The following is a 71,571-nucleotide window of genomic DNA, read 5'->3' on the forward strand; positions in this document are numbered from 1 at the left end:
TTATCCTATTTTATTATGAAATTTAAATTATGAACGGGTTTGGAAAGTGAAGATATCCAGTGGCTTTCTTTATGGATCATTTACTCTTGTTAAGGAACTTTCACTTTCATGCCCTGAGGCCTGGCTGATTTTCTACTGACTTCAAAATTCAGGCCATGCCCTTCCCTGGAGATGGACTCTCCCTCCAGAGACCAGGGCTGCAGTGGCCCCCGAGAGACCACAGACATCATGTCCCGGCCACCACCTACAGCACAGGGCTGCCACTGGCGCTAGTCCTGACTCTACCACTGAAGGTAGTGTTGGGGGTGTGGAGGGTTGTTAGGGAAAGAAGAGTCTCTGATTCCCACTTATTTGTTTTTCTCACAAATGAAGTCAGTGAAGTCAGAACCTCGAAGACACCTTGGCCAGCCCTGCCTCCCTAATTGCATGTAGCCCTTTACTTCAGGGTTCAAGCAAGGCCATCAGGGTGGCACAGAGGTACCTGCATTTACACACACACGTGCACACACACACACACACACACACACACACACCATACTCTATGATCCAGCATTTCCACTCACTCCCAGATTTATATCCTGGAGAAACTTGGGCGCATATACAAGAAAGCATAGCAGCCTTTCTTGTAACAGCAAAGAAAAAAGAGAGAAACATCCAGATGTAAACCAACAGGAGAATGGGGTTGTGGCATATCCTACAATGGAATATTATGAACTCAATGAACTAAAGCTACATATGTCTCCATGGATGAAGCTCTCACAATTTCAAGGTTTAAGAAAAATATGTAGGGCGGGCCACGGTGTCTCTCTCACCTGCCATGCCGGAGACCTGGGTTCGAGTCCCAGTGCCTGCCCATGCAAAAAAACGAACAAACAAAAAACCATAAAGAAAAATATGTGGTATTACCAAATAAAAATTTTGAATACTTAAGAGTGTTCTCGAGTGCTGAGGGTTTATATCTACATGTTGCCAAAAGTATAAGGAAATGCCGGGGGTGATAAACCCCAAATCAAGGTGGGCATCTTTCAAGTGAGGGGCACCGAGCAGACATCAACTGTATTCATCAACTTTTATTAAACTTGGCAAAGGTTCTTGAGAGTTTATTAAATTATTTTATCTGCATTTTTATGTTTAAAATAATAAGTAAAAAAGACAAAAAAGAAAACACCAGCCAGCTGACCCTGATGGGCATTATTTATTTACCACTGCAAGGATTTTGCTCCAAAGTGAGACAGACACACCCACAGTGTCTCATGCATCTTGTTGTGCTTTGGTTTATGATACAAAACAAACACACGCTTAGCATCTGATAACAGGAAACACAAGAAGCAGAAACAAATCACAAGGACTACGCTTCTCTTTTGGTGGCCCTCCCCCCAGTTTGGTTTAGTCAATAGCAGCTTCCCACATCCAGAAGAAACTGTTCTCCTCTGCCCCTTCTCTGCATAGTGTCATCTGGGGTGATTTGTCATTCAGCCCACATCAAAAGTCATCCTTCAAATTGAAATGGACAGACGTGTGCAAAGCCTTGATCAATAGACACTCAACAAGCATATCAGTGTGATGCAAGAAGTTGAGTCAAATGAATGAGATGGACTCCTCATTCTCTGTCCCCACAGCTGTCACTAGCAGAGACCCAGACCACCTTTTGTGCAATGCCCCATCTCAGATGATGTCTCACTTAATTTTCACCCCTGCTTCATACCTTTCTTTGACAATGCTCCCTGACAAAGTACAAGGTATTCCTTTCAGAAATGACCAGATGCCCTCCACAGACACGATTATTCTACTAGCAAATGTGTTTGGTACAAGGTAAGTTGATGCATACTGAAGTTTTTTTTATTTGGCAGCCTGACATTGAAAATTCACCAAGATGGCATTCTGGGAAAAGAATGGTAATTATATTTCCTTCTTTTGTTAATTACATTTATGTGGGGAGCTATGAGCTTTCGTTAGGCAGACAATAATACTCAACGTCGTGAATTTCTGAGTCAATTGCTGAGTAGTCTGATGCCATTAACACTGAGAAGTCAGATATGTCTCTAATTTTTATGCCATTTGCCCTTCTTTTTTTCTATCTACTCCCCCATTCATCCTCCATTCATTAATTCAGTCAACAAATATCGAGTGCCCATGAGCCAGCTCTACTCTAGGTGTTTGAAGAACACCACTGAACACAATAGACAAAAATTCCTACCACCCCTCTCTCATTTCTGTATATCCCTGCTAAGTGAGGCATAGCTGATACCTAAGATATTCCATGGTGGAGTTTGACTCCCATCAAGGCCAACTGTCAGTGTGGATTCTGGAAGACTAGACCTTGGCGATCCAAAGAAAGAATAACAGAACAATGAGAGAAGGAGCATGGAGGGAATTGATGTTCTAGAATCAGGGGCCCTGCCCAGCCCACCACAAATGTCCTTTGGTGTGGCTCTAAGGCAGGTGCATAGGTTTATAAGAATGTGGAACAGATGTTCCCTGATTTTAAATCTAGAATCCAGACTTTTCTGAAGTGGGGCAGCAGGTAATCAGCTCATACAGGGAATAGTTGTGGTCTACCTGTCGCTGTGAAGACTTTTCATGGACTTAAATCATCAGCACATTGATTGCATCCATGGCTGATTCCATCTACGAACAACTGAGGGGAGTGTCTCCTGCAATGAGAGATGCCTAATCTAATCAGTTGAAGTCTTTAGAGGAGAAGTCAGAAGAGAGAACCTCCCTCTCCACTTCAGCCAGCCAGCCTCTCCTGGAGAATTCATCCAAGACCTTCATCGGAGTTGCCAGCTTGTAGCCTGTCCTATGGAATTTGGACTCAAGCATCCCCACAGTTGCATGAGGCACTTCCATAAAACCTCATATTTACAGATATCTCCTGTTGGGTCTGTTCCCCTAGAGAACCCTACTACAGATGAGTTGAAGTTATTTCTCACACTTTTTTTATTTCTGTATGGAAGGAAAAACAATGACTAACAGTTATAAGGTCCCTGTTTAGATTCTCAGGGAGAAGAAATGAAGTATATATATAGCCCCCAGGCATCTTGTCGAGGAATTCTCTTACACCAGGAGACTGGAGCAGCATCCAGAGGCCCAGAGTTTGGGTGATAGTATTGAGGAGTCCTAACGTGGGATCTCTGGAAATGCCTGGATTGGTTCTGGCTTTTTTGGCGCATTCTCAGCTACCAGCCTGAAGTGAAAGACAATCACCTCGCTTAAAGATGATCCTCTGCACGCCTCAAAGCCTGCATTCACTTGTTTGTTTCCAGCCAGGGAGAGCTCACAGCTTCTTTGCTTATCATCCCACATCATCAGCTCTAGTTTAGAGATGGCCAAACTGAGATTCTGAAAGGCAGCGACCACAGCACAACTTGGGAGTCTGATGCAGGGGTGAGTATTCTACCCACTCAGCAAGGCTTTTACTTTAGATTTCATTAATAACATGGACATCTATTTGGAATAACAAGGCAGAATTCAATACACAGCTGCTGGTTATTTACCAATTAAAGTGATACGTCCAGAAAATTGAGGGAGGGAGGCACATTAACAAAAGGCCTCTTTTTCTTTTTAAACTGATCTTCCTTCTCCATCTTGATGCAGCCAGATCTAGCAGAATAAATTAGCAGGGGCCCCAGACTGAGTCCCCCTCAGTGGCTGGGCTGCTGAGAAGCGATGGCTGCACCGTAGAGGCTCACGCCGTGGGGCTGGCAGACCTGACAACAAAGAGCTCAGAATTCAGCCCGGTGCCCGGCGGTGCACTCCCCCAACACCTTGTCAGGGGGGGTCTCCCAGGTGTGGTATAAACTGACTTTGAGATGAGACAATAAAGTAATTCAACAAAAAGCACAGAACTCAGGGCAAGAGCAGAATCCAAAAAGTACAAATTAAAAATCTAAGCATTCAAATACGTTAAAATAAATAAATAAATAAAGCCACAGAGCCCCCCCCGCCCCCACATTTCATTCTGAGGAACAAGGGATGTGGGGGTGGAACAGGGCACCCCAGGGGGCAGGGCCCCGTCAAGGGCTATGGTTGAAAATCTGTTCAGAATGTTTTGAAGGATTTCTCCAAGGGCAGCAGCCCGAGCTCCCCATCAGAACCACTTGGCGCTTGCTAAAAAATGCAGGTTCCTGGGCTTCAGAATCGTGGTTTGGAATGTGCACAGGTGGGCCTGGGAATCTGCGGGTGGTTCTGCACACCGAGGTCGAGGACTGCTGGGTTACTGCTTTGACTGGAAAGCTTCGTCTAACGCCGGCTAAGAGTCCATCCCACGCTGACAATCTCCAGTTCTATGAGTTAATCCAGGATACTTTTATTTCCTTCATCGTTTTGGGAAATGCTTCTTTTTCAAAAGCTAAATTCTTTCCATCCATCATTCCTGCAAATCAAGCTCCCTCTGCATCTGTCCAGATCCCACTGGCCACCTTGCCCGTAGGTGGTACTTGATACGCGTCTCTTTCCGTAGTACATAAATGAGCAAAATGCATGCCTCGATGTGCTCGGAAAGTCCCGTCTCCACATGGGGCTCTGCCCGGCCTTCCTCGTGGCGGGTCCCCCGACACGTGACCTTATGAACAGGTGTTTCTGATGGGAGAGGAATACGGCCCTGGCCTTGGCAGACATGCCTGTGCCTGTTTGCTGGGCATCAGAGTGAGGATGGGGCACAGACAGGAGATGGCAGAGGATGATGGAGGCTGCAGGGCGCGGGGCGGCTGGGACGCCGTCTACAGGTGCAGCTGGTGCCACATGGCGATCTGCCGGCGCGGGTTTTTGAGCATCTCCTCCCAGTGGCTGCGCGGGGTGCCGGAGGCGTGCAGCCCCAGGCTGCAGAGGCCCAGGGTATGGCTCTGGCCCCCCTCGGCATGGCCCAGCACCTCCAGCTCCACACTGGACGCCCGCAGCAGGTCGTCAGGCAGCTCGAACATGATCATCTCGTTCCACACGGGGTTGATCTTGTGCTTGGCCCGTTTTGTCTGCTTCTTCTTCAGCTTCTGAGCCTCGTGCTTCAAGGTCACCTTGACAGACACGTCTGGGGGGGTTGGAGGGGAGAGAGAAGCAGAGAGAAGGGCTGACAGTGAGCTCCTGAGTCGGGGGGACCAGGCCATTGCACCCTCCTGTAGCTGGAGAGACGGTCTCAGGCTCCAGATTTGCATCAGAGCTCCCTCCCCACTCCCACGCCGGGCCATGCATTCATCAACAGTCGCTGAGGGCCTACCGTGTGTCTGGACATGGGATACACCCACAGTGCCTGCTTCCATGGAGGTGACGCTCACTGCGCCAAACAGACAACATGCATAGTATAGAAGGCTGGCGTTGGGTGACCCCAGACAGTGCCACTGCGGGACCATCCTTTGTCACAGCTCTCCCACATGGTTCAGACCCTCACATCGAATGGTCCCAGGACAACAGCACAGGTTTTAAACCCAGACAGGAGAAACAAAGCCATCCCCAGGTCTTCATCCCCACGACCCCCCATCTGAACATTTCTTTTCCTATCACTAAGATAGCAGGTCTCTTGCAGTGTAGTTCTTTTGCCCTCGGTGAGCACAGCACACATATAGCTGCGGCCAGAAAATCAGCCCACAGGTCACTAAATGATCTTGCAGATAACAGGAGTCAGGGTTCTTAAAGCTGAGGTGAGAGTAATTGTTACTTTGTATTTACTGCTGCATTAGCACCCCTGGGTGGTTACTTTGTTGTTTCAGCAGAGATGTTTGAGTTACAAAGTATTGCATAGTAATTGTCCTGAAGGGAGCAATCAATGGAAGTAAAAAGACTGAGCAAGAAGCAAAGAATGCCCCCCTGTGGGTGTGGGGGGGGAAGGAATGAGGAAAAAGTGCTGACCTCTGACCTTTGGGTTAGGACTCTGTCAGCAAGGCCAATTTTATGCTTTCATTCACCCAAAATCTTCTGCTCAAAGGTTCTGAGTGCAGTGGCAATTATCTATTTATATTTTCCTACTATAAGCAGTTGCCTCTCCGGCCAGGAATCACCCGGCTAATGAAGCTGCTTTCTGGCTCTGACAGGGGAGCCTGCTTTGGTCCCCAAGACCGAAGGCTTGTGCTGCTGGGATACCCAGAATCAAAAACTGAAGCTTCCAGAATGTTGGAGAGCGGCTTATTTGGGTCTATGCTGCAGGCGCAGCTGACATACCCACATACCTTCTGCCATCACTCACCCCCTGCTGGTGCGGGGGCAGCAGACTGGCAAAGGCTGAGCAGAGAGAGAAGTCTGGGGTGGGTGCAGGTAGATGGGTGGTGGTAGCTGAGACAGAAGACGGGAACCTGAGCTTCCAGATCCATCTGAAGTGGGTCCAGCCAGGGCTGGTGACAAGGGCTGGATCTGGTTTTCCTGGCAGCCTGGGCATCTACTCGGTGAGTTCCTGTGACTCATGGTTAAGGCTAATCTCCTAGGTAGGGAGCCCCAGGTAACTCATACCTGGCTACTGGTGAAAGGGACTGGCCCCAAAGTGAATGGATGTGAGCTCAAATCCATTTTGAGTGCATTCCCCAGTTTGCTGATGTGAGTGCATTCCCTAGTTTGGCTCGTGAACATGAGGTGGAGGACATAGCCAAGGCTGGCTCTGCAGGTGTCTCCTCTTCTACCTCCCTGCTCACCTGTCCCCATTGCCTCCCAGGTGCCGCCTCCCTCTGCACGCATCCCCAGCAGCTGGAGGCGCCCAGTCTCTCTCCTCCTGTATGTCACTCACCTTTCCCCAGGAGCTCCTTGGACTGGCTGGAGTGGAGGTTCTTGGCCTTAATCAGCACCACCAGGAGGCGACTGGCGGCCGGGAGGTGGCTGATGGACAGGAGAACCTCCCCTGCTCCTGCAGACAGCTCCTGAAATTGAAACGGAGACACAGAGAGGAGCCTCCTTCCAGGGCGGCTCTGGCCCACTCAACTAGTACCAAGGCTGAGGTTGCACTGGGAGCCCATGGAAAAGGCATCGAGGAACTGATCGCCCATCCACTGATGGGAGAAGGGCCACCAACTAACCACAAAGGGATTCTTTGATGTGCTTCAACTAGAGTTTGTTTTGTTTGCCACAAAATGTGATTTTTCAAATATATTATGTTCAAACCCAACATATATCATAGATAGAAGAGATGCCACTTAGGAAGTGACAGGGGCCAAACAGCCCTGGCTGTTCTGATACCCTCTTGCCCCTGAACCTCCCTGCACTCCCCCACCCCACAAAGCTCCTGGAGGCTCCTCTGCAGAATTCTAGGGCTCCAGGAAACACAGTGTGAGAACCACTGGATTGACTGGTCAGGTTCCTGGGGCAGTGGGAGTTGTCACCCATTCATTTGTTTGAAAATATAATTCTTTCCAGTCCCCAAGGGCTGAAAGAGTCAATAAAGTGATATAATAACGCTTGCTTGGTCAACAGAGTGGCCAACAGTATCAACAAAACATCAGCCACATGATGGCAGAGAGCAGCCAGAGACAACTGTGATGACTGTGCTTCACACGTGGTGGTGAGAGCTACATGAAACATCCAAACACACCTATCCCCCGTGCAGAGTATCTCCACTCAAATCCCCACCCGAGATTGTGTAGAATTTCAACAAATCCATCCAGGGTCAAAAAGGACCAAAAGGCATCACAGGAGACAGATGTTTCATGTCCAAAGCTCTGGAGATGACATGGTAGAGAAGGGAAGGGCTCATGCGGGCAGGGGCCAGCTGAAAGCAGTGAGTCCCTTCTTCTGAGCAGAAAGCAGGTGCCCTTTGCTCAAAATCCAGGGGGGAGGCCAGCCTTGGGGTCTGCCACACCAGGACAGAGTGTGGGGATGGGCACAGGAGGTGAGAGGAGGGACATGGAAGGCTGTTCCACCAGAAGTCCTGACTGCCTTTCCCCTCCAGCCTTGTCCTTCTGTTCTAGCCATGCATTGGGGACACTGCTCTAGCTATGCATTGGGGACACTGCTCTAGCTATGCATTGGGGACACTGCTCTAACCATGCATTGGAGACACTGCTCTAACCATGCATTGGGGACACTGCTCTAACCATGCATTGGAGACACTGCTCTAGCTATGCATTGGGGACAATGCTCTAGCTATGCATTGGGGACACTGCTCTAGCCATGCATTGAGGACACTGCTCTAACCATGCACTGGAGACACTGCTCTAACCATGCATTGGGGACACTGCTCTAACCATGCATTGGAGACACTGCTCTAACCATGCATTGTGGACACTGCTCTAGCTATGCATTGGGGACACTGCTCTAACCATGCATTGGGGACACTGCTCTAGCCATGCATTGGGGACACTGCTCTAGCTATGCATTGGGGACACTGCTCTAACCATGCATTGAGGACACTGCTCTAGCCATGCATTGGGGACACTGCTCTAGCTATGCATTGGGGACACTGCTCTAACCATGCATTGGGGACACTGCTCTAGCCATGCATTGGGGACACTGCTCTAACCATGCATTGGAGACAGTGCTCTAACCATGCATTGGGGACACTGCTCTAACCATGCATTGGAGACACTGCTCTAACCATGCATTGGGGACACTGCTCTAGCTATGCATTGGGGACACTGCTCTAGCTATGCATTGGGGACACTGCTGAGGGGTCGCCCCTGTCCCTCTGGCCAGGCCAGGGCCCCTGGTTGTTGGCTGCCACAGCACCTGATGCTTCCACTTCCCTACCAGACTCAAAACACATGGAACAATTCTTCTGTTCATCTCTGCTCTAGACCATGAGTTCCAAAGGGCAGGCGTCCATTTTCCTTTGTTCACTGCAGCCTCCCAGCACAGGCCTGGCCAGGAGTGGTGGTCAACACGTGTGTTAAATGAATAGCAGACAACAGGGAGAGGGGGGCACACCCCAGCTCCCCTGCTCACTAACTGTGTGATCCTGAGCAAGTTACCTAACTTCTCTAGATGTCAAAGAAGGTGGATTCATTCACTCAGCAAACACAGGTTCTGTTCCAGGGCCTTTGCCAGGTGCTAAGGTCACAGCGGTGAAAAAAACACAGTGAAGGCTGCCTCCCTGGAGCTTACACTCAGGCTGGGGAGATGGCCAGAAAGTGATTCAATTTATTACATAACATCAGGCAGTGCAAAATGCTATGAAGAAATACAGATATCAGGGCATTAAGTAAGAAAAAGCAAATACTAAGCTCTCAATAAAGGTCATGACTTATAATTCTAATGACAACGACAACAACCATTATTTATAACCCAGAACAAGAGAAGTACTGAGAGCATGAACTCGAGAGCCATCTGGGTCTGAATTCACAATTCTAGCACTTAGCAGCTGTGCAACCTGGAACAAATTACTTAGCTTTTCTGAGTCTCCTTTTTCTCATCTGTAAAATGGGGTAATAATAGCCTCCATTTTATGGGCTTGCTAAGAAAATTGCATTGTGGGTTGCATGTGTACCTCCAAAAGATAGGTTTGAGTCCTAATTCCTGGGACCTGTGAATGTGACCATGCTTGGAAACAGGGTCTTTGCAGAAGTAATTAGTTAAGACAAAGCCATACTGGGTTAGGGTGGCCCTAAATCCAATATGACTGCTGCCCTTATAAGAAGAGGGAAGTTTGGACACAGAGGTAAAGACACGCTGGGGAGAAGGTCAAGTGAAGACAGAGGCAGAGGCAGGAGTGATGCAGCTACAAGGAAGGAGTGCCAAGGGTTACCAGCCACCACCAGAATCTGGAAGAAGCAAGGACAGGTCCTTGATTTTGGTCTCCTAGCCTTCAGAACTGGGAGAGAATACATTTCTGTTGCTTTAAGGCACGCTTTTGGTGGCACTTTGTCATGGCAGTGATACAAAGTAATGCTCGCTTGGTCAACAGAGGGGCCAACAACGTGCCCCCTGGCAGAGAGCGCATGAGGGACAACTGGCAATGACCGGGGAAAGGCTCCATCAGCCCGGCACACACTGAGCCCTCCAGACTGGTTGCTAGTGCATCACCCTGAGAACCATCGGGACAAGGCAACCACCACTTCCTGAGCTTGTTGAGTACAAAACATGGTTTCCGGGGGGAACAGGGACCTGTCTGGGCTTTGGGAGTGGGCTGGGTGGGGGAGCCGGCAGCCCTCTCTCTGGGGAATTATAACTGCCCCTGCCTCCACCTCGGCTCTGCTGCTTGAAGTACCTGTAGACAAAAATAGCACTCTCTCCATTCTTCCTTCTCCAGTCTCTCTCTGGGTTCCCTTCCTCCTCTCTCTCCCCAGCTGTCAGTGAATCATTAAAACGCTCCTCAGACTGGGGCCATCTGCGGGTCTCCAGTGACGCATGCGCCACTTATGGCTGTGTCTTCTGGCCAGAACTGGGGCACTGCTGGCACCTCCAGTAACCCATTCTGGCCAAGAGAAGGCTGTAGTGCCTGGGGGCAATGGCTGAGACGAAGGCTCCTCAGAGAGGGTAGGCAGCCTGGCCTCGGGACTCTCTCCTGCCAGATACGCCGAGGGTGCAGCCTCCTACCTCTGAGCACAGGCTGCCCTCTGACACTGCCCACCTCTGTGGCGAGCAGGCCAGCGCACAGTGGATGCGAGAATGTGTTTGCAGAACAGATCGGCTACAGCGAGTGTGAGAAGTATTGGAACGGACGAGCCTGGAGGGCAGGGCTTTGCCTGAGCTATTGCTGCGTCCCCAGCTCCTGGCAGGGTGCCTGGCACATGGTAGGACCTGGGCAAGGTATGTGCAGAATGAATGAATGATGGTGATTTCTGATCTTCTGGCTGGGAGAATAGAAGTAGGTCAGACGTCTGAGATGCTTACCTAGAAGAGCAGAACTTCAGCCCTTTGGGGACTGTTTCAAAGCACCTAAGCCCAGTGGGGGAGCCTCTCCCTCTCCACAAAAAGTGAATCTATCAGTTTAATAAGCCAAAGGGTTGGTTCCTTCTCCCACAACCCTCATCTGTGATTTCCCACAAGTCCCAGATCACACAGCAATTAGTGTGTTTCTGTACAGTTTAGTTCCTGCTGAGAGTAGCTGGGATTTTTCTATCAATTTTCTGGGAAAGAGAGGAAAATGGAGTCAGGAGGAAATCACAGCCCAAAGAGAAACAGGTGGGGACTGAAAAATGTGTTCTTCCCTCCCACAGCCCGGGTGTCTCTTAGGAGAGGGGTCAGCTGACCACACCCGGGAAGACTGCTGGGTGCTCAGGGGGCCTGGGAGGAGGAGGGAGCCCAAGCCCAACCTCTGCCACATCCTGGCTGGGCAGCCCACACCAGTCAGCGGCCCACTCTGAGCCTCAGTTTCCTCTTCTAAGTGGGTCAGTCACCATGTCTGTCTCAATTAAGTAGTGAAAGAACTCAGGTCAAGTTCAAAGCACAGCACCCAGAATAGGGTAAGCGCTCAAACATAGAGCTCTTATGAGTCGTTCTATTACTTCAGTTCAGAGGTTGGCAATTTTTTTTTTTTTTTGTAAAGGGCCAGATAATAAATATTTTGGGGCTCTTCAGTTTTTTTGTTTTGTTTTGTTTTATTTGTAAAGGGCCAGATAATAACTATTTTAGGCTCTGCAGTTCCTGTGAATCTGTGACAACTACTGGGAGAAGCAGCCAGGGACAATCCATAAACAAGTATGGCAGGTTCTAATAACATTTTATTGATGGGCATTGCAACTTGAATTTCATATCATTTGCACATCACAAAATAGTCTTCTTCTTTTGATTCTTCCCAACCATTTAAAAATGGAAAGCTCATGCTGAGGTTGCAGGCTGTACGAAAGCAGGTGAGGGGCCTGACGGAGCCCGAAGGCCATGGTGTGCTGAGCTCTGCCCGACGTGAGGGGGCATACATGGGACACGCACTTCAGACATGGGTGAACATGAGTTCAAATCCCAGCCGGGCCACACACCAGTGCCATGCCTTCGGGTAAGTTTCCTCATCAACAAAGCAAGAATAATCGGATCTTCTTGAGTTGTTTTTGTGGTTTGTTTTTTAAAAGCATAATGAAAAAAATTAACTGTTTAATATGTGCTTGGCCCAGTTATGTACATGGTTTATACCTCACTAAATTAAAGGTCGCTGCTTTCAGTGCTATTGTTCAAGAAACGCCCCATCCAGGAGGGTCTGCAAGATCCAGGGGAGAGACACTATTTCCTCTCTTTGGCTCACCACCAAATACACCCCGTGTCCAGCATGTGCTGAAGGAGTGAATGAGGCAGAGCGACATTGATACCCGGCAAAAGGTGCAATGAGAGGCATGCACGTGACTCTGGGGATGCAGAAGAGGGAAAACAGCTTCCAACGGGGGGGATGCATTTGAGAAGTAGGTTGGATTTAGGCCTGAAGAGTTGGGAGGAAGGTCCCTCTGGGTAAGGGGACAGCGTGAGCAAAGGCCCAGAGGCTGACTGGGAATAGCTCGTTATCACTTCTCCGTGCCCCGGTTTCATGAAGAGACCAGAGGGAACAGTCAGGATGGGTGGGTCCCGTTCCACCAGCTAAGGCACTCACCAGCTAGTTGGAAGTCTGGTCATCCAGAAGGTTCTCTCGAGGCACCATTGGATAAGGCACTGACCCAGGGGCCTAATCAGTCGTCTGCTGTCCTCAGCCCTGACCCTCCCTGACCCTCTTGCTGCCCTGGCCTGTGGGGAGGCAACGGTTTGCTTTCCAGGAGCCGCCGGCAGGGGAGGGTAGCATTGCCTCTTTCCGGAACTCACAGCCTCCCCAGCAGCAGGGTGAGAACCACCCTGGGGGTCCTGACCACATAGAACCCTGGGCTCTGGGCCTGCCCCAGGCCGCATCACCCCTTCAGAGCCCAGCGCAAACACCGCCGCACACCAGGCCTCCCGAACTCTAGGCCATGGCACATTGGCCAAGCCCTTCTTCTAGGGCTAAGATTCAACACGTTAGAAAACATCACCACCGCCAGCAGCAGCAGCATCTGTCTGTGCCAGTCCATCCCACGGCCTGTGCGTCCTCTGAGTGCAGGGCTCTGCCTCTGCCTCCTCGCCGCTCAGCCCCTGCACTGCCTGGCACTCGGCTTGTACACCAAGAAGGACAAGCTGAATCTAAATGGGGTGAACACGATCACGGCCTCACAGCCAACGTGCATGTGGGACAAGGGGAGTCTCTGCGTAACATGATGGACGCAAAGCTGGAGGCAGGCACCAGGGACCCCAGGTCTTGGACCATGGGCCAGCTCCAGACCCCCGCCCTTTTCAGGACTCTGTCTTTGCTTTACTCATCCGCCCTGCTCCAGCTGGGAGGGCCTCGGAAGCTTGTTCCCAGCATTGGCAGAGCTGCTAGGAGGCCCCCAGTGCTGCCGTCCTGTGCTCTGCTTGCCCTACCTTAGCCGAAGTCTTCAGCTCGCCCCACTGGGCAGCCCCCAGGGGCACCGACACCCCATCCAGGCCTAGGCGGAGCTCCCCGGCCACACAGTGGCGGGAGAAGCGGTCGCAGGTTCTCAGGGTCAGCGTCAGGGTGGCGGCGGGAAGCTCCTCCTCTGCCAGGGGGAGCACCAGGCCCTCCTCCCAGACCGTGTGCAGCCGCCGCTTCCTCAGGCCCGTCTGCGCCTCCACCGAGCCTGTCCGGCTGGCCACGCTGCCTTGGACATAGCAGTCACAGCCTCCGTCATGGTCCCCGCTCACAGCTGCAGGCAGGGAGACAGCCACACAGACATGGACTTCTCAGGGCTCGGGAGGGAGAGGCACGTCCCTGCTTTGGGCTGCAGGTCCAGCTGAGGGTCATCACCTCCAGAGCTGAAAGACACAGGGGCTGACCACTCGGGCATTTGGGATCTCCTTTCACAGAGGCATTTAGAAAAAGGAGCTCATCCGGGAAGGTGGTGTCAGCACCCTGGCTTCCCTGGAGGACAGGGGTAAGACCTGACATCCCCCAAAGCCTCTCCTACCACATAATTCTAGACATCCCCTGTGCCCCAGGGCCCCCAAGCTGTTGGTGACATTTACTATTGCTGCTGACACTGTGATTTGCTCTGTGCTTTAAGCATGAACCACTTGTGCTGGGACTCACTTGGTGGCTACCTCATGATGCTTTTTGTATTCTGGTCCTTGGCTTTTTTAACACACTGCAGATTTATCCAGAAATCTGTACCTGTGCTGTTTTATGCCAGCTCCTTAACGATAAACTGAGAAGCAGCAGCTGACATTTCCCAGGAAGAGAGGATGGAGAACTGAGCCTGTGTGTCCTAACAGGAAGAGCTCTCTGCTGAGCTGCAAGAGAACTGGTTTTGGTCCTGGTTCTGATACTAACTGGTTGGAGTGATTCTGAACAAGTCACTTGATGGTGTTAGACTCAGTTTCCTAATCTCCAAAATGGGACTGCAGTAAAGACCAAATGTGATGAAGTATACGGAAGCACATAAAAGTCTTAAGAAAATAAAATGAGGGAGCACAGGTGGTTCAGTGGCAGAATGCTCGCCTTCCATGTGGGAGACCCGGGTTTGATTCGCAGGCCATGCGCCCAAAAACCAAACAAACAAAAGAAAATAAAATGAGAAATCACTTCCTCGAGAAAGTAAAATTAAACACAAAAGTCCTTCCTTTTGACTCTTTCTGACAGAGTAGCCCTTTGTCAGCCCAGATTCCTTTGCAAAGTCTTGGCTTTGCTGACAGTAAAGTGACTTGTCGGGACGAACAGGGATATCCTGACCCCTTCACAGGTCCAGAGAGACAAAAGGAGCATTTTTTTCTGGCTTCTCAGCATGCCCTCTGTTTCCAGCGGGAAGCCCCCCTGGCGTTGAAGGCACCTGGGCAGAGATGACTACCTATTCACCAAGCCCCATCTCCTCTGTTTCCTGGGCATGTGGCTGGGCTGCAGCTCCCAGCTACTCTGCAGTGAGGTGTGGCTGTGTGACGGTTATGGCCAGTGGGGTGTGGTGGCCTGGAGCCAGGCACCCCAGAAAAGCACATGCTGAATCCATTCCTCTGGGTGTGAACCTTTAAACAGGGCCTTTCTCAAGGTCACTTCACTGAAGCTGTGACCCACCCCCATCGGGGTGGTTGCTAATCCAGTCCTGGAGGCCTTTGGGAGGACACAGAGAGAAACCACAGGGAGAAGCCCCAAGTCAAAGGACCCAGAGTAGCCAGGAGAGGCCACCATGTGCACTGCCACGTGACAGGGAAGCCAGGACCGAGGGTCGCCAGCAGCCGGCCCCAGAAGGCCTCAGAATTCTGGGAGAAAAGCATCTTCTTGATGACCCCTTGGCTTAGGACTTTTCCTGGCCTCAAAACCGTGAGCTAATAAATCCCCATTGTTTAAGCCAACCCATTTCCTGGTGTCTGATTTAGCAGCCGGGACACTAAAACTGGAAGGGGAGCAGAAGTGATGTACAAGCAACCAGGTTAAGGCTTGTAAGAACCGGCGGCATCCCCTTTGTCCTCTTTCTCCTTCAACCTGTGAGATGCAGATGACAAGGAGGCCTGAGGATGTGACGGAATTAGATGGAAGGAGTTGGTCCCTGAATCGCTATTCGGAGGAAAGATGCCTGACAACCAGGATACCGTCCTGTGGACTACCGCTACGTGGGAGAGAGAGAAGAACCGGTGTCTGAGCATCCTCATTTAGGGGTCTGCTGGTTACAGCGCTAACCTAGAGCCTGGTGGTCCACCCAGCCGCAGGCGCCGGCACCCCGGGGAGGTGAGCACCCACAAGCCCACGAAAGACAAATAAGAGCGATACCTTCCAGATGAGTCACAAGCAATTCCGCCCTCTGCCGGTCATAGTCCAGGCAGTAGTGGAGTTTGGGGGCCTGGTTCCAGCTGGCAGCCTTCTCGGGGTTCCAGGTCTCCATGACACAGACGTCTTCCACCACACCTGTGACGAGAGACAAAGCTATCACGGCCACCGGGTCACACCTTCCCTGCACCTGCCACCTATGCCAGGAACCCAGGCCCGAAGTTTCCTACCTGGATGCAGAATCAAGATGAGCACACCTGTGGTCCTGGCCATCGCATTTCAAGGAACCAAAGTAGGCCACGGACCAGGAAATGGGCCTTGGCGTTGGGTATGAGCTGCTACATAGCAGCTGTGTCAACGCGGACAAGTAACTTGACTTCTTTGGACCTCAGTTTCCTCATCCATACAATGGGGTAATGACTGTTCTTCCTTATGAAAATCTCCGTGAGCGCTAAATGAAATGAGGTGGGGCACTCGGCCTGCGGCCTAGCTCACGGGGGGCCTGCAGTAAGGGGAGCTGCCTCGGCCTGCCTGGCTCTGGTCACCCTGTCTCAGGAAACCATCCCAGGCTCCTCTCCCATTCCACCTTCCCACGGAACACGGTCCCTGGCCCTCAGGGGTTAATGGCCGGACAGGAAGGTCACAGGAGGAGTCAGTAGATGCTGTGGGCAAGGTTGTGGTCAGTGGGTCTGACTTCAGTGCTGTCAGTAACTGTGTGCTGAGTGAAGAATGAATAGCCTTCTCTTTAATTCAAAACTTCCGAAAACCATAAGTGCCGCTCACTCTGACCCTCGCCTCAGCAGGAGCCTCACATGCGGGAGATTCTAATTATTCAAACATAGTATAAGCATTAAAGGACCCAGCAGTGGCAGAAGACTCCACTTCAATCAAACTGGAATTTAAAAGTTTCCAATATTTGGAGCTAATTTAATATTTAGATGGAGGAAATATGAAGGACTCTTTGGCTTCCACAATAGCTCAATATTAGAAAGCAATGAACACTTCCCAGAAGTGGTAAAAATGTTCCCTCGTGCGTCTCAGGAAGGGGCAGGCTGACCAGGATGTGACCATGTGTGAAGGGAGACACCTGGGTACACGGGGCCCCTGCGGCTTCTGAAGGCATCCCAAGGACAACCCCTGGGCAGTGCTGACCCGGCACCCAGAGCCCCCAGCTCCCAGACAGCTCAACCTTCAAAAGTAAAGCCAGCCCTGCCTGGCCCTTACCCTGGGAAAGGACGGTCAGTTCAGGGGCAGCGTCTGCCAGCTGGTTTTGCTGAGAGCCCGCAGCCCCACCGGGAAATGCAGGAGAGGGCTCAGCTCCCTTCGGTAAATGGGCCTTTCCCTCCACAAGATACTGCAAGGGTGTGCCGCCGGTGGGAGTGAGCAGCGGCACACCCGGCTATTCTGGGGACAGTGTCTGAATGCCTGGGGGGGTCCTGCCTCAGACTCCCCGGCCTCTGGTCAGTATTTGCAGAGACAATCAACTTCCGATGGAATTCTGCAGCCATTGCAGAACTCGGCCATTGCCTCTGCGGTGGGGAAGTGATGGAGAAAGTGCGAAAAGGAGAATTAATGCATGTTTCCTGAATCCTCCAGCGTCCCCAACACTGCACTCTTCCCTGCTGTCCTTGGAGGAGAGCATCCGCCCTGGCTCCATCCAAGCCTTGGAAACCCGGGGCTCCCAGGGCAGGGCAGCGCGTATGTGACTGAGAATGCAACCTAATGCCCAAGGGCCCTCGCTTTGCCCCTACTAGCCTGAGACCTCAAACTGCAAATGGGTCTGTTTTAAATCTGTTTTAAGATGTGGGCTGCAAACCTGGAGGCTAAGAGCCAAGGAGGGTTCACTCACGAGGCAGGCACTACGGGAATCCTGTCTTTAAAAAATGCCAGGCTATTCACTGCGGCTCCAGACCTAGGGCCAGGGGTGGGGTGGGGGCCGGCCGGAGGGGTGGGGTGGGGGCCAGCAGCCAGTGCTGTGAACCCCGGCCAGGGGGCTGCTGTTGGAGCCGGTTCGCTGGGTCTGCTTCCACCTCCTCACAAACCTCACAAAACCAAACAGCAAACCACACAACAGCCTGGCTCCCTTGTTTTGTTTTTTGCCTCCCTAAAAAGCCTACACGTCCCTCTGGGTTAGGGCTGTGCCTCTGCTTCGCACACCTGCCCCAGTGCCTGGCAGAACACAGCACACCGACAGGTGCTGCATTTGTGACGCTGATACTGATGAAAAGGAGAACAGAAGCAACAAAACAAGACTGTTGCTCACTACCTCCTCTGTACCACACCCCAAATTAACTACTTCACGTGGAACATTTTATTAACACCTTGCAAAGCTTTACCTGCTGACCAGGTAACAGTGTGATCCCATTTTATAGGAATTTATAGAGGACACCGAGGCCCAGAGAGCAGCAGGGTCAAGGCCACCTGACTGCTCTATAAGGGGGCAGGGTTCTGCGGTCAGGGTGGCATGACCCGCCATCCCGGTCTCAGCTGTGACCCCCAGCCCCCTGCTGCAGCGGCGCGCGTGGGCCTCGGAAGGGGCTTGGCGCCTCCTGCCCAGGGGCACAGCGGCCGGCCTGGAGAGAAGCAGCGCGGCCAGGCGGCAGTGGGAGCCCAGGCCAGCCCTCCCGAGGCCCTGACCCCCCGCGAGGCCTGGCTGGATCCCCCGCGGCGCCCGAGGACGCGGCGGTGACAGGGAGACGTGCACCTACCGTTCCGTGGCCGGTCGAGCAGCTGCTCCGTGACCTGCCTCTGACGGCGGCTGTGCCCAGGTGGGGCCTGGGGTCCGGCGGCTGCGGACACCCCTGGCGCGGGCCTCAGCGCGTAGTCCGTGTCGTTGATGACCTCGGGGGCCGTCACCGCCGGCTTGGGACTGCAGATGTCCGGGAGCCGGAGGAGGGCGCGGGGCTGGACGGGCTCTGTGGACTTCCTCACGTTGAACTGCCAACACGGAGCCCCCCTCAGTGCACGGCCAGCCCTGCCGGGCCCCACCCGGGCAAGGACACACCGGGACAGCAGGGGGATGGGGATCCTCTGTGCGTCTGGGCACGGCCTGCGAAGGGAAAAGGCCCTTCTCCACCCCTGCCGCCGTCCCCACCGCCACCACGCATCGGGGCCACTGGGAGGCCGGCCCGTCCGTCTGTCCTGTCCCCCGCCGTCAGCCTGGCCCCGTGTCCTTCACCTCATGGCTCAGAAATATCGGTGGCTTCTCACGGCACTTACTGAGGACCAAATTCAGACTCCTTGCCGTGACTGCCTGGCCTGGCCCTGCTCACCTCTGCGACCTCTCCCCCAGCCCTGGCCCCTTGCTCACCTCCAGCTGCTGACCTGCCAGGGCTGAACACTTTCCTGGGTTGGTTTCCGATCCCCAGCCCCTCCCCACAGCCTGCCCCCTCCACCTCCACCTGCTCCTGGCGGGGTGAGCTCTGTCTCATACCTGGAGCCTGACTGGAGAGGGCTGCGCTGCCCGGCTATCAACCTGTCCCTGTCGCTGAGCCCTCACCTGGCAGGGCTGGCCTCACCCTGCACTGCTTTGGACAAAGGTTGGCTTGTTTGTGGTGAGTCTCCCACTAGTGCGTGAGTTGGGGAGTGGTGCACGAAGGATATTAAGGAATGACGAGCAAGACAGACGGGATCAGGGGGTCTGAAGCTCAGTGACAACAGACAACTTTATTCCTAACTAGGTCCTGCCTATACACTGCAGGGTTCACATGACAAAGTACGCATGCACCTGGCAAGAATACAGGGTGCTTACTTAAGACGACCTCAAAGAACCTGGGGCTTAAGACAAAACAAACATTCTCTCTCTCTCCAAGACTGTTCTCCATTAGGCAACTAACACTCTCCACAGATCACCACTGCCACCACTGAAGCCAGCTGTTCTCAACAAATTCTGCAGGTCTTGTTTTAACCCTGGCTCCTACATTTCCCCCCTTTTATTAACCAAGGTGACTGTGCCTGTCTTAGGTTGCTCTTAAGCTCTGAAGGAAGAGCAAGGGATTGTGTCTCATCTTGCTGCTGCTGTGTCCCTAGTGCTGTGCCTGCTCACAGACTGCACATGCACACAGTGGCCAGGACTGCCATGCTTGGTTGTGTGGCTTGTGCATAAAGGTGCCTGATTGAGGGGCTAGCAGGGGCTGAAATGCACTCTGTGCACGCCTCGTCCAGCCGCGCACCCTGGGCTAGGGCTTAGCGCTCCTGGAAGGAAGGGGATCTTTTTCTTTGCACAAAGAGCCACCTGTTTGCCAAGCCTTAAGCAGATAGGACCACCTCAACCAAAGGAGTGGAACTCTAACTACAGCCCTGTCTGTCTTCGCATTGGTTAGGGACCCAGATTTCTTCTACTTTTGAGATTCAGGTTATACCATAGGCAGCAATAACTGGAGCCTTCCCAGGAAATTGGGGACTGATGGCCAGACCTAGAGCCTGAAACTGGGTGGGAAGCCTACAAAGCGGGCTCTCAGGTCAAGGCGGGCACAGCCAGGGCCGAAAGACGGCGGCCGAGTCCCCCACGCTGCCTCCTGCCCTCTCTGCAGACCCCCAGCCCTTCCCCTCTGTAAGCTGCATGGGGGCTGGCCAGGGGCCACGGCTGCCCCAGGGTGGCCGGAGTGACCCTGGCAAGGATTTGGGTGGTCCTCAGCTGTCTGTCCTGCAGAGTGACGTACTGCCCCTGCACAGACTGAGACTGGAGTCTGACAACAGCTACATGAGCCTGGCAGAAGCAGTAGCCGAGCACCTGTCTCATTCCCTCATACAATCTTATTAATTGCTTTTCAAAACCCTGGTTCCACCACATCTTTCAAATGCATCAGTGTTTCCACTTAAATAGCGTAAATTTCAGTGCCGGAAGCAGAGTAGAGAGCAGGAGGAGGGAGCCTGGTGGTGGGATGCAGATGGAGGGCAGGAATGCCTGGCAGGAAGGAAGCACGCAGGAGAAGCGACCCTTCTAGAAAGGCTGTGTGCAAGCCTCACACCACGGACGCGGGAGGGGATTTGCCATCAGGAATTTCTCTGGCTTTATTGCCCCTGAACCCAGGGAAGAGGCACAGGATGGATAAGAGAAGGTTTCCCTGGGGGTGGGGGGCAGGCACGGGACCCTCCACCCAGCCTCACCTTCCTCCAGGTCTTCGGCCACTTGGTCATCCCCACAGCGGCCCACTCTGCATGGACCCTGCCCCACTTAGGTACAAACAGCCCGCCTGTGCCTGCCTGTGCCCACCCGTGCCCGTCCGTGACAACCTGTGCCCACCTGTGCCGACTTGTGCCCGCCTGTGCCCGCCTGTGCCCACCCGTACCCATCCGTGACAACCTGTGCCCACCTGTGCCGACTTATGCCCACCTGTGCCCACTTGTGCCCACCTGTGCCCACCTGTGCCCGCCCATGCCTGCCTTGTCCCCTGCCCCAGGACTTTCCTGTCACCACCAGCATGCAAGAGCCACGCAGGGAGGGGAGTTCACACCCCAGGGGGCACACCTGACCACCGGGAGCCCAGATGCCCCCGGATGCCCGCCTGTCGACCGCCTCTCCCAGTTTAGTTGTCCTCTGAAGATGGCACCCCGATGTCCAGCAGTGAGTCCCGCTGAGCCAGTCCCCAGCAGGGCCAGCTCAGCAACACGCCTGGCCTGGTCTCCCTCCGCCCTGCCCTGCCCGCTCCCTCGCCCCTGCTCCCCGGGACTGGACTTCCTCACGGGGCAGCACAGCAGCCTGGGCTCTGCTTTCCCGGAAGCCAGGCTCGGACAGGTGGCAGCGGGAGGGGGAGGGGCTGGGGAGGGGCCCAGCCCTTCATTTAATGACCAAATACTTACTGGGCCCCAGGACAGGCCCTACACCGAGTGCTGAGAAGACAGGCGTGAACAGGGCAGATGCTGCCCTTCCCTACGGGATAATGTCAGGAAAACAGAAATTAATAATGTCCTCAATGATCTGTAAACATAAATTAGCTTTTCCAGAGCTGCTCGGCCAGCCCTTTTGTGACCTAATTAATTTTTCACCTAAAGACTGTTTATTAATTTGGGTTTTCACCTGGGACCTCCCTCTTAAAGCAAGGCCACTGTGCCTAGGAAGTCATGGGTGGGGAGATAGGAGGTAGGCCCAGCTGGAAAAGGGGGAGGTGTTTGCCCCTTAGACTCGAACTCAAAGATAGGCGAAGGCAGAAGGGGAGTGCTGGACACTCAACAATCAGATGACGCCAAACACGGAGCAGAGCTGCTGGGGCCTGTGGCAAGCTAAGCCCCCACAGAGGGGACCCTGGGCCGGGAGGCAGCGGCCTGCTGGGGCCTGCCGCATCAGTCTAGGACGCTGGGGAGTGTCCATCCACAGGGGAATGGATGCGTGAACTGGCCATTCCAGTCTCTACTCTCAGAATGGAACACCCCCCCACCAGAAGGAGTGAATTAGAAGCCCACTCAACAGCAGGGGAGAGTCACAAAGCATACCAAGAGGAAGAAATCAGATACATGAGAATGCAGACCCCATATTTCCATTTACATCAGCAGTTTTCAACCAGTTTTGCCCCTCAGGGGACACTGCCACACCTGGGGACATTTTTGGTTGTTGCAGTTGTGATGGGGCCCGCGACGTCTCTAAGCCTCCTGGAATGAACAGGACATGCTTCAGCAGAGAATTGCTACCCTAAGTGTCCACAGTGCCGAGGCCGAGAAACCCTGACTTCTGTGCAGTTCTAGAATAGGCAAAACTAACCAGCAGTGATACGAGTCAGAACGGAGGTGTCCGCTGGGGAGGACAGACTGGAAGGAGCCCAAGGTTTCTGGGGGTGATGGAAGCATGCAGGGGTATGGAGTGCAGCCTCAGGTATAAGTATTTCATAAAACTGATCAAACTGTAAACTTAGGGTTGTGCGCTTCACTGTATGCTAACTTCTCCTCTATAAAAATGTATCCCTGTCTCCGTATCGACCATCTATCCATCTAAGCTCTCTCGCTCTCTCATCTCTTTGTCTCCACTCCCAGCCCGCTGAATCAGGCCTTCCAGCCCAGGTATAAGGCTGCACGCTCAGCAAGGTGTCCCGGTGTCCCCAAGCAGCCAGCCCAGCACCCGTCCTGGAGCCGAGTTTCCCCAGCTTTCCCTCCAAAGGAGCTCCAGAGGCAGAGGGAGGTGACACACACTCCGGGAACTCCTTCCCGCAATCTCCAGTTCCACCTTAAAAATTCATGTGCATTTTTGTATCTGACTCCATATGATTGTTTTAATATTAAAATGTTTAAGTTCCCACCAGGTAAGAAAATTTTCCCTTGTTGATTGTGTGGCCTGGCTATTTCCCGAGACACTGATGGGGTCAAAGCCTCCCATCCCTCACTCCCTGTCAGATATACACACACACACACACACACACAAACATGCTCACACAAATGCACTCACGTGTACTCAAGCACACTCACACATGCTTACTCATGCACACTTACTCATGCACACACTCACATACTTTAACTCACACTAACACTCACTCATGTACACTCTCCCCTCGTGGAGAAGCGGGACTCTCTCTGTCGTCAGGACAACAGGCAATGATACCCCTACGCGAACGTTTCCATCACCCCCAGAAGCCTTGTGCTTCGTTCCAGTCTGTCCTCCCCAGAAGCTACCTCAGTTCTGATTTCTATCACTACTGACTAGTTTTGCCTCCTCACATTTCCAGGGATACTTTGCTTTCTCACCAGTGATTCTGTGCCACTTTCAGGCAGGCACCCAACCCCACCGCCCCTTATTTTATCCTTGCACACCCATTAGTGAGCAAGCACCAAACTGTAAGCACTGGTTCCTACACCTTGGTGTGAGTGCCGATTTGAAACTGTCATGTACCCCAGAAAAGCCACGGCCTTTAATCGTCATTCAGTATTGCTGGGTGGGATCTCTTTTATTGTTTCCATGCAGATGTGACCCACCCAATCGTGGGTGGTAACTTATAATTAGATGGTTTCCATGGAGATGTGTCATCACCCATTCAAGGTGGGGCTGCTTACTGGAGCCCTTTAGGAGGGAACCATTTTGGAAAAAGCTTTAATGTCGGCAGAGCTCACACAACCAGAGACCTTTGGAAATGTGGAAGGAAAACATCCCCGGAGAAGCCTTATGAAACGAGGAGAGAATGCTGGCAGATGTTGCCATGTGCCGTCTCAGCTGGGAGAAACCCAGAATTCATCGGCCCTTTCTTTGGAGTTAAGATATGTTTCCCTGGATGCCTTAATTTTTGGACATTTTCACGGCCTTAGAATTATAAACTTGCAACTTAATAAATTCCCTTTTTAAAAGCCGTTCCGTTTCTGGCATGTTACATTTCGGCAGCTTACAGAAGGAAACAGAGTGCATTAAGTTTCACCTGGGGACATGGGAAATGCAGATTTCCAGGCCTGCCCCCAGAGGTGGGGCTCAGCTGGCCTGAGGTGGGGCCTGGGGAAGCTGCACGCCTAAGAAGCCGCCCAGGTGACGGTAATATGGTGCTCCCTGCCCGTGCTGGTCTGGGGGAATCCCGGCACCCAGCTGGGTGGAGAGCTGCTCAGAGGACCACTTTCCCCATCTCCAGAGCCAGCCCCCCAGGCTCCCCCAAGCATTTACTTGCCTGGTAGACCTTTAGCTCCGGGGAGCTGCTAGTACCAGGATCCCCTACGCCTTGACTCCCAAAGGCATTGGTGCATTTCAAGCTGCAAAGTTTAAATGCACTTTGAAGAAGCAGCTGTCTCACGTCAGGTCCTCAGGTGTTTCCATGGCAACCCTGCCACTGCACCATCTTTTGTTCTCCTGTCCGACATCTCCTCTTCTGTTGACTCCAGGCCTGTGCCCCCAGTCCTTCCTCAAATTCCCTTCCCTTGGGACGCTCCTCCACCTGGTCTCTCTGGGTCATTTTACACCCTAAAAAGACTAGTTTGCGGTAAGCCCAGCACACTCCCTGCCCCTAGCTAGTTCCCTAATGCGGCGGACCAGGAGATGTGCTGGTGAGTTACTCTGCTCTCAGCTGGGTGACACACCTCTCCCAGTTCAGCAAGATAGAGACCCCACTGGGATCAGCAGCCAGCCCCAGTGAAAACCCTTTCTTTGCTGTGGTCATTCATTCAGCATTTATTCCATCTCCAGACACCAAACCCTCTGAGCCCTGCACACACTGTGGCCCTCAAACAACCTCTGCATAAGTACCTAAGATTTTCTCAAGCCTGATGCTGATACTAATAAATAAAAATAACCTAATTATTTTTTTCTTTTCTACAGGGGAGGAAACTGAGGCTCAGAGTTTCAAACTTGTCCAAGCTCACACAGCTAAGAGGTGCCAGCACTCAGCTTTGAACCAAAGTCCACTCCAAAGCCAGTGCTGCCAACCACTCCATGCCACTGCCTCGCTCCCCGGCCAATGCCTCTACATACCAACCAGGAACAGCTAAAAATGGAAAAATCCAAATCCCTGTTTTGGATTTGCTGGGAGGTGCCACAGGTTTAGATTGCGTTTCCTTCCCCCTGCTCCCAGTTCTCCTTTATGAACTGCTCGCAGGTTTGGGGGTTAGCCGTCTATTGCGACTGCTCCCAGTTCCAACTGGGTTGACAATTATTGTATACAAAATGCGTCTCACTCGTGACCTGAGCAAAGGCAGTGTCAAGACTCCCTGTCCTTTCACAGCACTTGTCATCAGCATTGTTTTCAAAGCTGGGCTATTACAATAGGCCCCAGCAACACCCCACCGCACCCCTCAACCCCCTAAGCTCATCTGGTCTGCAATCTCCAGCTCTACCTGCCTCCCGCCCCGTCCTTAGTCTCCTGCCGCTGCAGTGGGGCTGTTGGCAGTGTGTTCCATCCCAGAGAAAAGGGTGGGCCAGCCTTGATCGGAAACTGCAGGTGTTTCTGTTAAACCAAGTCCGTGGTTTCACGTCGGAGGAGGCTCTCAGCTCTCCATTGACGGCAGCTCCTGCCAGCTGGGAGGACACCAGCTTAATACTGTTCTCTGGGTTTTAAGCACATTTCAGCCCTTTACACATCGTTCTGTCCATCTCTGTTTCTCATTTGTGGTGCTCGTGTCTGTAATGTTTGGTTTCCTAAGAAAGTCATTTTGGTTTTAAAGCCTGAAAAGTGTGGGTGAAATGTCAGTTTCCTTGACGTCAAATTTAGGACCTTCTCCCACAACAGCTACAGAGTTTTTTGATTCTATGAGGTTTGGACAATTGATGAAACATTTGACTAAAGCAGCTATTTTCAACCCAACTAATATGCCAGCATAATACAAACACTAGGTGAAGTGCTGACATCTGATTCTTTTCTCCCTATTAAAAAAGCCATTGGAACACATTCAAGGTTACATCCTTGAAACAAGGCCTCTTTCACACATTCGCATACTGATAAGCTTTTCCTAGCGAAGAGAAAGGAGGAGAATTCTGCAGAACCCTTCAGGTACACAAATGCCATTCACTAAAGGTGATGCAGCGGAGAAAGTGCAGAGACCGACCCGTCTAAGACATCGTCCACTTACGTGCAGACCTGAGGAAAGCACATCAGTTTCTAACATTTAAGTCTAAAAGAACAACTGAGTTGTCAAGCTGCAAGCCAGGACAGCGATGTTTTACGAGATTCTTCTTACGTTTTGGTTTTAAGCCCAAACCCTCCACATCAGACTCTATCCAATCACACAGAGGTCAGCACCCACCACTCAGTGGCTGTGGGCTCAGCCATGCGAGGCGCCCAGATGTGGTCCTGCCCTCAGGAAGTGTGCCATCCAACGGTGGAGACAACAGACCTCCCCCAAATGGAAAAGATGAAGGGCTTATGCTGTAAGTCTCCTTTGCCCTACGCCCATGGCAGACAGGGCTAATCAAAGAATTCTTCCCTGCTGAGCTCAGACCCAGCCTGTTCAGCTTAGGGTTCCAGGAAACCATGCTCAATGACCAAGGATTGATATGCAGGATGAAAACTATGTGCTATTTCTGATGTAGTCTTTAGAAAAGCAAATAAGCATAGATAAAGCCAAGTAGGTGGACTGTGTGCTAAGGAGACCCAAGTTGGAGCTCATCGTTGTGACTGCATCAGAGAAGGCTTCCTGGAGGAGGAGCTTCAGCCCAGCATTCAAGGATGACTAGAGGGGGGACGCAGAGGCAACTTCAATAGGGGAACGGCCCACTGCGGGTGCAGAGATGAGCATGCTCGGGGCACGCTGAGTCCGGCAAGGCAACCAGAGAGGAAAGCTGGGACGGAGGACATCCCCTTAGAAAAGAATGGTGAGGCCAGGCTGGAAAGGGCCTCGAATGCCAAGCAAGAGATTTTGAATTCTCTCTTTTGACCAGGGGAGAGTCTCTGACCGTTTGTGAGGGGAGAAGAGCCTGCAGGTGCAGGCGGAGGAGACCTAGGGCTAGAGTGGTGGGGTGGGGGAGGGAAAGGCGGGGGTGGGAGCACGGGCACAGTGGTTAGGAGGAAAAGGACGGCCGCCCTGCGGGAGATTCCCCCAAGAAGACTGGACTGGAGCACTGTGCGAGGAGAGGGAGGAAGGGGAGACCTCTAAAAGGGCTGCGTCGAGGCAAAAGTCTTTCCGTTATTACTTCCCAGGTCTCCCTTTCTGCAAAGCATAATTTCTGAGTGTCGCTGGCCGTCTGCAGCCGCAGCAGTGCAGGGACAGCGTCAGTTCTTTTGTGTGGCTTTCCGAACTGGTCAGCCAGGTTTCAAAGACTCTAAAGGGCTGTTTCTAGCACCCTCTGGCACCCATCACTGCCATCTGGCCAGATTCAAAGCCAGAGAAGATCATCCACAAATGCGGCTGTGCCTTTTTTCTTTTTTTTTAAACATGATACAATCGCACTAGCCTTCCCCTCTGCAACACCGGGCCAGTGTTGGAACTGTCTACAAAATGTCACAAAAACGTGATTTGATCATGAAGGTCAGTGTAATCAGAGGACATGGCTCCAAGTCAATGACAAATACTTTTCCTTGGCCCGTTTCAAGCTTTCTGAAAAGGGACTAAAAACCCGGTCCCTCCCCACCCACAGGTTTGTCTGTTTTGGGGGCACATATCAGAGCCTGAGAGATGGGCAAAGGCCTGCGCTAGATGCCGAATCCAGAGCTCACCTGGACTGAGCATCCCTACAATAAGGGTTTGGGCAGGAAGAGATGGCACGTTCACACTGGGTAAAGAGGAGTGTCCCATAAAGGGGGCACTTACTAAGGCATGAGCGGGTTGGGGAAACCTATGAGGAACAGTGAATGTCCTGGGCCAGTAACCGCTGGGCACTGCTAGTACCTCCAGGTCTGCAGGCAGGAGAGACCCTGCGCCAGGCGGGATGGCTTCCGGAGAGGACCAGCCAGCCGAACCCTGACTTCAGCTGCAGGGCCCCCCTGCATACCCCCAGCCAGCAGGCAGATAAGTGAGAAGATGCCCCACTGTCCCCTCTGAACACCCTCACTTCTCCTGCACGGCTTCTCTCAGGCCAGAGGCCAGGGGAGTGTGTCCATGCAGCTGAGGGGAGGCCTCAGGGGCTGGTGTCCGGAGGGGGCGGCAGGCACTAGCCTACGTGTACTATCCGACTGAATCCCCAGCTCAGTCATGGTGACTCAGTTTACTGGTGACTGAACTGGCTTCACCAGCCCATGGACACAGCGAGCACGGGACAGACATGGAACCAGAACCAAAGCCCAAGCCCAAGCCCAAGCCCCCTCTCCCCTCTAGTACCTACAGCCAAAGCATATTTCAAAAGTTGTTTTCACGACTACTTAGTCACTAATGCAACTCGCAATCCAATAACTATTTCATGCACTGCTGTAATTGGTGCAGCCTCCCGAAGGCCACTTGGAAGAGTCGCACACTCCGTCTCTTTCCAGCAGCAGCAGCCGCAGGCTCCCCTTGTCCTCCTTTCCTGCGTGCTGGGGAGCAACAACCCCTTGGAGTTGGGGACGCTGCCTGGATCTCACGAACTAAAAACTCATCCTTGGCGTCCACCACTGTTCTCCAATCTGTAAGGCGCACAGTTCACCTCTGCGAGGGCCCCTGCTCCTTCTATTTATTTCACTGGTTACAGGTTCAAAGTGTTCCTTCTTTGGTGTCTCGTGTTTTCCTATAATAAAGAATTGCAGAAACACCACATGGCATGAGACTGCTGACGCGCCTGCCTGCTGAGAGCCAAGCCTCTGCGTTCGTAACCTGAAAGGCATCAGCTGCCCCTCGTCGCTGCCCTCCAGCTCCCGCTCGCCGCCACCTTGCCGCCACCTCCGACCGGCAGCACATTGCCCTGGGGGATCCACCGAGCACCCCATCCTCCAGCCGCAGCCTCCCGTTTGTCCAGCTTGCTGACCAGCCCCCCCAGGTGTTCTTCCTGCAACCACAGGAGGCTTCTCCTTGCTCCTCTCTCTGTTCTCCTCTGGCAGCTCATTCCGGTTGGATTCCAGTGTTCACTGTTCCAAGGACATCTTTTTGTGTGTGTGTGGTGATGTATTTGGAAATTTATAGCTTTTTTAAAAATATTTTTTATTAATTTTCAAATTTTTAAAAAAATTTGACAAGCAACACAACATTCCTAACATATGATCATTCCGTCCTACATATATAATCAGTAATTCACAATATCATCACAGAGTTGCATATTCATCATCATGATCATTTCTTAGAACATTTGCATCAATTCAGAAAAGGAAATAACAAGACAACAGGAAAAGAAATAAAATGAAAACAGAAAAAAAAATTATACATACCATACCCCTTACCCCTCCCTTTCATTGATCACTAGCATTTCAAACTAAATTTATTTTAACATTCGTTCCCCCTATTATTTATTTTTATTCCATATGTTCTACTCGTCTGTTAACAAGGTAGATAAAAGGAGCATCAGACGCAAGGTTTTCACAATCACACAGTCACATTGTGAAAGCTATGTCATTATACAATCATCATCAAGAATCATGGCTACTGGAACACAGCTTTACATTTTCAGGCAGTTCCCTCCAGCCTCTCCACTACATCTTGAATAACTAGACGATATCTACTTAATGCGTAAGAATAACCTCCAGGATAACCTCTCGACTCTGTTGGGAATCTCTCAGCCATTGACACTTTGTCTCATTTCCCTCTTCCCCCTTTTGGTCAAGAAGGTTTTCTCAATCCCTTGATGCTGAGTCTCCATTCATTCCAAGATCTCTGTCCCATGTTGCCAGGAAGATCCACATCCCTGGGAGTCATGTCCCACGCAGACAGGGGTAGGGTGGTGAGTTTGCTTGCTGTGTTGGCTGGAGAGAAAGGCCACATCTGAGCAACAAAAGAGGTTTTCTGGGGGTGACTCTTAGGCCTAATTTTAAGGAGGCTTGACCTACCAAGGACATCTTTTAAGAGGCCGACAGCTTCCTTGCTTATGCCTTTCCCTAAGGCCACAGGGAAATGCAAAACTCCTAATCCAGAACTCCAGCGTCAGGGGAGCTCCATCTGGAAGGCTGGGTCCAAAGATCCCTGCACTGCTGGACAGGCACGTGACAGGCAGGGGGGTCCCCCATAAATTCACCGTCACCGACCTCAAAAAGGCTCTCAGCCCTGCCTACCGATCCTACTTGTTTCCCTGGTCGGCTCATTTTGGAACTTCTCAACTCTCCTCAGACATCCTTCAGAGATAAAAAGGAAGCCAGGAGAACGGATGTCTCTTCCAGACACGCTCGCCTGTCCCCCTTCACCCGCAAGGAGCTGTGGCCACTCCCCCCCCACTCGGCAGGGGGTGTGTCCTCCCGCGGGGACCAGTCCTTCCTTCCCAGCCTTGGACCCCAGTCCGCTTGCATCCCCCCAGCCTCGCACCGGCCATTTTCAGTGTCTCCCCCCTTGCTCTTCAATATTCTTCTTTCTCTCTCACCCGGCTCCTTCCCAGCAGCTTTTTTAAAAAGTTTTATTAGAGAAGTTGTGGATTTACAGAACAAGCATGCATAAATGGCAGAATTTCCATATCCCACCTTATTATTAACACATTGCATGTGTGCCCGCGGATGAAAGCCCATTTCTCTAACTGTACTAGTAACTCTAGTCGACAGCCTAATTCAGGGTTCACTGCCTGGGGACCGCAGTTTCATGGAGTTTTTAAAAATTTTTATTCTATTGCCTTATATACACCTAACATTTCCCCTCTTAACCACCTTCAGACACACGTTTCAGTGCTGCTGATTACATTCACATATTGTGCCGCTATCACCACCATTCATCACCAAAACATTCGCATCACTCCAGACAGGAGGTCCTCACGTTTTCAGCCCCTGAGGTCGGGAACAAGAGCAGATGCCCACTGTCATCGTCATTCAGCACTGTGCTGGAAGTTCCAGCCAGAGCAAGCAGGCAAGAAGAAGACACAAAAGGCATCCAAAATGCAAAGGAAGAAGTAAAAGTTTCCCTTTCTGCAGGTGATATGATCCTATAAACAGAAAATCTGAAAAATCCACAATAATGCCCTTAGAGCTAATGAATGAATTCAGCAAAATGGTGAGAGACAAGATCAACACCCAAAGTGGGAGGGTTTCTATGCACAAGCAATGAATAACTGGAAGAAGAAATCAAGGGGGGAGATCCATCTACAGTAGCAACTAAAAGAATCCCATCAGATTTACCTTTTTTGCATGGGCAGGCATGGGGAATCGAACCCAGGTCTCTGGCTTGGCAGGTGAGAACTCTGCCTGCTGAGCCAGTGTGGCCCGCCCTGCCATCAGATTTTAAATGTGCTCCAACTGCCTTTGACTTCTTGCCCCTTTCTGTCAAACACCTCACACCTCCAAAGAATTGCCCACACTTGCGGCTCTCTTCATTTCCTCTCTTGTCATCTGCTCCACACCCATCCCCCACGGGCCTCATCAGCCCATCAAGGCCGTTAGTGGTCATCAGTGGCTATTTCTCTGTTCTATCTTACTTGACCTTTTAGAGATGGTCTTCCTGTTGAGGAATAGTCCCTTGCTCTTAACACACTCTTTCCTCAAGTGAATGTCTTTTCTTTTGACATTGCACTCTCCGGGGTTTGTTCATTCCTCATCCTCCCCTCTTACAGCCATCCTCACTGCTCAGCCATTCAATGTTGGTGCCCCTCGGGACTCTCTCCTAGGCCTCCTCCCGGGCAGTCTCAGCCATGCTCATGGCCGCATTTGCTCCCTCTTGCAGGTGACTCGCCAGTGGTCATCCCCCAGCTCAGACCTCTGCTGTGAGCTCCCGACCCGCAGCAGCACCGCACATCTGACCTCTTCATAGAAGTAGCTCAGAAACTCTTCATTGTCTCCCGCACAACACTGAACTCATGCCTTAGAGTCCAGGACGTCCAGTTTTTTGAGTGTTCCCTGTTTCACCAAATGCTACCACCATCCATCTAGCTGAGCGAGTAGAAAACTGAGAGGGCGTCTCTAACCCCTCTCCCTTCCTCAAGCTGACAGCCACCCCATGGGCAAAACCCGTGGATTTACTCCCACACGTCCCTCCAAACTGTCTTCTCTCCATCTCCCTTAGCCTCCAACCTAGCCCGAGCCATCGTCGCCTCTCTCCAGGGCTTCCCACCTGCTCTCTCCCATCTCTACTCTCCCCCCAATCTGTTTTCCACACAGCAGCTCGACAGGTCTTTTCACAACCCAAATCTGACCATGTTGTTCCTTGCTTAAGACCTTTCAGTGGCTTCCATTGCTCCTGGGAATAAGGTCCAAATATATTTTTTTGTTTGTTTGTTTGTTTTTACATGGGCAGGCACCGGGAATCGAACCCAGGTCCTCGGGCATGGCAGGCAAGCACTCTTACCTGCTGAGCCACCGTGGCCCGCCCAGGCCCAAATATTTGACATGGCCCAGGAAGCCCTTTGTGGGCCAGCCCTGGCCTGACCCACCCCCCCCTCCTCATCACCTCTTCCTGTGCTCTCTGTGCATTACCCACTCTGACCTCCATCCAGTCCCTTCTAAGCTCTCTTTCTTCTTGCCACAGGGCCTTTGCACATGCCCTCTGCCTGGAATATTTCAAGAACTTACCCAAAAACACTTTTCCTCGTGTACTGGTTTGAAGCTGTTATGTACCCCAGAAAAGCCAGGTTCCTTTAATCCAGTCTTGTGGAGGCAGACCTATTATTGGGTGGGGCCTCTGACGATGTCATTTCCATGGAGATGTGATACACCTAACTGTGCTGGACCTATTGATTAGGCTGTTTCCATGGAGATGTGTCCCACCCAATTGTGGGCAGAACTTTTTTCTTTTTTTAAAACTATTTTTATTGAGAAGTATCCACACACACACAGTCCACTGTATTTTACAATCAATGGCTCACAATATCATCACCTAGTTGTGTATTCTTCACCATGATCATTTTTAGAACACTTGCATCACTCCAGAAAAATAAAGAGGAAACAAAAGAACTCATATATTCTGTAAATCCTACCCCTCTCTCTCATTGACCAGCAATATTTCAATCTACCCAATTTTTATCCTTTATCTCCCTCTATTATTTACATTTTATACTTATTTTCTTTTTTTCACTCATCTGTTCAAGCCCTGGATAAAAGTAGCATCAGACACAAGGTTTTCACAATCACTCAGTCACACTGTAAAAGCCATATAGTTACACAGTCTTCTTCAAAAGTTTTGATATGTGGTGTTCATTGTCATTTTCATACATCTCAAGATATTTGCTAATTTATCTTGCAATTTCCTCTTTGACCCTTTGATTGTTAAAAAAAAAAAAAGTATGTTGTTTAACCTCCATAGCTATGTGAATTTTCCTGATCTCCACCTGTTATTAATTTCCAGCTTCATTCCATTGTGTTAATAGAAAGCACTTGGAATACGTTCAATATTTTTAAAATTATTGAGACTTGTTTTTCAGCCCAACACGTGGTCTATCCTGGGGGAAGATCCACGGGCACTTGAGAAGACTGTACGCCCTGTTTAGAGCGCCATGTTCTGTAAACATCTGTCAGGTCTCGTTCATCCGTCCTGCCACTCACGCTCTCCCCCTCCTCGTGACCCTCTCTCATGAGATGGTCTATCTATTGGGGAGAGAGGTGTGCTGAAGTCTCCAGTTGTAACTGTGAGACATTTATTGCTCCTTTCCGTTTTACCAGTGTTTGCCTCACGTATTTTTGGGCTCACTGGTTAGGTGCATAAATATTTATGATTGTTTATTTCTTTCAGTGGATTACCCGTTTTATTAATATATAATGCCCGTCCTGTCTCATAACATTTTTTTACTTTGTCTATGCCTTAAATTTTCCTTCTTCCTGTAAAAGGACATCATTTTATGGCTTTTCACATGATGTAAATTCAACCAGGGAGTGTCTTAGGATTGGTATGGGAGGAGAATGCAGCAAACGGGGAAGCAAGCCCTAGAATATACATCCAAGATAATTTGAAAGATATTTAGCATGATTTCACAGTGTCCTTATAACACAAAACAAAAATATTTTTACGTTAATTATAAAAATTGCAGGAACAAAAATATCAATACGAAATCTGCAATGTGAGTTTCAGCATACGTGAGCATTTTCTTTCATCGTGGTTTGGACTTCCTCAATGGAGAGGGAGAGACTTGTGAAGATTTAGCAAAAATGGCAAAATTAGGAAACAGGGAGGTATTTTATATTTCATGACTAATTGGGTGGACTATTCCTTTCATGGGCGATCTAACTGGAATGTACAAACCCTCACGTTTCCTGAAGGCGTGGTGCGCTTTGGGAGATGATGGTGGAGTAATGCGGAATACAGGAATTCTTGGTGATCTGTAAAGTCGGATGTGGACAGTGACACGGACTTTCTTAGGACCTGACCCATAAACCCCATTTCATTATAACGGTAAAACCATCCTCGTGTGCGCGTGTGGAAGTTCATCTCCTTATCAGGTTGGCCTCACGAGGGCTGGAGGGGGAGGATTTCGGGTCTCTCCGGCTGGACGCCCTGGGAGGGGACGGCACCAGCCCGGGTTTTCCTGGTGGGATTCAGGCCTGAGGGGCCCGGGAGGAGGCGACGGGTAGATCTGGGTTGGAATCATCTGTGCTCCCCCAAGCCGCCAGGACACGAGGGAGCGTCTCGGGAACAGTTCCGGTTTGAAGGAGCAAGGGCAGAGAGCGACAAGGAAGCATTTTCCAATGGTAAAATTGGCCAGTGTCGGGATAATTGGTAAAATGTGAAAATGATCTGTGGATTGGATCATATCATGGAAACTGTTTCAACTCCTGATTTGGGGTTGTGCGGTTCCTGGGGGGAGTGTTCCTGTTTTGAGGAAACACACACTTTTTGTGTTAAGGGGTAGACGCGGTGGAGCTGCAGTGATTGGGAGTTGGAACAGACCAGGAGTTCTTTACATTGTCATTACAATTTTACATATAAAAGCCACGCATTCTATAATTATTTCAAAATATTCTGTAATTACCATGTCAATACCATGACATTAAGGGAGAACAAAGTTGAACCTTATTATAGAGACCAAACGCTACATAAATCCGTGTCAGTCAAAGTTGCGGAACTAGCCCTCTCTTCAGGGTTGGAATTTAAATAAGGAGGTAGTGAGCGCCTTTTATGTGAATGACGACTGTGCGTTGGGTGGGATGTTTTGATGAGGTTATTTCCATAGAGATGTGACTCCCCCCGCCCCATTCAAGGTGGGTCTTAATCCTTTCCTGGAGCCCTTTATGAGAAAGAACTCAGAGCCAACTCAGACAGCAGAGAGATGAAACCAGCACACAGACATTTGGAGATGCTACACTAAGAGGTAAGATGCAGAGTTCACCTCAGAGAAGCTAAGCGAGGACCCACAGACACTTGGTGAGAAAGCCACTGGAATCGGAAGCTGAAAGCAACAAACCAGGAGCCAGGACAGCAGTTGCCAGCCACGTGCCTTCCCAACTGGCAGAGGTGCCGGATGCTGGAGACCGTTCCTCAAAGTCAAGGCGCCTTTCCCTGGATGCCTTCATTCGGACATTTTCACAGCCTCAGGATGGTAAATTTGTAACCTAACAAATTCTTTTTGTAGAAGTCAACCCACTTCTGGTATATTGCATTCCGGCAGCCGTAGCAAACCGAAATGCCTAGTAAACGCCACTGGCTGTATTCCTCACAGGGGATGCAAGCAGTCCACTTGCGGCACGAGAAGAGAATAAAAGAATTTAATTTCATGAAACTTTTTACTGCATTGTTTTAAAAGGTCTACTTTCGTGCATGTTTTATTGCGTGTGCTGACTTAGTATATAAAATATGTATATACACACATATACTACAAATAATTAAGTATACACATATTTAAATGGTATGTACTCAAAGTTTTTTACAGAAAGGAATTCTCAGAAAAGTTCAGACCAGAGCACCAACGAGCTATCACTTCCTTGGGGACCTCTGACGCCCCTTCCCACACTTTGCACAGTTGTAAATATGTTTTTATCTGTACGCCTGGAGGATGAGCACCTCCCCCCGGGAAAAGGCACTGCCTGCGAGCAGAGAAGTTGTCACTGATGGTCTTTAGTACTGCCTCAGTGCCCCGCACAGAGCAAGTGGTCAGAAATATTTGCTGAATGAATAATTATCCCAGAAGTGGAGTGTTTATGCTCTTATTTCCATACTAACAATAGCCTTCCAGTTTTTACATCTGGAATACCTTTAATGGACTCTGTCTTTTCTGCATGGTGAAGCACACAGAAGTCACCGCATTGCTAAAGGACAAATGAGAAAATGATTTGGAGATACCTACAGGACTCATTCCATAGCAACTAGGTACCGAGGCTCCTGGGTGCTTTCCTAAGTGTTATTGCACTCACTATTTCCTGGAGAAAAGCTTACCATTATTTTCTCTTATGGGTGAGGAAAGTGGGATTCAGAATGATCACGGTCATTTAGTTAGAAAATGGTCAAGTCTGCATTCGGATTCAAGGTCTAATTTGATTTCCAACATTTTCTATCTCAGCACCTGGATTTTATATAAACATGTCCATGATAAGAGGCAATCCCCTTTTCAGGGGTCTCAAAGCACTAGATTGTTACCTAAACTAATTCCAGCGAGACCCGTCGTCAGATGCAAGGCTCCCCCGCAGCCGTCCTTATGAGCGTCTCTCTCCTGCGTCCATTCCTTTAGTCCTTCATCTCCACCCGTTTGGAATTGAGGCCATCAAGCCAAGAGGGCCAGTCCTGCAGCCAGGGTGGACGGCTGCTTAAAGGACCCATCCCATGTGGGCAGCAGAGGTGAACTCATCAGATGACACATTTTCCATGGAAGTGCAAACCAGCCCTCCAAACCATATCGGTATTTGCCCGTGGGGTTTTGCCTCCTGACACGCTGTCATCACCTCCACCGGATTTCCCTCTGAGAGCTTTGCCCTTTCTTCCATGTAAAACAGCTGTGCCGGGAATGAAAAATGTATCTTAAGAAGCTCAGAGGCCCACTGTGAGAAAGGGGGAGGGACCCTGAGACAGAATGAGATTGATGCTAACTGAAGATATTCTACACATGAAGCTGCTTCAATCAGCTCTTCCAGTTGCCCAAACTGCTTTCCCCCAGCCTCACCCTCATCTTCAAAATGCCACCCTCTCCACACGAGCATTCTCCACTGGGTGAAAGCAAAGCCTCCTCTCCCTGCCCCACAACCGACTCCCTCTCCCTATGCCATCCTTAGCAACAAGTCCCAAACTATGGGGTTTATGTGCTTTTCTGAGTAGAAGGGGATCTCCTCAGTATTAGCTCATTGACCTTGCATCCAGGATTTCTTTTTTTTAAACTCTCTCCATTATTAGCAGATGAACAAGAGACTTGAAAGAAGGGCAGGAAACCAATAGAAAGGGAAGCTGCCGCTCCCCCCCCCCCGTCCCCCCCACCAGACGCCGCCTCGGGCAAGCACGGACACCCCCCTGTGGCCTCCCCACCTCCCTGGGCTTGTGCGCTTTATTTTGGCTGCAGCAAAGTCCGCAGCCCCATACACCCATTCCTCTCATTTGTCTGTCCACTCACCGACTCACTCAGTCCTTCAAATCGACCCTCACGTCTTCTCCTTACTGTCTGCTAAGCTCTCTGCTCTGTTTTCCTATGAAGGAAAGGCACGTCTTGGGCTTAATGAGTGGAGGAGGGGAGGGGCACAATTAAATATGCTAAAACATCCTAGGGTCTATGCCAGATGGATTAAGTCTCCATTTAACAGAATTCCTATATGACCCTGCCCAGCTAAATATATATCTGCAACCACTCCTCATTATTTGAATCTAATCTGTTCAGGAAAACGTGCTGGGTAGCAAATGTCAGAGAGCAAGCATCCGTATTCCATTATTTTACGTGGGAAAAATCATAATGCATTCCAAGTCCATCCTCAAACCTCGATCGACATTCCCAAATATTCTCATAACACCTTTAAACACTGAGCAAAAATCTCCCAGGACATTTCCACAATATCAAGCAATTAAAACACCTTTTATGTAATTAGTTAGCACTTAGTGGGCTCGGAAGGAAGGTGTGTGCATAGCACATAGACCAGAGTCCCAACCCCTCCCCACGTCACAGGGCCCCCAACCGTCTACACAGGAGGAGGCAACATTGAAAGGCAGGAAATGCAACCGTAATTGGAGCTGGGTTTGTAGGATCCCCAGGGACGCAGGAGGTACTGAAGCCTGGGGAAGAGGACAGCGCTAACACGCAGCCCACTCACAGGACCGAATCACAGGTGCAAATTCGCTGGGAGAACAGGGAGCGGGGGCGGGGTGGGGAAGGGGCGTGGGGGGCACGGGCACCACCCCTCTGGTGAGCCTCAGGAAAAGTTAGCCACTTCAGCAGTAGGCTCACGTGGATTTGGATTTGTTTGCGGGCAGCCCATACAGATGGCCAATTTTTATGAGTTTACAAGGGACTGGTGCGTACTTAAAATGTGGTAGTTCAGATTTTTAAAATCTAAATGCTTAGAAAATCGCTGCATCCTTTGTATCATCAGTACACAGTTCAGCGCCTGTCTCACAGGCGTCGATACATGTGTGAAGAATGAAGGAAGGAAGGCATGAAGCTGCCCATGCCCTCTAGGCCTCGCTTTCCCAGGCCCCCAGCCTCACTTTACAGCAGGCTCCCCCCTGCCCTTCACTTTCCAGCCACACTGGCCTTTGCCCAGGCCTTCCTAAGGGCTAGACTCCCTCCTGCTGCAGGACCTTTGCACAGGCTCATTTCTCTGGAGCCCCCCACTCCCCCCCGCCAATTGCTCTGCTGACTTCCTTTCCAACGTTAGCTCTCAGCTCACCATGGCTCTCTCTTCCCTGATCAGGTCAGTCCCATCGCACCTTCCCTCCCACGCGCATTTACTTGTGCACTCAGTCTGTGAACTCTGGTCTCCCTTACACCTGGAGCTCCATGAGGGCAGAGAATGGGTGCTGTGCCACTGGTGGTGATGGCGACTCCATCAGAGCTCCTGCCTCCAGCACAATGCCTGGCACACGATACATGCTCAATACACATCACCAAGGGAGGAAGCAACGAAGGAAAAGAGGGACAGAGGGAGGAATATACCTTTTCATCTGTTTTCCTTGATAGTTCTACTAATACATCATTTCTCACCGAATTGGTTATAGGGGGCCTTTTCATGCACATGACATGCATTTATAAAATCCCTTATTCCTTAAAACCTGTCTCTAAGAAGCTATTTCTCCTCCACCCTCAAAGCAGCATTTCCCAATATTTATCAGCAAGAACTGACCTCTGGAGATAGCAGCGCTGGATATTAAAGTAACAGCGGGAGGTGAACGCTAATGGCTGTTGGGAGATTGGAGGTCAAATAGCATGGCCAGTAAAAGGAGCATCTTCATTTATTCCGATTTCTTCCATTTCTTCTGACTCTGGGATTTTCAGTCGGTCTTAATCTTCCCCCCTTGTCTTCTGGGTCTAACACTTCCTCAGCCAACTGGTCTCCCCACTTCCTTCTGCCTTTGTCTTATGTGACCTCTGGTTTCTCTCTCAGGTGTTTCCTCCATTGTGGTCCTACAGCCTCCCTGCTCCTCTTCGTGTTCCAGGTACCTGATCCTGACCTGGCCCAGGGTCTGAAAACCTGAAACCTCACAAGGATGCAGCAACGTCTTCTGCTGGAATAAATGAAAGCGCCAGTGACCTGTCAATTCCGTGATGAGAACAGCCATGAACCTGAATCGCCTACATCCTGCATCAAGAGGAAAATTGGGGGAGGGGGCCTCTCCTTGGGAAGGGGTTACAGACAGAACCCACAACCCACGTTGTGTTTCAAAAGGGCCCAGTGTTTCCTGTGGGCATATGCTCGTCTCCCTGAAATAATCTATGCAAATTTCTTTATGGAAATTCATACTGTCTTCCACGTTGCCAAGCAACCAGCCCAAACATGTTTACTGTGTAAAATCTCTCTGGGGAGCCCTCAGGCTGCACTCAAAGTCTGCAGCATGATGGGCTTAAGAGGTAGCGAAGCAATCCAAAGCACCGGGAACACTTTCTGCGGCTGACCTGCAAAGACGCACACCATGGGCACTTTTGTGCCATACGTATAGGAGCTCAAAAAAGACTGTAATTAGCTTTTTCTGCTGATGTATAGCCCAGTGGTCGAGAGTGTGCTTCTCAAACTTGAGCCCTGGGTCAAATCGACTGGCTTTAGAACTTTGAATAAGTTCCTTAAGCCCTCTGGTTTCGCTCTTCCCATCTGTAAAATGGAGATATTAATTATGCATAACTCAAAGGGTTATTGTGAGGATTAAATGAAAATGTTATGTACACTATGTTTTAAAATACTTTGAACAATGCCTGGCACAGAGAAATTATCAATCAATGCTAGCTTTTCTATTATTGTTTTTTGTTACCCCATGAAATCGGTCAGTTTTTATGCTTAGATGAATCTGTGAGTTCATCAACCAGGTCAGCTAAGAGTAAGCCGACAAGTAAATCTTTTAAAAGACTAAGGATCCGTGAAGGTCAGCGCTTACAGCAATCCAGAGTCAAATCAGTTCCAGGAGTAGGGAGAACAATTCATGGGGTCTCCTGTGACGGCTGGGAGACTCCAGGACAGCCCAAAAGACCACTGGACCAGACGGAGAGAGGTCTACCTTGGACCTCAGGTGAAGAGGCTCCTCCTAAGGGCTTCCCGTGGCCCCTGGCCCCTCCTCATCCCCACAGCCCTGTAAGGCGCCTCACCGCAGTTGCTTGTTTGTCTGCCTCCCCGCTCTAGGAAGAACACGAGCCCGTCTTTTCACCACTGCAGCCCAGGCCTCGCCCTAATGAGCCCGTGCTCATTAACCTTTCATGAATGAACTAATTAGTTAATGAGCTGCGGCTTCTGGCTTCTGTGCTCGAGCCCTCTCTCACTCTTACAGGTGACCTAACAGGGTCTGCACAGAGAGCAAGAGAAGACCGGAGAGAAGACAGACAAAAGGGCTAAGAGGGCCACACTGGTGATCCCCAGACCTCAGTCAGTCCCACAGGGGGTCCCTCGTGCACCGGAGGGACTGCAGGAGTCGGAGCAGGGAGCAGGCAGGGTTGGGGAGTAGACTCACAGCGGACCACAAAAGGAAGGCTGTGTCTCTCGAACACTGCTCAAAAGCCCTCCTGGTAATAAATACTGGTCTGACACTAAATCAGTGTTCAAATTATAAATTTTAATACAAACCTTACGGAAGTGCGACTACATACAGAAGAGTGCACAGATCGTCACGCAGCGCCCCGCAACCAGCACACACACCAAGAATCTGATCAAAATCCCCGAGGCCTCCGCACGTTGTGTCCACTCATTTCCTGTCTCCACGGGCAAGGCCACAAATCACTGTGGGCCATTTCAAACCTTGTCTGAAAGGAACTTCGACAACGTCCTCTCCTTCCCGTCTGCCCACTTTTATTCCTGGTTGCACCACAGTGTGACAATTTAATTTAAAATAGATACACAAGGGCTATCACATGCTCAGTATCATCCTAGATATTGTCAAGGAAACAAGGAAAACACAAGACACGCTCTCTGCCCTTGGGAGGAAAAGACTCCCCACCACATATATATTGCTTGATATAAATTCAGCTCTTATTTACATTGTCTCATAAAAACCTGGAACCCATCTGTTAGTGCTTCACTGAAAGCCCCTTCAGCCTTCCCAAGTCTGCTGGAAGAAGGAAGAATTGTCTAATTGGGCAGTAAGCAGCAGTGGGGGCCGGGGCTGTGCATAGAAGAGGCCTTGAGGCCACAGTTGAGGGGCCCCGCTACTTGTCTAAAGTCTCTGAGCACATGGTTACTTCACCCCAGAGACTTGTGAAACGCATGTGAGAAGAAGGAGAAGATACGCACCGTGGGGGGCGAGGATGGGGCACTAAAATAAGTAAATAACAGGATCTAACAGGGGATTTAGGTATCATAATTTAGACTTAGAGATGAATGGAAATAACACTGTGAGGTATCTGCAATAGCTGTAGGGAAGCTATGGAAAGATCTGTGATTTCTCTAGGGGACAGTCATAGGTTTTATATTTTATTTGTTGCTGGGATTTGCTGCTTCTTTTCCTGCTTATAGGATGTGGGAGATTTCATTAGAGGTTAGTAAAAATAAAGAAGTAATTTTTTTTTCCTCTCTAAGACCACGTGCCTCTGAAATTCTATCTAGAGATGTCATGAGGGATCTGTGGGCCCCAGGGTTTAGAACTCTCGGGAAGTTGTTTTCAAAATTACTACAAACTTCTGCATCATTCAACCATTCAGGGCCAGAAACCAGATTCCCAGGCATGGGGGCAATTTCAAGGAGTTTTTCCAGCAAGCGAAACCAGTGACAGTCAGAGCTATGGACATGGGGCCAGCAGTCACAGTCACCCCAGTTCTCAATGGGACGTCCTAAGCCTGGAGCACCTCTGTTAAGATGGTGGAAATCTAGAACCCTGTCCATGCCCCCCTCCCCTGGAGGAACAGCTTCCCTCCCTCTTTCCCTCCTTGTCAATATTGCCTGGTACATCAACCTGCTGTCACCTGCCACGCCTAGCCCCATCTCCTTTACTTTTTTGAGATGTCAATTGTGCAGTCTTCTCTCTATTATTTTATCTGGGCCAGTGACTGAATCAGTCTGAGCACAAGGACGGCCAAGCTGACACTGGAGGCCTCAGTCTCCCCACATTTTCCTGAGAGTTCACCCCAGACTGCCCAAATCCGTGGTGACCAGGAGAACCAGGTGAGGAAATGTGATGGACAGGTATCACGTGTCAGCAAATACTCATTGTGCCCCTAGTGAACTCGCGCTGGGTTGCAAAGACATGGAATAAACACCTAAATCTGAAGAAATAAACAATAATCCCAGCCAGCTGGAAGTGTGTCAAACTTCTCCTCTGGGCACCCACTAGCCTCGCAGGTGCTGGGCAGGTCCAAGGAAAAGTGCAGGAAATGGAAAGGCACAGCCCCTGCTGCCGTGAGGCTTATATTCTAAAATATGAGCCTCGTAGTGTACAAATAAAAAAGATCATGTCCAATTGTAACATGTGCTGTAAGAGAATGTGGATAGAATGCTCTGGGAGAGGGAAATAGGGGAGGGTGCCTCATTAGATTTGGCAAACACCTCCCCGAGGAGGTGACATTTAAGCAGATAAGAGAAGGAGGCCCCTGAGCGAAACGCCAGAGGAAGATGGGACGAGGCACAGGAAAGAGTGTGGTGTCTTAGAAGAAACGTCCTAAATCCAGGGAGGCTGGGGCTGCTGGTGAAGGGAGGAAACCGGCATGAACCAGACTGGGGAGGTGGGCACGGTACATCAAGCAGGGTCCAGAAGGGTCTAGTAAGGCAATGGAGTGGAGTGGCTCAGAGCCACATCTGGAACCAGACCAGCTCAGCTAGAATCTGGTTCTCAAACTTTTCTAGCTGTGTGGCCTTGGGCAAGTCACTCACCCTCTCTGAGCATTTACTCCCTCATCTTTAAACCGGGATAATAACATATCCCAGTGGATTGTTTGGAGGAGTAAATGAGTGTCTGGCGTACAGTCTGAGCCCCCGGAATGTGGTTTGCTGTGACTGGGTCCAAGCTCAGTGCAGTGTTGTGGGGAGAAGCACAATCTGGCTCGTCTTGAAAAATCATTGGCCATTATTTGGATAACTGGTAGTCAATAAGACAAAGAGTTGGAAGGAACCTTAGAGGTCATGTACATCAATTCTTTCCCCAGAGGTTCTCTCTGGGAAGGGGAGGGAACAGTGCCTGAAGAGCCGCTGCTGAGAAAGGCAGAGTGTGACTGTCTCTCAAGTGGGCTGGGCAGGAGAGAAGGTTGAGAGGCAGCAGGGCACAGCCCGTGGAGAAGGGTTGATCCACCTCCCGCCAGTGGGGAGCCCCCTCCTCCCACTTCCAGCTCTTTCCAGCTTCCTGGTCCCCACTCCACCCCACCCCCACCCAGCTGGCTCCTATTTCTGCCAGCATCAATGTCACTTTTCTTGGATTTTTAAGTGCCTCAAGGACAGAAGCCATTTCCTTTCCACTCTAACTATGTAGTGGCTGACACAAGCCCCACACAACTGGATCCTCAGAGCTTTTGAATAATTGATTTAGAGAAGGAAGGGGTATTTACAGCAATTTAGAGCTACTCTTGGAACCATAAGATCTATAAGGAAACCAAAGGAGTGAGAAGGTCATTTAAGTCATCCCCTTGTCCCAGGGCCAGCTTTTCTCTTTCCTCCCAGTTTTCAGAGGACATTCTGTGCCCCCACTTCGGGGAAGCATCTGGAGTTCACGGTCTATGTAGGACCGGCGTCCCAACCCCCCTGCCCGGACCCCTTCAGCTGCTCCGTGCAGGGGAAACCGCCCATTTCCTGCCTGCCAAGGAGCAAACTCAGGCCGCGGAGGGCCTCCGGGGACATCTTGAGGGAAAACACAGCAACCCCCTCTGGCCGGCGGTTGTGCCAGCTCTTCAGGCTCCCACCGCCTACCCTCTGCCCGACTGTCACCCGCCAGTCACCTCTGCCCGACTGCCCCCAGCTCCCCAGCCCCCTGCACTGCAGCAGCCGGCCCCCCTCTGGGCTGGGGGGATGTGCCCCCTTCTCAGTCTTGTCAGTGCTGTCCCTAAACCAGCCCCACAGCTCCCCACCTCTCCTCTCCTCCCACCCAGTGCTGCAAGCTTCTCGTTCCCCACAATTCCTCTCACATCGCCCCTAGCTCTCACCCCACCCCCGCCCCGTCTCCCCACAGCCCCCCTCCCACGTTCGCCTTGGACGGCCCTTGCCCAAGTCCCCACCCAACCCCCGCCCCCATGTCCCCTGTTCCCTCTTCCCTCACCCCTCACAGCCCCGCACGTTCCTGTCCCCGGCCCCATTCCGTTCCAAGTCCCCTCTCCCGGTCCTTCCCACGCACAAAGACCACCTCTCCCGGGTCAGCCCGAGGAGGCCACAGTGACCCCCCTGCAGCAGCCCTCCCCCTTTGCCCTCGCTGCTCCCCCGTTCCTCTCCCAGTTCCCCCGAGCTGCCCACCCTCCCAGTATCCTCCTTCTCCCGCACCCCCTCCCCAGCGGGTCTTCGGACACGCTGGGCGCCCCCTCCCCGCCTCCGCCTTGCTCCGGCGCCCGCGGGAGATCCGCGCGCCCACCCACCGCCCGCTCACCTGTTGGGCGGACCGGAGCACGCCCGGCCTTGCCTTCTCCGGGTCCGGGTCCGGGTCCCCGTCCCGCGGCAGCAGCCCCTTCTTGGGGTGCATATGCCGGCACAGGCAGGTGACCCCGCACAGCGCGAGGATGCTGGTGGCCGTGCCCAGCGTGGCGCCCAGCGCGATCACGGGCACCGAGAGCACCATGCTGCCGGCTCCCCGCGCCCCGCCGGCACTCCGGGACCCGCGAGCCAGCAGCCGTCCCGCCGCGGAGGCCGGGAGGGGAGAGCGGCCGTGCGGTGGCGCGCCCGCACCCAGGCCCGCGTCAGCCCGCGTCCGCACCTCCCGCCGCCACGTGACGCGCCGCCTCCCCACCCCAGCGGGCGCGTCTCGGAGGGAAGGGGCCGAGCGCCGTCTCGGGCCGTGGTCCACGCTGCACGTCCGCGGACACTCGGGCTCCTGCCGCTCGTCGGTGCGCCCAGCTCCCTGCGGCTGTCAGTGCGCCACCGCGCAGGGGACCCGACTTGCGGGCTCGGTCCGCGCAGGGGTCACGGAACCAGACCAGAAGCCTGTTGCCCGCCCTCGCTCTCCCCCAAGGTCTGGCCAAGGAGGCTGCAAAAGCGGGAGGGTTTCAAATACACAGTCACAAGGCCGGGCCGTTCGCACCTGCCCGGTGAGAACCTGAGATGTTTGCTCCAGCAGCAAAGGGCAGGAGCTGCGGCTGCGCCTGTGTCCTGGTGAAGACCAGTCCCCTGGCTCTGTTGACATCTGCTCCCCCTTTGGAACTAAGGGGCGCGGGGTGGGGTTCTCCTTTGTTACCTAACCTCATCTCAGGGCCCTGCAGGGCTTCCAGTCTCCAGCGAGGACAAGGAAGCTGGGCTCAAGGAGTGTGGGTGGCTCTCATTCATACCCACGCTCGGGATGGTGGCTCAGTTCACGTGTCTCTCCACGAAAGGACCTGTCTCAGGAGGCTAAGGATGATCAAAGGCTGGCAGTGCACCCTTGACTCAGGAGAAGAGTGAAAGGAGGAGGCTGAGAGTGAAGGGAAATTACAATCAAGAAAACAGTATTTTTCATTGTGTGTAGCGTTTAGTTTAATTTGGCAAACACTCGCTGTGGGCCCCCTGTGCTCTCGGGCTGCTGGGCTCATTGAGGAGGGGTGAGGCGGGGAGAGGGTGACTTCAGAGCTGTCCCAGCCTGGTCCCTGCCCTCAGGCGACTAACCTGGGAGCCGGGGACCCTCTCCAGCTCGCTCTGCCTCTGTCTTTCCCATTATTAGGAGGATGTCTGGAGCTCAGAAATGGGTGTGTTGGCATCAATACAAATGTCAGAGTGTTATCTCAGAGGGTGAATTCAACCCTCCTCTGGGTCTGATTCATGCTCACCTTAATTTGGGGCATATGAACTGCAGACCTGAAACTTCCTTTTTTTGAAGAGGTTTTTGCTGGCATTCATGCATCATTGGTTTTCACAGTTCACAGCCGCTCACTATAGGTCTCATTTGCGTCATCTGTAAAAGAGGCTGCACTAGATGGTCTCCGGGATCCCGTCTGGCTCTGAGAGTCCATGGTCTGGTGAGGCACAAGATCCCGGGATTACGTCATTTCCAAGTTCCCAAGAGCCTGTGGTTACACGCACAAGCACGCATCTTCCACGTGACCTCATGTATCTACCATGTGAGGAAGCATCACATCACTCTCATTTCACAGATGAGGAGCGTGAGGCTTAGAGGGTCAAGTGGCTATAAGGGCCTCTTATACGTGGCTATAAGACCAAGCTTAGATTCGAATCCAGATCTGCCCCAATATGGAGAGTTCACCTTTTTGCTACATATAGCTGCCTCAAATCCTAATAACACAGCTGAGGAAGGCTGCATTACTGTCTTTATTAGAAAGAGTGTATGTTGTCTCCCCAGCGATGTTGAGCTTGTGGCCTGTGAAATGTGGGCAGAAGTGCCAGTGCGCTGGTGTTTGGCAGAGAGTTTAGATGTCATCATCTTTTGCCCTACGCCATGAGAATGGCACAGACCAGATAGAGACGGCACCTCAAGGCGCCTTCCCAAACTGGAAGACTCATGGTGAGGAGCCAAAGTCCCCTTGCTGCTAGAGCAGAGCGAAACAGCTGCAGCTGACCCACAGCTTGTAACATGAATGACAAATCAATAAACTCTTTTTTTGTAAGCCACTGGGATTTTGAGGAATGTTTGTTACATAGCATAACCTAGCAAAAACTAACTAATACAAGTACAATCATTCAGCCAATATATATAGACTATTTTTATGTATATGCGTATGGGTAAGTATAGGTATTGATACATGTATATTTATAGGTACATGTGTATGCATCTGTGTATATATATATATATATATATATATATATATATATATATATATATATGAAAAGGTGAAAAGGGCTTTTTGTGGGGTTCACAAAGAAGAAGCTAAGTTTCCTACCCATTGAGATGTTACTCTGAAGCAGAATTTTTTCGTTAATCCAAAGCAGGCTGGCTTCTATCTCCTTTCTTCTACTAAAACCGCTATTGGGAAGGCCATCAGTGATATTCTTAGCTGACAAATCTCAAGGGTGCTATTTCCTGACAATATCCATGTCTCCCACCATGTTGGACTTCTCTATTCCCTTCTGTGACTCGGTGTTTTCCTGGGTTTCCTCTTGTGACTTTGAGTTCTTCTCCATGGCCCTTGGTAATTCTTCACTCTTACAGTATCCCCTACTAGTATATTTTGGGGTGGGGTCTTAAAATGCACCTGCATCTCATTCCACACGCACCCCACAGGTGAGCATGTCCATACCAGGCTTTTCTAATTCCCATGAAGCTGATGACTCCCAAATCTGTGATCCAGCCAGACCTTTCTGCTGAGCTTCCCCTGCGTGGTATCCCTCAGTGTTTCAGTTTTATCAACAACTAGGTAATAGCCCACCCAGGCTTAGTGCAACCATTTTTCTTGCTTGTCTTGATTCTGGGGCTTGACTGGGCTCAGCTGAGATTTTCCTGCTCAATGTGGCATCTTCTGGGATTGCAGTCACTGAGGGCTCCTCTGTGCAGGACCACCCAACATGGCTCCCTCACGCAGCTGGCAGTGGGTGCTGGTTGCTGCCGGGAGCACAGCTAGGGGTTGCCAACAGGTGCCTTTTGTGGCTGGAGCTTCTCACTGCATAGCAGCTGGCTTCTAAGAGGAAGGAAACAGATGCTGCTGGTTCTCTGAAGGCCTCAGCTCAGAACTTTTAGATCATCATTTATTTGGTCTCCCTCTAATCCATTCTCCACACAGCAGTGGAAAGGCTGTTTCTGAAATGGAAGGTGGATTGTGTCACTTACATGCAGAAGAGCTTCAAAGCTTCTCCAGGGGTAAAACCCAGAGTCCTTTGTCATATGGCACCTACCAACTCCTTCAGATTCTCCTCACAATTTGCCCCTGAGCTCTGATCACTACCAGGGCCTTGGGATTCACTCGGCAAGCTAGCCATTAGCCTCTGTGACGTCATCCATAGGTGCATACAGCAAGCACTCAATACCTGCTGAAGGAATGAATCACTCACGTGATAATCTCACATAGGCCCTCTGATGGTTTGGGAGCAATTCCATTTGCTAAGTCAATGTGAGCTCCATTTTATTAAACTGACCGTTCCACAAGTATTTATGGTGTGCCTGCTGTATGCCAGGCACATATTCCTACTGAGCTGCTTTGGCTGCCAGCTGCGGAGCTGATGTGCCTCAGCCTCTGATGTCAGACCTAGCAGTGTCTCTCATGGGAGCGTACCCGGGACAGTTTCTTGGCTCCCAGGCCTGGCAATGCAAGGTGTTCTGGGGAAATTGGAGGTTTAATTAATGCTGCTCGCTCCAGGCCTCCCATGCCTGAGCTGCCCCCCTGGGAGACCCTCAGCATCCCTCCCCATAAGATCTGGGGAAGACAAAGGTTATCAGGAAATGTCTGCTGAGGACCCGGCACCTGTCATGTGGTTCATCGTCGCTATGGTTACTGGGACGACAGCTGCAGTGACCCTTGTTTATAACAGGCACAGGGACCCCAGGCCTCAAAGAAGCCGTGGTCTCCCTCATAGACTATGAACCCCTGGCGGAGCTAGAAATAGGGCCCCAGGCGACCCTCCGCCCTGGCTGTGCGACCAGCCACACACACACCTCTCGTGAAGGGCGGGCTGCGGCTGCTGTGCTGCTGGTCGCCAAGCAGCAGCCTTCAATGCCGGCCTGCCAGGAACAGCATTGCTGGTGCTTCCGCTGAGAAAGGAGGTCGCAGAGTCAGTGTGGAACCACTGAGAGTTTGGGGGTGAGGCTGGAAGCCCCTGGAGCCACTGGAAAACCACTGCCCAGGCAGACAGGAAGATGCCTGGGAGCATTTGGAAGGGGGTGGAGGTCTCGGGAGGGTCGCCAGCCTTTGGGTGAAATGTGCCCACTGTTGTTTTGAAGACTATGTTGTTTTGGGGGCAGGGGTGCATGGTCTGGGAATTGAACCCGGGTCTCCCGCTTGGAAGGCATGCATTCTACCACCGAACAACCGTGCACCCCTGAAGGCTGTTTTACTTGTTGAATTGTTTAAATATTCCGATTTATCATTTTGAATTTCCAAAGTGATTTCTAAAATGATCCTATTTAAGCTAAAATATTTCAAATGAGAAGTTTCTGTTTAGTAAACACAATGCATCCGTACACGGTGTTAGACAAGAAAGAGGAAAATATACAAGCAGAACAACTACATTTTAACTTTGGAAGGGTTTCAGAGGTTGTCCTGTGGAATCTCCTCATTTTACCAATAGGGAAACTGAGGCCCAGAGAGAGTGTGGCTGGTCCAAAAGGTAGGAGGAGCAGTGACCAAGCGGGGAAGGAGCTGCAGTCAGGGCGGGCTCAGACAGCAGCGGGACAAATAACCCCCATGCCCCAGGGGTTCACCCACTAAAAGCACACCTTGCTCCTCTCATGGTCCAATGGGGGTTGGAGGCCACCTCAGTGAGTTTTCCCCTCCTAGCCACCCAGGCCTCTGTCATCGTCCCTCGCCATGCAGACAGGGAAGGAGGAGAGCGTGGAGGACCCCTGGGGAAGCTGTGAGTCCATGTTTGGAAACAGCACGCACACCACACACCCCATCCCACTGCCAGAATTTCGTCACCTACACACCCAGCAGCAGGAAATAGGAAGGTGAGTGTGGGGTGCAAAAATAGCCTCTGCCTCAGAAGCTAGAGCTCAGGGCTCTTTGTCTCGTGCATTTATCTCTCATTCCTTCAGTCTTCATTCGGTACAGTTTGAGTTTCGTGCAGGCGCCGTATGCTTGGTGAGGCCAGATGGTGACAAATCCAGGCTCGCTGCTCGGTCCCTCTCCTCACGGAGCTTCCTTTCCTGTGGGGAAGTCAGGCGATGATCCTTCAGGACGGAAATGCGTGTGAAATCACCATGATACAAGCTGAGGAGAGGTTCATGGTGGAGGTGAGACTTACCTGGAGTGTGAAGGAAGGCTTCTGGTGGCAGCAGGAGTTGAGCTGGGTCTGTAAGAGTACAGCTAACTCAGCAAGAGTAGCGCGGGCTCGGGACAAAGTGTAGGGACCCCCGGTGGGACTGCACAGTGGGGAGGGGGCAGCAACGAGCTGACCAAAAAGGCAATCCAGAAAAACGAAATATTGCTAGCATTTGTTGAGTTCTCTGGTGTAATTGCTCCCACCAAGGCCGATTTCAAGCTACCAATATATTCCAGAATACTTACCAACTGGCTCTCCCGAGCTGGCGAGGAGCTGCCTCCGTTTCGGACTGCGGTGCAGAGAACCTGGTGTGAGAGGAGCTGGTCGGGGGAGGCAGGGCCAGACAATGGGGCTCACGGGGTCACCTTGAAAGCCATTGGCTGGTTTTAGGCCTGACATGCTCAGGTTTGTGTTTCAGAAGGTCCCTCTGGCTGCAGGATTGAGACCAGCTTGGAGAGGCACAGCGGCGATGCTGGAGGGCCAGCAGGAAGGTCGCAGCAGGTGCTGAGGTGTCCTCAGGACATGCACAGTCTTGGGGGCCTAATTTGTGTCCCACTCCCCAACAAAATAGACATGCTGGGGCCCTCGCCCCTGGCGCCTGTGTATGTAACCTTGTTTGGAAATAGGGTCTTTGCAGAGGCAATCAAATTAAGATGCAGTCACACTGAACAAGGCAGGCTCTGGTCCAGCATGACGGGTGTCTTCGAGGAGGAGAAGAGACAAACAGAGGCAGGCACCCAGGGGAGAAGGCCTTTTGAGAAACAGAGGCGGGAGCTGGAACTATGCAGCTGCCAGCCATGGAGCCCCCAGGAATGCTGGCCACCACAAGTGGGAGAAACAAGGAAGGGATCTTCCCTGGAGCCACTGGACAGGGCAGGGCCCTGCTGCCACCGTGCCTCACAGTCCGGCCTCGGCCCTGAAGCAGCAGTCCGTGGTGATGTGTTACGGGAACCCTCGGAGACGAGGCGCGGCTACGGCATCCTGCAAGCCACAAGGAGGCAGGCACGGTAGGCGGGTGGCTTTCCCTCTCCCGCCCCCAGTTTTCACCTCTGTGCTGTTAGTTCTCTCATTCGGTGGTCTCGTGGCTTTCTAGCCAGACCTCTGTTCACGGGAAGTTCCCTAAGCCTGGGCTCTGCCGGAGATGGCATGTGAGGAAGAAGCTGCCTGGGCCGGGGCGGGGGGGGGGGGGGGTGGAAACCTGGCAGAGCCCAGGAAAGCTGGGACTCGGGGACAGCAGGTGAGGCAGGGCCGGGCAGTTCTAGGGGCACATCCTCAGGGGAGAGGTAAGAGGGGTTGGGCCCGGGCCAGAGATCCTGAGACCCAGCCTGGGGAGTGGCAGACAAATATTTAGGAGATGGAGCAAATGGCGACATCATTTTATTGACCTCCACTCGCAGCCGCCTGCCTCAGAAGGTCCTCTCACAAGTGCTTTTCAAACCCCAGACTCCATTTCACCACAAGATGAAACGATACATCCTGCTTCTCAGAGGCACAGCTCCTTCGGTTCTTTTGCAGCTAACTTAAAAGCTCTTGTTTGGGTTTGCTAAAGCTGCCCAGAATGTAATATGTCAGAAATGGATTGCCATTTACTATGGGGATTCATTAACTTAAAACTTCAAGTTCTAAGGCCATAAAAATGTCCCAACTCAGGCATCAACAGGATGACACCTGGACTCTGAAGGCAGGTTGCTGGCATCCAGGACACGTCTGTCACGTGGGAACGCACATGGCGATGTCTGCTGGGCCGTCTCTTCTAGGTTCTGGTTTCAGTGGCCCTCTCAGCTCCTCCAGGGGCTTTTTCTCTCTAAACTCTTTCTGGGCCCTTTCTGTCTTTTATCCTGTCATAAAGGACTCTAGTTAGAGAGTTAAGATCCATCTTGAATGAGGTGGGTCACATCTCTACTGGAATAACCTAATCCAAATGTCCCACCTGCAACAGGTCTACACCCGCAGGAGTGGATTAGAAGAGCACGGCCTTTTCTGGGGTCCATGCAAGCTCCAGAGCAGCACAGCTCTCTTCCTCTACATACTTCTGGAATACATGGAAATCACAGGACACTGTGGGAAGGGTTTCACACACCTTCTTGGGAAGAAGGTCAGCACTTGCACAGAGATTAGTGGTGCTTAACTTTGTGGGGCTTCTAGGATCCTTTGAGAATCTAAACTAAGCTATTTTCGTTTTCAGAAAAAATTCACAAATGCAATAAATGGAAAAATTTGTATCTAGCCCTAACTTGTTCGAGGATGATGCAAAGGCCTCTAGACTTAGACTAAGAAACTCTGGCATGTCTGGAAGAAATACTTGGAATCAGAAGAAATGGGCTCAAATCCCTTGCCATACTCTGTACTAGGCGGTTATGACCCATTGACAAGTAGTTTAATTTTTCTCAGCTTCCATGTCCTCATCTGTGAAGTGGGGGCACTCACCTCTGCTTCCCAGGGAGGTAGGGAGGATAGCGTGAAGTACTGTGTGACAGCGCAGTGCCTTGTAAGTAATAGAGCATGCGCAACTACCGTTAATTTAAAAATTAAAATGGGGCGGGCCGCGGTGGCTCAGCGGGCAAAGTGCTTGCCTGCTATGCCGGAGGGCCTCGGTTCGATTCCCGGCCCCAGCCCATGTAACAAAAAACGGAAAAACAAAATACAATAAAACAAGAAAATGTTTAAAGATGTTTCCCTTTCTTCCTTCCTTCCTTCCTTCCTTCTATCTGTCTTTCCTTTAAAAAAAAAAAAAAAAAAAAAAATTAAAATGAACAACATCTTAGTGCTACAGACCCTTTAATTTCTTATTTTAAACTTTTTATTTCGAAACACTTTCAAGCTTACAAACCGATTACAAAATAACATAAACCCCACACAGAGAACGTCAACATAACCCAGTCCCTCCAGATACCTCGATCCACCAATTTTAACATTTTGCTACATTTGTCATGTCACTTTATCTATCAGTAAGTATGTCTATCTCTCCATCTGTCTCCTATCAATGCTTTTACTGAAAACTTGAATCTGTACAATCTACTTGAGTGTAGGTTGTATAGATCATGCTCCTTGAACATTTAATACTGTCTTTGACGTTTCCTAAGAGCAAGGATATTCACTGATGTAGCCACCTTAACTTCAGTTGTCAAGTTCAAGAAATCCACCATTGATATAAAGTTTACCAGTTTATATTACAACTTTTTCATATGTTGCAAATATGTCTTCATGGGCCTTTTCTCCTCCGTTACTAGATCCTGTCCAGGATTGCATGCTGCATTTAATTGTCCTTGTCCCTTTAGTTTCGTTAATTCTCAACCACTCCGAAGCTTGCCATTCCGTGGGGTCACTCATGGTTACACTGTGGAAGTCCCCTCACCGCCTTCCCTTGCTAACACGCTCCCATCTCCCCAAACAGAAACGCTGCACCCGCCATGCATTAATCCCCGTTCTCTTGCGTCCTGGTGACCTAGACTCTTAATTTCTGACTCCTTGAGCTTTTGCACATTTTCCAGTATTCTCTTTACAGTTATCATGGCCTTTAGAGTCAACACCCTAAATCTGTAACCCTGTTGTTTGTTTAGATACCAACTTAGCTTCAATGTTATACACAAACTATGTTCCTATCCCCCTCTGCTCCCCCACCGTTACGTAGTGCTTCACAGATTAAATGCTTGTACACTCGGAGTCCAAAACCACTGATTTATCATGACATTTTGTGCATTTGCTCTTCAGATCCGGTAGGAACTGAAATGTGGAGTTACAAACCACAGATACACCAGTGCTAGCCTGTACATTTACCCTCACTAAAGATCCTTGTTTTCTGCTGTGGCTTCACTCTATTGTCCAGTGCCCTTTCCTTTCTCCCAGCAGAGCTCCTGTTAGCATATCTGGTAGGGCTGAGTTAGTGGTGACAAACTCCTTCACTTTTTATTTATCTGGGCATGTTTGAATCACTCTCTCATTTTTGAAAGGCAGTTTCTCTGGGTATAGATTATGAAGTGTCATGGGGTGGGTCTATTTGGGTTTATCCTGTTTAGAGTTCATTGAACATCTTGGCTGTGAGTAATCACGTCTTTTATTAAATTTAGCAAGTTTTCAGCCATCATTTTTTTCGAATATTTTATCTTCCCTTTTCGCTGTTTCTTCTCCTTCTGGGACTCCTACAATGCATCTATTGGTACATTTGATATTGTCCCACAGGTTCACTTTCCTTCCTCCTTTCTTCTTCTTCCTCCTCAGACTGGATGATTCCAATGGCCTTATCTTCAATTCACTAACCCTTCTGCTGCTCCAGTCTGCTGTTGGACCCCTCAAGGGAAATTAAAATTTCTATTACTCTAGTCTGTTTTAGCTCTATTTGGCACCTTCTCATTTTCCATCTCTCTGTTCATACTCTCTTTGTGTTCATTTATCCTTTTCCCGACTTCTTTGGGTTCTTGGCTTTTGTTAGCTCTCCAAGTGTATTAGAATCAGTTTTTAAAAATCTTTGTCTGACATGTCCCAGTTGGTCTTCCTCATTGAAGGTTTCTAAAGCTTTAATATTCTCTTTTGTCTGAGCCATCTCTTCCTGGTTCTTTGCTTATTTTTTAATCTTTTGTTGAAACCTGAATATTTTGATATTTTAAAGTGTTATCACTGGAATTCAAACTCGGAGGTACCTGTTTCTTATGAGTATATCCAGCTAGTGTTATGACACAGCTTTTCTTGAATGCAAGGGACTAACAACAAAAAAAAGAAAACACCTTTCACAATCTTTGCACATTGACCTGAGGCAGCCCTGTCCTTCAGAATTTGTCCATACAATGAGTTTAGATAGCAGCTCCAGGCCAACATGTAGGGCTGACCTGGTTTTCTGTGCAAGCATCTTTTCTTGGGTACATGTGGTCCTAGAAATTCCCCAGTTTGCACAGATATGAATGCCCTCTCTTCCCTTGGACACTGTTTTCTCATAGTCCTGGGCACTGCACTATATATCCTACAGCCAGCAACCTCTTGCTCCAGGCAGTCGCTTGGCTTCTCTGGGAGTGCTCTGTAGGAGAGCTCCTTGAGCTCCCTTCTACATGCAGGGCAAGCTCTGGGGTGCTGAGACCCTCAGGCTGCTGCTAGGCAGACTGGGCAGACATACATGCCCCACCTCTGTGCACAAAGGTTGCTCTGCTCCCTGGGGAACTGGGACCAGGGATCCCCACTGGGAACACAGGCTGGCTTAATGCCGAGCTGGTGAGGGGTGGGGGTAGGGGTGCCACAAGACCCTACTGCTTTTAAGTGGCCATTTTTGTTCATTTAGAGCTCCCCCTATTATTATTAGATACCATTATCTAATAATAGATATTATTATACAATTATATAAAAATAGATTTTATAATATCTATTTATTATTATATCTATTATTATACAATTATATTATATAAACAATTATGTAATTATATAATATTATCTCTAATAATAGATATTATGATATAATTACATAATAGTAGATATAATAATTAGGTATTATATAATAATCTAATAACAATAATAACTATCTAATAATAGATATAATAATAATTAGATATTATTGCAGACCTTCAACTGTCTCTTGGAGCCTTAAGAAAGTTGTTTCTTTTCCTGGTTGTTCAAAGCTCCTATGGGGGATGGAACCCTGAAACATCTTATCTGCCATCTTGATAAGGATGGTTCTCGTCGCCTTTGGTTTCTTAGTAAAGCAGCTTAGTCTTGTCCATAGAACAGGTACTGAAGGCTCACAGGTGTGTGTTACTCCTAGGCCTACAGCTTACTAGCTGGAAAACCCTGGATGGGCAAGTCAGCTTAACCTGGTTAAGCTCAGCAGCTTTATTTGCAAAAATGGAGTGGTAAATTGTTGTCAGAGATGGTTGCAATTATTCTCCTTCCCGTGCCCATATCCCTTTTCAATCTGACTTTGAAAAGCGGTCGGGTCTATTGCTCCCCTCCCTGATGCGGGCTGGCCTTGTGATTTGAGTTATATGATGGACTGGGGCAGGAAGACACTGTGCCAGTGCTAAGACTAGACTCCAACGGGCTTGGATGCTCCAACTCTCCAGCACAGACTCCTTCTGGCCGCCTCGTGAAGCAGCCTGGCTGCTGAGAAATAAGACCACGTGGCTCAATGCTTCCCACCACCCAAGCCTGTGGCTAGTCAATTACCAAAAGCAGAACTGCAAAGTTGATTGGCAGCTAACCGCAGACCTGTAACTGAGGCAACTGAAATTAGGTGAAGCACTCAGCTGAACCCAACCAAAGTGGTACCCAGAGAATGGGGAGCTAAAGTAAAATCATGAGTCATTTAAGGCACTACGTTTTGGAGTGTTTATAACGTATCAAGAGCTAACTGATACAAATGGGTAACTGATATTCCATCCCTTACAGGTATATCGTGAGGATATGCAGTGCTAGCATTTGTGAGGCATCTAGCACAGGGCCTGACAGGGAAGTTGCAAAATAAAGGACTTTGATTATTAGCTCTGATTCTTCAAAGTAAACTCACCAATCACTTCCAGAAAGATCAAATGGTACACCAGCCCAGTGATACTTGCTTAAGAATCAATCTTAAGAATTAATATCTTTCTGAAGCAGCCTCCATTGAACCAACTTTTCAAAGTAGCTATAGCTTTCCAGTCCTGAAGGATGCCCGCTGCCTTGCAAAGCTTCGCAGCCGAAGGGTGCCCTCTCGTGCGCACTTACCTAGAGTTAGCTACATTTGTCTCCAAATCTTCTTATGCCAATTGATCTTATTATTGAGTTACATAAGTTAATTAATTAATATGCCAACAATGAAATAGGAGTATGAAAGAGAGTCGGAGCTATGAAAGCTGAGGTCTTTGGAGAGACCCATAAAGTTATGCTGATTTTTAAATTGCTGTTAAACAGGTATGAGAAAGTTATCTGTAAAAGGTGGGGGAAAATCATAAAAGTCCTGAGGGATCTTACCATCAGGTTGCTAGGCAGTTGTTTCCAAGTTCACCTTCCCTTTAAAGAAACCAGGTTTGAAATCCTCGGTGCTGCATGGTGGGTGGGCACTGGCGGTACTGGAGTCGGCGTTTATTAAGCGCTTCCTACGTGTCAGGTGCTGCTCTGAGCATTTTATCTGTACTAATTTATTTAACAAATTTTAAGATGACACGGAGCCCTAATCAGCAGACTCACATTTGAAGAAGCAGCATTAACTATTACAACAAGAAGTAGGAAAAATAATGCAAGCTATGTTTTAGATTAAAGTGAAGTGTTTAAGGTTTGCATGTCATTGCTAGCTTTTTGTTGAAGTATAACACACAGACGGAAAGTGCAACAGATCCTAAGTGTAGCCCGGTGAATTTTCACTAACCCGTCTATCCAGCACTCAGATCAAGAAATGGAAAAATACTCGCACCCCAGAAACACTTCATTATGCTCTCCTAGGAGCCCCCATTTTAGCCCATGTTGTCAGTTAAAATAGTGTCAGACAGGAGCAAATAACGCTCCCGGATGGGGAAATGCTGCCCCTTGGAGGACGCGGGGGGAATGAACACTCCCCGCATCTGCCTTCCCTTTCTTTCTCGGGTCACCGTATCGAAATCTCCACCTCAATGTGGCCCCATCGCTTCCCGCCCCCCTTCCCTGCCTCACCTTTCACCTCAACACTTACCATTATTTACTATTTCACGTAATTCTCTGTACCTGTTAGTGACAGGTACATTCTATAGTGTTAACGGCACTCACTATGATGTGCTACCCTCACCTCCATCCATCTCCAGACATTCACCGTCAGCCTTGCTACATTTTTGCACAAATTAAGCATCCTCTGCCCTCGCTCTGTCTTCTGGTGACCCACGTTCCCGAGAGTAACACTGTGAGTTTGCCCGCTGTATTTAGCCCCTGTAGGTGAGGTCGTGCCATCCTCGCCCTTTCGTGTCTGACTTACGCATCCAACGTAACGTCCTCAAGGCCCACCCCCGTGGTCGCATGCATCATGACTTCATTCCTTCTTGTAGCCGCACATATTCCATTGTCTGCATATATGTATTAATTTGTCTTTCCACTCACAGGTGGATGGACCGCTGGACTGTTTCCGTCTTTTGGCGACTGTGCATAGTGCCTCTGTGAACGCCCGTGGGCAAGTGTCTGTTTGTGCCCCTGCCTTCGGCTCTTCTGAGCGCATCCTGGGAGGAGATCGCTGGCTCCCATGGCGGCCCTGCACTTAGCCCCCTGTGGAGGTGTCCAGCTCCCTTCCACAGTGACGCAGCATTTCACAGTCCCACTGACAGCTGACGAGGCTCCATTCTAGTAGGTGTGGGTGACACTTCACTTTTTATTTTGATTTGCATTTCCCTCCAGTTAGTGTGTTGTTGAGCATCTTTTATGTGCTTTTTAGCCATTTGCACGCCCTCTTTGGGAAAATGTCTATTCAAGTTTTTTGCCCATTTTCTTTTTTTTTTATTTTTATTTTTCACATGGGCAGGCACCGGGAACTGAACCCGGGTCCTTGGGCATGGCAGGCAAGCATTCTTGCCTGCTGAGCCACTGTGGCCCACCCTCTTTTGCCCATTTTTAACTGAGTTGTTTGTCGTTCTATCATTTCTTCTTTGCTGCTTAGTGAAGGGCTCAAGGGCCGTCATGAGGGGACCCTCTCCTTGGCCCTCCCTCGGCTCCGAGGGGGTTTCGAGGGGGCAGGCGGGACTGGGGGTGGGAGGGGGGGGCCTAGCCTACTGGGGAGGTGGGATGAGGTTGGCGAGCATGAGGAGCTCTGCAGGCCACACCCAGGCCCACCTGGTGGCACAGAGCAGAGACGCTGGGGGGGACCCGGGGACTCTGGCCGGGTGACCCTGTCCGGGCCCGAGCGTCCTCATCTGAGAAGTGGCAGCACCCAGCCCGTCCTGGTCTTGTGAAGAGCATGGGAAGAGAGGGCAGACCTCCGGGTAGAGTGCTTTGAGACAGCTGAACACTAGATGAATGACACGGCATTCGTGGGCACCAGTGCCACCGTGACGACCACACTGGGCGCTGACCCGCAGGCCCGGGGGGGGACGCTGATGAGAAGGGGAGAGTCGATTGTGGAAAGCACCGCCCGCGAGATCACCTGGCATTGCCTGCACCCCGCTGATCGCTGGCCCCCTCTGGGGGGTCTGATCGGGGGTCCTAGGGGGATCCTGTGGAAGGTGAGTGCCTTGTGCCCTGTCACTGCTCCTAAGTGACCTCCCACTCGTCCCTTGTTTCAGTTGTTATAAAATTGAGCGTCAGTCACATTGCAATGCTCGCTGAACCGCAGGGCGCGGCCTCAGCGTCTCGAGTGTTCCTAATGCACAGAAGTGACTCAGACATGGGTGAAGATGAAGCCCCCCCCACCCCGAGGGCCGCAGGGGCGTGAGGCCGGCGGGACGCATGTCAGGTGGAGGTCGGCCTGAGAAGGTGGACCTTGCTTTCCCGGCCGTGCACGGACGCTGTGCTGGGGATGCGGGCTGCAAAGTGAACCCATCCGCTCCTTCCCTCCCCACCTGCGGGCTGCCCCAGTCCCACCCCGAGGACGGAGCGCCCCTGACCGCCTGGGTGGGCTGGCCTGGCTGTCACGCTTGACCAGCAGAGCATGGCAGAAAGCATCCGAGGCCAGGTCAGAGGCGCCTGCAGGGCCTCTTGGACCCGTCAGCTTCCACGGTCCAAAAGGCCGAGCTGAGTGGGGAGGCCCTGTGTGGTCACAGGGGCACGGGGAAGCCTTGCATGGTCATGGGGGGCATGGAGTGGCCTTGCGTGGTCACAGCCCTGAGCTCCCGTGGACGTCCACACCACCTGCCCTGGGGGGCCGTGCTGGAGCCTTCCACGTGGCAGGAGTCCCAGCCACTGCCACCAGGCCAGCCTCAGAGGATCGAGCGAGAGCTGCCCCACGGGCCCCGCTGACCCACAGAGAGCCACGGCCACTGCTCAGCGCCCATGGGTCTGGGGTGTTTTCTCACGCAGTGATTGATCACTAGGTGTGTCCGCCTTTGTGTACCTACAGCCGGTTTAGTCTGTTTCCTCCTGATCTCAATCCACCTGTGGGAGTATAATTGGAACAAAAGGGCGTTTGTAAAACTCCTAAGACTGGAGATTGGTGTAGAGACTGTGTATAAGACTACAGAGATTGTCCTGTGAAAATAACCTTCGAAGCAGTACCCGTGTCTCCTCGGTGCAGCCGCTTCTCTAGCGATGGTGCTATAGGGGATTTCTCTGTACTCCTAGGAAGTGTAGGAACACTTGGCTGTGAGATGCCCTTGGCAGATCAGGACTGCTGGACTTTCTTGTTTTCCCACGCATGTGCGCACACATACACACACACACACACACACACACACACACGGTGGAAAACAATAAAAGCCTGTGACTCTGCAGGTTTCTCATTTTAATAAATAAATTGAGTCTCTTTGTCATTGAAATGAACACAAGAAACACACATTTCTCACCAAAGCCCTCAGGGATGCTGGTGCATGTGGCCCACTACCTGCTTGTGTCTCCTGCTTTTTCTCACCTGTCCGTAAGGAAACTCACCTGGACTAGGGGGAGGACCAGGGATTAGACCCCTCCCTGCTCTGTGGGGCCCCACCTCACACTCTGCCCCGGGGTCAGTTCTGGACCCCTCTGCCCTCTCCATTCATGCGTGCGCCTGCCAATTTCCCACTGAACTTCGGGGCTGCGTGGCCCGTGGGATGAGCCTAAACAGCCCCGTCTCTGCGAACAGCTCACTGTGGGGCAAAGCAATTTCCCCTCTTTGGGCCCCTGATTGCCTAATTAACCTGACGGGCTTTTGCAAGATTCAGTGAATTAATACATGTGAAAGGCTGAGAATAGCAGTTGTTGCATGTAAAGGATCCCACGACTGCTAGTTGTAACTACTACTGTTATTATTAATTGGAATTTCTCCAATTTTCCCACCACAGCTAGGGACTTGGTAGAACCTGAAGTGATAGCAATAAACATGCATTTTCTTGGATGTCTCTTGAGTTTTACTGTAAAAAAGATTAATATAATTTTGCATTTTTTTGCTACCATAGACTTTCGTTTGTTTGCTTTGCCTGGGCAGGCACTGAGAGCCGACCTCGGGTCTCCGGCATGGCAGGCGAGCACTCTGCCACTGAGCCACCGTGGCCCGCCCTCTACCATAGGCTTTCATTGGCCCTGAAATGCGGTGATTTACATCACACCTGGAGGAGGAATAAAAGTTGGCCCCGGTTTTCTTCTATGACTTCTGCCACTGCAGGCTCAGAACCCTAACCTGCAATGCTTGGCTGGCGATTGCACATCTCTGCACTTTCCCTGTGCTTTCCAAACCCACTGTCCCGTCTCAGCCCATGACCTCCTGCTGCTCGCGGAGTGCATAGAATGACAGGGCAGGCTCTGCGGTCTGACTGCCTGGCTTCAAAGCCCAGCTACTTCTTAACAGCTGTGGCCAGTGGCTTAACTTCTTTTTTAAGTCTCAGTTTCCTTATCTGTAATATGGCAGAAGAGTGGTTAATATTAGGTCGTTGCACCACAAGAAATAAACCAGGTAATCTGTGCACAGTGTCTGGTAACTAGGCAATGTTAGCTCTAGTTAGCTGGAGCCCTGTGGCACAGAGCAGGACTCCGCTCTGTCTGAGCCCTCCGGGGGCAGAGCCTCACATTCGCTGTGTGTGTGCGTGTGTGCATGTGTGTGCATGTGCGTGTGTGTGCACGCGCGTGTTTGTGCATGCATGTGTACATGTGTGTGCACGTGCGCGTGTGTGCGTGTGTGTGTGTACGTGTGTGTGCACGTGTGTGTGCACGTGTGTGTGCACGTGTTCAGTTTAGTGGTTCTCAACTGCACACCATTTTGCCCCTCCGGGGGACATCTGGCAATATCTGGAGACATTTTTGGCTGTCACGACTGGGAGAGAGCAACTGCTGCTGGCATCTGGTCTGTAAAAGCCCAGAGATGCTTCTCAACATCCTACGATGCACAGGCTGTCCCCACCTTTCAACAAAGAATTGTCCAAAATGTTGGCACTGCTAAGGTTGACACCCTGCCCAGGCTAGGGCGTGAGCCCCGCTAGGGCAGAGCCTGCGTCTTTTGCTCACAGCTGCATCCCCAGACCATAGCAGAGTGCCTGGTTCTCAATAAATACGTGCTGAGTGAATGAATGATGGAAGGAATGACAGTCCAAGTCCTTCCAGGGTAGAGATGTCTGTGGAGCTGGGGAGGCTGCAGACCTTTCCCCACCTAAGGAGTCACCAAACCCTGGAGAGAGGGTTCCAAGGCTGAGGTTAGGGTGGGGTGGGGGGAGAGGGGCAGGGCTGGGTGAGCCCTGCAAGGCAGGGTCTCTTGGGCCAGAACAGAGACGGGGAGCAAAGCACAGACAAGGGTCACAGTCCCTTGAAACCAGAGCTTTACATGGCTGGTTGAGACTCCTTGAAGTGAGGCCAGGAGTGTCCTCTGGCCAAGTCACAGCTGAGGGATTTCCATCCTGTGCTGGAATCTCTCTCTAGGGGACCCAGGGGCACAGGTCTGGGCTGACACCTCCAGGCTTTGAGAAGTAGAAAGACGCCTTCATGATCAAGATGCATATGCTTTTTTCTTTTTTAATTTAAAAAGCACTAAATTTAATTTTATTTGAAGTTAACAGAAGAAAAAGAAATTGAAGTTAAACTAAAGTAATTTCTGGACTTTAGACAACTGCTTTTCTTTATATTAATTAGAAAGGATTTTTTAAGGTTAAAAAAGAGTATAGAAAAATTAAGTCACTATTGTTTTTATTGTACTAAATGTTTCAATTTAAGGTAGAATAGATTGATGCCATGTTAGGGAAGGTGAGGAAATTAGCATCCTTACTGTCTCCCCACCTTCCTTCCCCAACCTCTGAATATTATTATTTTTACTTTGTCCAAGTTTTAGCTTTGACTTTCTGTTCTGACACCACCGCACCAATCAGGAAACCACTGCTTTGGAATTGGCACGATCTAGAGATAAACTTCTCTCCTGTGTGAGCCCTTATATATTTGGGAGATTGTCTGCAAGGTAGCTAACTTTACTTCGCCCAGTACTTTTGTTATAAATTAAATGGATACAATGCTCAGTACAATTTCTCCATTTCTGTGTTCTTTGTTTTGCTTTATCTTTTAATTGGTTGAATTTTATCCATGAATAGATTCTGCCGGAAGACTCTATGTTAATAATGGCTAAGATCTCTGAGTTCTTACCATGTGATGGACACTGGGCTAACTGCTTCACATGCAGTAATTTTACAGCATAGATGGGGACGATGAGGCACGGAGAGAGATTACATGAAGTCATGTAATGACTGGTTGTTAAGTTCTAGAACTATATATATATTTTTTTTTACGTGGGCAAGCACCGGGAATTGAACCTGGGTCTCCAGCATGGCAGGCGAGAATTCTGCCACTGAGCCACAGTGGCACTGCATTTTAAGCTCAGGTACCCTGGTTCTGAACTCATTCCCTTCGCCTCTGTGTTAGGAGCTTTGTATTCCTTTTAGCTCCCGTGTGACTGATTGCCTTATTTTTATTGTGCGCTGATTGTTTGTAATGTCCCCTTTATGTGGTATCAAATTTTCTGAATGTGAGATCTCTCAAAACTCTTTTTCTTTTTCCAGATATCTTCCTCTTGGAATTGTCCATCTCCTTTCCACCTGGACTAATTGCTCTTCAGACCTACTCTCCCAGCCGAAATCTTAAAACTTCCCCTCACCACTTCTCAGTGTGGTGCGCCATGTTTTTCTCTTCCTCGGTTTAGTTCTTTGCTTTGCTTTGCTGAAGCATCTCCTTAAGTAACTTCCTCAGAAAAAGAATGTGGAGACTCACACCTCATAAGTCTATTGATCTCTATTGACCACTTGGATAGAGATTCTAGACTAAAAATAATTTTCCACCACAGTTTTAAAGGTTTCAATCTACTTTTTTCTAGTGCCCAGTGTCTCTGATGCCAATTTAGGTTTCGTACCTTAATGGCAACATGTTATTTTTGTTTCTCTCTGTATATTTCCAAAATCTTCTCTTTGTACTTGGTGTTTGGAAATGTCACACCGATGTGTTTGGGTCCCTTATAAGTCATTGTGCTGGGCAGTCTGTGTGTTCTTTCAATCCAATGCTTGCATCCTTTATCCCTGAGAAATGCTGTTGATCTCTTTGTTTTCCCCCTTCTTTTCCTGAAACTACTATTAGTCAGATGTTGTACCTCTTGAATCAATCTTTTCTGTCTCCTATTTTGTTCATATTTTTCACCTTTTTGTCTTTTGTTCTATTTTCTGGGATATTTCCTTGACTTTATGTTTTAACCCTTTAATTGAATTTTTAAGTTTGACAATCACCATTTTAGCTTTTAAGAGCTCCTTGTTGTTCCATCTTCACAGCCACTGCTAGTTTCTATTATTCCCTATTACCAGTAATAGCTTCATTTCCTCTAAGGTCAGTTTTACCATTTGTTTCTATCATTTTATACTCTTTCTTCCATGTTGAAAGTTTTCCTCACTTTTCTCTGTGGGGGATCACTTATTTTTTTAGGATGAAGCCATCAAAAGCTAATGGGGAGATGTATATGTAACTTACTGCCTGGAGGATCGAGTCTCACTGTCATGGGGAAAGGACTTAGTCTTTCCTCTGGGAGATTCTTAAATGCTAGGTTGCAGAGCTCACCAGCTTCAGGAGTGGCCACAGTCTAGGCCTGTCCAGCCAGCACATTCCATCCCACTTCCACAGTGGTTGGTTTAAGATGGGCACTTGGTCCATTGAGATTAAATTTTGGGGCCTTTCTTGAAACAAAAAGGAAAGACTAGCTCTTCCTATATCGGGACTCCTGGCTGTAAAAATAACATAAATCTGGACCTGCCAGAGGCCACCACGTAGAGAGGGGCCTGCCTAGGACCCAAGTTCACAGAGGAAAGCATGGCCCCAGATGAAGAGAGAGACCTATTCTTGATGATGCTATTTGGACCCCTGGATTCAGCTGTGCCTGGAGTGAGCCCTGCCTTTGGTTGCCTGGGCCACCACATTTGCTTTTCTTTCTTTCATCTAGTTTGAGAAACATTTCTATTACTTGCAACCAGAAGAGCCCTGAATGGCATGTCTGGCCTATCTCCTGACTTTGGGTGGGTCCCTCTACTTTTCCTCATCCCTATAAGAGGGTGATGCTTTCTGCCTCTCAAGGATGCTGGTGAGGACCAAGTGAGCATGTGATCACCCTGTAAAAGTGGTAAGATCTTATAAAATTAAACAGTTACTACTATAATGAATATTTTATTATTTTACCCTGTTGGTAGGGTAGATTTTTCTTTTCTTTTCGGTTTTCTAGGATAAGGAATCACTAATTCTTTGCTTCTTTGGCAAATAAGAACTAATTAAATCAAACCAAACTAAACGGGGCCTTCCCACTCCCGCTAAAGGAGGAAGTCTTAGGTTGGAGTATGTGGAAGAGGCAATTTTCCAGGAGGTAGGTGGAATATATGACTTTCTTACTTATGTTTTTTTTAGTGCTTTGGGCCTATGGGGGACCAGGGAGTTTAATTGTTATTGATGTTTAGTGAGCCATAAAGTTCCCTTTCCTGCCTGCACCCCAGCCATAAAATAAGGGTGTATTACTTTGTAAACCCCCCGCCCCCAATCCTGTCGTTCACCAGGCCCCTCCCCGTGCCAGTAGCGGGTTAATGAGCAGGAATCATTGGCCTCCTGGCCCCTCCATTCTCCACCAGGGTTTCTCTGATGACTTCTAACTTGGCCCCCACAGGAGTGGGTTTTCTTTCTTTGCACATAAGCTCTCTGCCTTAGCTCAGGTCCCAGCCTGGGGCTCGTAACAACCTCACTCTCTGCCTGCCAAGTGGGCTCAAACGGGGCCTACAGGGCCAGGGGCTGGGGCTGAGAGGGGCTGCGTGTCCTCACTTCAGCTCCTGCCACCCTTCCTGACTCCAGGAACCTCCTTAGACGCTGGCATCTGGGCTTCCCCTTTCTTTTCCCTGATGCTAATTCAGCTCTGTGTTTCCGGAGGGGTCCAGGTGGGGTGGAAGGTAACTTTCTCTAGCATTCCGTGTGCTTGGAGTGGAAAGGGAGCTCCAAGTGGGAGTTCAAGGCACCCTATAGACCAGAGTCTCTCCGGTTCCCTTCCACACGCACTGACAGAGTGATTCTCTCTTTAAATTGTGGTGTATTTTACACACAGGAAAATCCATCCTTCTCGTATAGCACATCCGTAAGTTGACAAATGCATAGTTAGTTGTGCGGTCACCACAGTCAACATTTCTGTCACCCAGAATGTTTCCCCACATCCTTTGTGATCATCTCTCCTCCACACCCAGCCCCTGGAGACACCGATCTGCCTCCTGGGCCTATCCTTTTTGTCTTCTCCAGAATGAATGGGATCCTACGGAATAGAATGACTTCTTTCAATTAGCAAAATGCACTTGGGATGTGTGCACGCTAAATGTCTTATTTATTGTACGTGTGTACCACAGCTGATCTGTCCATTCAACCACTGAAGGATGTTTGTGTGTACCACAGCTGGTCTGTCCATTCAACCACTGAGGGACATTTGCGTGTACCACAGCGGATCTGTCCATTCAACCACTGAAGGACGTTTGTGTGCACCACAGCTGATCTGTCCATTCAACCACTGAAGGACGTTTGTGTGCACCACAGCTGATCTGTCCATTCAACCACTGAAGGACATTTGTGTGCACCACAGCTGATCTGTCCATTCAACCACTGAAGGACATTTGCGTGTACCACAGCTGATCTGTCCATTCAACCACTGAAGGACATTTGCGTGCACCACAGCTGATCTGTCCATTCAACCACTGAAGGACATTGGTTTGTCCCCAGTTCTCAGTGATTCCAAATAAAACATTCTGTCATGGGTTTTCGGGTGAATATAGGCTTCCATTTCTCTTGGGTCATATGAAAAGTCAATTTAATTTTGTAAGAAACTGTCAAGTTGGTTTCCAGAGTAGCTGTACAAGTTTGCCTTCCCACGGAAAATGTAGAAGGGTTCTAGCTGTTCTGCATCTCTGTCAGCACTTGGTATTATCGACAGAGTGAACTTTTTATTGTATAATATAGCATATAGACAAAGCAAAGAAAGAATAAGGCAATCGTTTTCAAAGCACTCTTCAACAAGGAGTTACAGGACAGATCCCAGAGTTTGCCATGGGCTACCATATAATCCCCTCAGATTTTTCTTTCTAGCTGCTCCAAAATATCGGAGACTAGAAGGAATAAATATTGTTTTACCATCGCAATAGACTTTTTTTTCTTTTTTGTGAAAAATAGCATATATACAAAAAAGGCAATAAATTTCAAAGCACAGTACAACAATTATTTGTAGAACAGATTTCAGAGTTTGGTATGGAATACAATTCCACAATTTTAGGTTTTTACTACTAGCTGATCTAAGATACTGGAGACTGAAAGAAACAGCAATTTAATGATTCAGCAATTATACTAATTTGTTAAACCCTATCTTCTCTGGTATAACTCCTCCACCACCTTTGATCTTTCTATCCCTCTCTTTAGGGGTATTTGGGCTATGGCCATTCTAACTTTTCCATGTTTGAAGGGGCTGTCAATAGCATGGGGTAGGGAGATGGAACTAGTTGATGTTCTGGAGAGGCTGGGCCCTCTAGGTTTTCGGACTTATCTGGTCCAGGGACCCTCTGGAGGTTGTAGGTTTCTGGAAAGTTACTGTAGTGCATGGAACCTTTGTAAAATCTTTTATATTGCCCTAGGTGTTCTTTAGGATTGGCTGGAATTGTGTTGGTTGGAGTTTGGCAAGTTATGATAGGTAACAATGTCTAACTATGAAGCTTGCATAAGAGTGACCTCCAGAGTAGTGTCTTGACTCTATTTGAACTCTCTCAGCCACTGATACTTTATTAGTTACACTTCTTTTTCCCCTGTTGGTCAGGATGGAATTGCTGATGCCACAGTGCCAGAGCCGGACTGTTTCCTGGGAGTCATCTCCCACACAGCCAGGGAGACTTTCACCCCTGGATGTCATGTCCCTCGTAGCAGGGGAGGGCAATGATTTCACTTGCAGAGTTGGGCTTAGAGAGAGTGAGGCCACATCTGAGCAACACCAGAGGTCCTCCAGAAGTCACTCTTAGGCATGTCTATAGAGTCTAAGCTTCTCCGCTACCTACATAAGCTTCACAAGAGTAAGCCTCATAATCAAGGGCATGGCCTATTGATTTGGGTGTCGCTAAAGTCTGACACAGTATCAGGGGATTCCCTAATAGTTAAGTTTAATAGTTCCATATTTTTTCTTCCATCCCTCAAGGGACTTTGCCAATAGTTTTTGATTATCTGCTTAATATATTCTTGGATGTATCCAGGTATTACATTAATCTATACAGAATTAAAGGCCCTCATTCTTGTTCTGGGCTCCCTGTGTTTCAGTTGTTCAAATGAGCTATGCAGACAGCTTGAATTACATTATATGCTACAGAAAATTTAGGTTCTGGACAAAATAAAGCTTTCTTTGTTTGGTCTCAAAGAGCAGGTGCAGTTCTAAAATATAGAAAATATCTTCCTTACCCCTGTGTTCTGAATTACCTCAATCCTGACCTGATCTGCTTCGTTCTTACCTCTAAATACCAGGTTATAGGTATATAAAGCAGCCTCTCAAAATCCAGAAATAATGACTACCACTGAGTGAACTTTTAAAGACACAAGTGCAATTATGTCATTCACCTCCCCAAATTACTCAATGTCCTTTTGTTGCCTTTAGGCTGACGCCCTGGACATGCCGCGGGAGGTCCTGCGCACTTAGGCTCCGCCCCCCCCACCCCCAACCCCCGCTGCTCTGCTCTGCCCTTGCTGCTGGCACCAGGCCCACTGCCCTTCCCCAGCACGGGCACGTAGCTCTGGCTCATTTATTTTCAACATGTTATTATTCAAATATCCTGTAAGTAGCTATTTGCTCTTCTGCTGTTGGGCAATGATGTTGTTTCCAAATTTTGCTGTCAAAAATAAAGCTGAACTTAAATATATCTTTCTTTTGCACATCAGCAAGAGCTTCTCTAGAATGGACCCAGGAACGGCTGCAACACTGTAAAGAATATGCACCCTAAGTTATTGAGAAATGCCGGCCATATAAGGTTGCTCCAAAAAGCAGTGTATGGAAGTCTCCATTGCTCCTCATCCTTACTGTTCCTTGCTATTAACTGACTTAATTTTTGCTACAAATAGGAGTAAAATGGAAATTTATAGTGAAATGTGATTTGTATGTCTCTGCTCATCTTCTCACAGGTGACTTTTATTTCTTCTTCTGGGAAGTGTCTTTTTGTGGTTTGTATTAGTCACAGGGTGCTTCAGATAAACATCCTTAGCAGAGAAATACATATACATATATATATATAGAAACATCACTAACAGAGAAATACGCATACACATATATACAAACACACACACATGTAAAGGCGTTTATTAGAGGAATCAGCACATGCCCCCGTGGTGATTGACACATCAAAATTCCATAAGGTCCACGAACCGGGAACTGCTGAAGGTGAAATTGTTTTCCCTAGGGAAAGCTGGCTGCTAAAAATGAGACAGATATTCTTCCTGATTGTTGAAATCCTTAGTTTTGCTTTAAGACCTCAAACTGATTGAATGAGGAGAATTTTCTCATTACTAGAGGCAACCTCCTCTGTTGATTGTAGATGCAACCAACTGACTATAGGTGCAAATCCACCTAGAAATATTCTCACAATAACAGTCAGGCCAGTGCTTGACCAAAGAACTCAACAACACATGAAATTAGCCATCACATAGGTTTCGCTCATTTTGTAGTTCAGTTTGTCTTTCCTTACTGCTCTGTAGAAGTTCTTTATATATTATGATCCTACTTCTGTTGTGGTAGTTACAGTCAGGTGTCAACTTGGCCAGGTGAAGTCGCCTAGTTCTGTTGCTGTGGACATTAGCCAATGGTACGTGAACCTCACCTGTTGCTCATTACATCTGCAGTCAGGTAGGAGGCGTGCTTGCTGCAATGAATGACGTTTGACTTAATTGGCTGGTGCTTAAATGAGAGACTCAACGTAGCACAGCCCAAGCTCAGCATACCTCATTTCAGCACTCGCAGCTCAGCCCAGGCCTTTGGAGATGCAGAAAGGAATCACCTGGTGGAAAGTTGTTGGAACCCAGGGGCCTGGATAGAAGGTCAGCAGAGATCACCCTGAGCCTTCCCAACGTAAGAAAGAACCTCAGTGGAAAGTTAGCTGCCTCTCCTCTAAAGAACTATACGTAAACTAAATAAGTCCCCTTTTATTAAAAGCCAATCCGTCTTTGGTGTGTTGCATTCCGGCAGCTAGCAAACTAGAACATCTGTCATCTGCATGGCAGGTTTCCTCTCCCAATTAGCGACTTATATTTCACTTTGTTTATGATGAATTTGGTACAAACATACTTAATGTTAAGATGGTCAAATGTATCATTTTTTTTTCCTTCTTGTCTTGTGTGTTTCTTGCATTTTGCTTAAGAAACTATTTCTTCCCTACTCTGAAGTAATAAATCTGTTCTCTTATATTTTATTCTGGAAATTTCAAACTTTTCTTTTTCACATGTGGCTCAATAATTCTTCTGGGATCTTCTTTTGTGTTTGCTTGGAGATTGGGGATCTAATTTTATTTTTTCCATAAAGATAATCGGTTGTCCGCACACGATTGGTTGACTCATCTATCTTTTTCTCATTGATTTGCAATGCCACCTATAGCAAACGTAAAATTTCCACATTTGTGTGGGAACATAAAGCTTTCATGTATGTTTATGGGCTCTATTCTACTTCATTGATTTATGTGTTTATCTCTTCACTCACACCAAGCTATCTCAATTACTCTGGCTTTGTATTGTCTTGATATCTGCCAGGATGAGCCCCACTAACTCATTCATTTTCAGAACTGTCCTGTCTGCTCTTGACCTTTTGCTCTTCCATATATATTTTAGAATCTACTTGTCAAGTTCAATTACAAAAAACCCTTGGGATTTGGATTGGAATTAAATTGAATTCAGAAATTAATTTGGGGAAAATTGACATGTTTGTGATGTTGACTCTTCCCATCTATAAACATGGGATATTTCCCCATTCTTGTC

The 71,571-nt window shown here is 49.8% G+C and overlaps 1 protein-coding gene across 1 annotated transcript; it reads right to left on the reverse strand.

Moving 5' to 3' along the window:
- Positions 1-4,027: 4,027 nt before the first annotated feature.
- On the reverse strand, positions 4,028-45,250 carry SYT13 (synaptotagmin 13). Its single transcript, XM_077112299.1, has 6 exons — positions 45,062-45,250; positions 18,319-18,547; positions 15,614-15,748; positions 13,261-13,562; positions 6,707-6,836; positions 4,028-5,026 (listed from the first exon to the last, which is right to left on the reverse strand). Exons 1-6 carry the CDS (start codon positions 45,248-45,250, stop codon positions 4,722-4,724), a joined length of 1,290 nt encoding a protein of 429 aa, XP_076968414.1. The 3' UTR covers positions 4,028-4,721.
- Positions 45,251-71,571: the final 26,321 nt, after the last annotated feature.

Source organism: Tamandua tetradactyla, chromosome 8 (assembly GCF_023851605.1).
Source record: "Tamandua tetradactyla isolate mTamTet1 chromosome 8, mTamTet1.pri, whole genome shotgun sequence".
NCBI classification, from domain to species: domain Eukaryota; kingdom Metazoa; phylum Chordata; class Mammalia; order Pilosa; family Myrmecophagidae; genus Tamandua; species Tamandua tetradactyla.

Coding starts and splice junctions, on each gene's coding strand:
- SYT13 (XM_077112299.1), bottom strand. CDS start 45,250: ATGGTGCTCTCGGTGCCCGTGATCGCGCTGGGCGCCACGCTGGGCACG. Junction 15,749..18,318: donor GCTCGACCGGCCACGGAACG/GTAGGTGCACGT, acceptor CTCTCGTCACAG/GTGTGGTGGAAGACGTCTGT. Junction 13,563..15,613: donor GCTTGTGACTCATCTGGAAG/GTATCGCTCTTA, acceptor CCCTGCCTGCAG/CTGTGAGCGGGGACCATGAC.